At 38.3% G+C, this 72,089-nt stretch overlaps 2 protein-coding genes across 2 annotated transcripts in view; one reads left to right on the forward strand and one right to left on the reverse strand.

Moving 5' to 3' along the window:
- The window catches only part of LOC113834349 (protein LEG1 homolog), an 18,537-nt gene extending 16,617 nt beyond the window's left edge, over positions 1-1,920 (forward strand). The window contains exons 5-6 of the mRNA XM_027402855.1: positions 333-571; positions 1,805-1,920. Of these exons, the coding sequence (XP_027258656.1) occupies positions 333-571; positions 1,805-1,920 (355 nt within the window). The remainder of the gene's footprint in view (positions 1-332; positions 572-1,804) is intronic.
- Positions 1,921-35,290: 33,370 nt separating this feature from the next.
- On the reverse strand, positions 35,291-55,935 carry LOC100752877 (protein LEG1 homolog). Its single transcript, XM_035453901.1, has 7 exons — positions 55,635-55,935; positions 53,392-53,478; positions 52,359-52,540; positions 51,416-51,507; positions 44,950-45,188; positions 40,071-40,113; positions 35,291-35,504 (listed from the first exon to the last, which is right to left on the reverse strand). The coding sequence occupies exons 1-7, from the start codon at positions 55,933-55,935 to the stop codon at positions 35,291-35,293; spliced, it is 1,158 nt and encodes a 385-aa protein (XP_035309792.1).
- Positions 55,936-72,089: the final 16,154 nt, after the last annotated feature.

Raw genomic sequence — 72,089 nt, forward strand, 5'->3', positions numbered from 1 at the left:
ATTTATTGTTTTGTGTGTTATTATTTAAACATGTCTTTAACATGTTTATTACATGATTTTTCAAGTACAGTGTGCCTGGGGATGACATAAATGGAAAGTAATATATTAAAAAAGAGGTGACTAATTGAATAACCCTTCACAGATGTATATATAAATTTTATTTAGCTATCTACACAATTCCTGAAAGACAAGCCAAATTTATGGTACTATTGAACTTCCTTTTAAAATAATGCTTGGATTTTAATTCTGGGTACTAGGTGGTTTCTGCAAAGTGATATTTAAATTCTGAGGAAATGAATCTTAATTGATACTTTTGTCTGTTTGCCTTTTAGATATGCCTACTATTCTGAACAAGAAGAAAACTTTGAGCAAAACTGGGCTATTGCTGTAAACTACATAGCTGCGGCCTACTTTCCTACAACGCTGAATAGAACAAATAGCTTTCAGAAGGGTCTGCCACCTCGTGTTCTTTATGATACTGACATACCCCCTTTTATTGCTAACTTCACTTCTCTTCAGAACAAAGTCCTGCTGTCACTCACAGCTCTTGGTGATATTGATGAACTTACAGGTAAAAATTTTAAAGCATACTAGAAAAAAACAGAACTGATGTATTGGAAGAGTACATAAGCTAATTTAAGTAGAAATATGTTCAGTCAGCATACACTAAAAATGTATGAGTTCCTATTGATGCATTTTGCATTTCCTTAGCAAAAATTACTCTTGACAGATGATGGTCAGACCATTGAGCAACCACAATTGTTTGATTTATGACTTGTCCCTTCATTTGGATGCCACATTGAACCTTGACACCTGTAATATCCAGTGAAATATAAAACAGAAACCCACATACAGACATTATTTCCCTCATGAAAACCTCTCTTTATATATATATATATATATATATATATATATATATATTTATATAATATATATATATATATTACTTTACTCTTAAGTCTAAAGGAAACAAATGAATTTCAAGGGAAATTTTGCCATCATTAATGAGGTTACTGTCCACCTGACTCATTGGATGATTTTAATCCAATACTACTCACTAGTCAAGAAAGAAGACCTTTGCTCCATAATGACAAAGCAGAGAGATTAAACAGGCTTCATTAAGTACTTGAAGATTACCATGTTGTCCCATTTTCCTCTTATGCCCTGGGACCTTGAGATAAACTAAACATATATGCTGTTATTATTTTGTAAAGGGGAAGATTTTTGAATCCCCAAATTAGAAATGAAATAAACATGAGTGGATTATGTTCAAATTTGTGGGAGACTTTTGCCTTAGACTATCAGATCCAACAAGTGTGTTGGTGCCCTGGTGCAATTGATGTGTCTTCTCACCTCCTCCTTGGTCGCAGTGTAATACTGCCATTCAGCAGGCAGCAGTCCTTCATACAATGAGCAGTAGGCTGATCTTCAGTTGGTGGGTAATATGTGGAAGATTTATACTGGAATCATCTTGTTTTCTAATAGACATTCAGTATTTTATTTAATGAATTTAGTCTGATTATGGAAATTGCTAAAAGCTATGGGTGATAATACTAGATCATCTCATGTACACTTTTTCTCATGGTGTATGATTTCACCACTTAGAAAGCATGACACAAAACTTTCAGGTCAGGTATGGCAAAGTGAAAATACTATCAGAAAAATCAAACTTTCTTTGTGAACTGATGATTTTAATGTCAATTTTAGTGAAAGTAAATGAAATAAATTTGATCAATGGTTATTGCCTAATGGAACTAAGAAGTGTTTTCAGGAGTTGACATGCATTCATTTTATCTTTTTCTAGGATCATTATCTCTTAATGCCTGGAAAATTCTCATGAGTTCAAAATTTGCAAGGGAACAATTTCTAAAAGTCTTTGAAGCGTTTCTGGGAGCACCTACTTCCAACATCAATTCTTAGTGAACAGTGAACAACTGCCTTTGGCCACAAGCAATTAAAAATAATGACTTTGATCACAATCATGCAGGCTTATGATTTGGGGTTTTTTGCTTGGTGTTCATTTTTCAGGATCCCCCCCCCCATGTATTCCTAGTTTTGCACAATTACTCTTGGATTTTGAATTCTGTAATACAACCAAATCACAAAGAATCATTAAACTGATATTAAGCATGTATGGTTGTTTTGATGCTACTTTGTGTACTGCAGTTTTTACAAAAATGTAGAAAAATGTATCCTACTGATGTTTAACCAAAATCCAAAATATTTTAATATCAAATACCAACATTCAACTTCAATATTTAAATCTTATAAACCTAAATGCAAATAGAATTCACTGACTTGTCAGGTTTGACTTATGATTTGCTAATCTTAAGTTTCTAGTTATTTGTTAGAGTTCTCTTTTTTCTAATTTTTATTTAAATTAGAAACAAGCTTGTTTTACTCTCCCTCCCTCGCCTCCCCCCCCCACTAACCCCATATTCCAACTCCTTTCTGCTTCCCAGGGAGGGTGAGGCCTTCCATGGGGGAATCTTCAAAGTCTGTCATATCATTTGGACCAAGGCCTAGGCCCTCCCCGATGTGTCTGGGTTGAGAGCGTATCCCCCTATGTGGAATGGGTTCCCAAAGTCCATTCATATACTAGGGATAAATACTGATCTACTCCCAGAGGCCCCATAGATTGCCGACGACTCCTCACTGACACCCACATTCAAGGGGTCTGGATCAGTCCTATGCTGGTTTCCCAGCTATCAGTCTGGGATCCATGAGCTCCCCCTTGTTCAGGTCAGCTGTTTCTGTGGGTTTCGCCAGCCTGGTCTTGACGCCTTTGCTCCTCACTCATCTCTGTAACTGGATTCCAGGAATTCAGTTCAGCGTTTAGCAGTGGGTATCTGCTTCTGCTTCCATCAGCTGCTGGATGAAGGCTCTAGGATGGCATATGGGGCATTATTGGGAAAGGCATTTAAGGTAGCCTCTCCACTATTGCTTAGATTGTTAGCTGGGGTCATCCTTGCAGATCTCTGGACATTTCCCTAGTGCCAGATTTCTCTTTAAACCTATTATGGTATCTCTTTTCTTGCTCTCCTCTATTCTTTCCCCAACTCAACCTTACTGGTCCCTCCTGTCCTCCCCTTCCCTCCTCCTTTCCCTTTCTCTTTTTCCTGGATCCCTCTCCCCTCCACACAAGCTCCCAATTTTCTCAGGAGATCTTGTCCCTTTCCCCTTCTCCTGGGGACCATGTATGTGTCTCTTAGGGTCCTCCTTATTTCCTAGCATCTCTGGTGATGTAGATTGTAGGCTGGTAATGATTTGCTCTATGACTAATATCCGTATCTGAGAGAGTTCAAACCATGTTTGTCTTTTTGTGACTGGGTTACCTCACTCAGAATGGTTTCTTCTAGTTCCATCCATTTGCCTGCGAATTTCAAGATTCCATTTTTTTTTCTGCTGAGTAGAACTCCATTGTGTAAATGTACCACATTTACTCTATCCATTCTTCAGTTGAGGGGCATCTAGGTTGCTTCCAGGTTCTGGTTATTACAAATAATCCTGCTATGAACATGGTTGAACAGATGTTCTTGTTGTATGAATGTGCTTCTTTTGGGTATGTGCCTAGGAGTGGAATTGCTGGATCTTGTGGGAGACTGATTCCCATTTTCCTGAGGAATCTCTATACTGATTTCCAAAGTGGCTGCATAAGTTGGCACTCCCACCAGCAGTAGAGAAGTGTTCCCTTTTCTCCACATCCTCTCCAGCATAAACTGTCATTGGTGTTTTTGATTTTAGCCATTCTGACAGGAGTAAGATGGTGTCTCAGAGTTGTTTTGATTTGCATTTCCCTGATGGCTAAAGATGTTGAGCACTTTCTTATGTGTCTTTCAGCCATTTTAGATTCCTCTATTGAGAATTGTCTATTTATTCTGTACCCCACTTTTTAATTGGATTGTTGGTGTTTTGGAGACTAGCTTCTTGAGTTCTTTGTATATTTTGGAAATCAGCCCTTTAACAGATGTGGGGTTGGTGAAGATCTTTTCCCTTTCTGTGGGCTGCTGTTTTGTGTTGGTGACTGTGTCCTTTGCCTTATGGAAGCTTCACAGTTTCAGGAGGTCCCACTTATTAATTGTGGATCTCAATGTCTGTGCTACTGCTCTTATGTTGAGGAAGTGGTCTCCTGTACCAATTAGTTCATCAATACTTCCCACTTTCTCTTCTAAGAGGTTCAGTGTGGCTGGATTTATGTAGAGGTCTCTGATCCATTTGGACTTAAGTTTTGTGCATGGCAATAGACATGGATCTATATGCAGTTTTCTACATGCCAGCATCCAGTTATGACAGCACCATTTGTTGAAGATGCTTTCTTTTTTCCATTGTATATTTTAGCTTCTTTTTCAAAAATCAGGTGTTAAGTAGGCCTGGCCCAGGATGATGTGGTAGATTTTAGGAGCTCCTTTTGAGGGCCTTACCCTGCCTGGGGAGTGGAGGGATGATGGCTAGGGGCAGGTGGGATGTTGGGGGGGGAGGGGAGGGAGAAGGAGAAGGGATTGACATCTGAAGTAAGCTTGTTACTAATTTGAACTAATAAAATAAAAATTAAAAAAATCAGGTGTTAGTAGGTATGTGGGTTAATATCAGGGTTTTCAATTTGATTCCATTGGTCTGCCTGTCTATTTTTGTGCCAATGCCAAGCTGTTTTCAGGACTATAGCTCTATATTAGAGCTTGAAGTCAGGGATGGTGATGCCTCCAGAAGCTCCTTTATTGTATAGTGTTGTTTTGTCTATCCTGGACAATTCTCAATCTGTTCTTTCAAGGTCTGTGAAGAATTGTGCTGGGATTTGGTGGGGATTACATTGAATCTGTAGATTGCTTTTGACAAGATTGCCATTTTTTTTTTACTATGTTGATCCTGCCTGTCTAAGAGCATGGGAGATCTTTTCATTTTCTAGTATCTTCTTTAATTTCTTTCTTTAAAGACTCAAAGTTCTTACTATACAGATATTTCACTTCTTTGGTTAGTGTTACCCCAAGATATTTTATGTTGTTTGTCGCTATTGTACAGGGTGATGTTTCTCTGATATCTTTCTCAGCCCACTTATCGTCTGTATGTAGTAGGGCTACTGATTTTTTGAGTTTTTTTTTTTTTGAGTTAATCTTATATCCTGCCACTTTGCTGAAGATGTTTATCAGCTGTATTCCCTTGTAGAATTTTTTGGGTCATGTATGCAAACTATCATATCATCTGCAAATAGTGAAAGTTGGACATCTTCCTTTCCAATTTGTATCCCCATCATCTCTTTTTGTAGTCTTATTGCTCTAGGTTGAACTTCAATTACAATATTGAAAAGATATGGAGAGAGTAGACAGCCTTGCCTTGCTCCTGATTTTAGAGGAATCACATTGAGTTTCTCTCTTTAGGTTGATGTTGGTTGTTGGTTTACTGTATATTGCTTGTATTATGTTTATGTATGTTCCTGTTATCCCTGATCTCTCTAGGATCTTTATCATGAAGTGGTCTTGGATTTTGTCAAAAGGTTTTTCAGCATCTAGTGAGATGATCATGTGGTTTTTCTTTTGCAGTTTGTTTATATGGTGAATTACATTGGTATATTTTTGTATGTTGAGCCATCCCTGCATCACTGGGATGAAGCCCACTTGTTCATGGTAGATGATGTTTTTCTGATGTTTTCTTGGATTCAATTTGCCAGTATTTTATTGAGTACTTTTGCATCGATGTTCATGAAGGACATTGGTCTGTAGTTCTCTTTCTTAGTTGTGTCTTTGTGTGGCTTGGGTACCAAGGTAATTGTAGCCTCATACAAAGAGTTTGGCAATGAACCTTCTGATTCTATTGTGTGGAACAATTTGAGGAGTATTGGTATTAGCTCTTCTTTGAATTTCTGGTAGAATTTTGCACTGAAGCCATCTGGCCCTGGACCTTTTTTGGTTGGGAGACTTTTGATGACTGCTTCTATTTCATTAGGGGTTATTGGTCTGTTTAAATTGCTTTTCTGTTCCTGATTTAATTTTGGTAAGTGACATCTATCCAGAAAACTGTCCATTTCCTTTAAATTTTTCAATTTTGTGGAGTACTTGTTTTCAAAGTATGACCTGATATAATGCTTTGCATTTCCTCAGTGTCCATTGTTATGTCCTCCTTTTAATTTCTGATTTTGTTAATTTGCATGTTCTCTTTCTCTCTGCCTTTTGGTTAGTTTAAAGTTTTGTCTATTATGTTGAATTTCTCAAAGAACCAACTCTTTTTTTCATTGATTCTTTGTATTGTTTTCTTTGTTTCTACTTTATGGATTTCAGCCCCCAGTTTGATTATTTCCTGGCTACTTCTCCAGAGTGAGTTTTCTTCTTTGTGTTCTAGAGCTTTCAGTTGTGCTGTTAATTCTCTCGTGTGACTCTTCTTAAGTTTCTTCATGTGGGCACTTAGTGCTATGAATTTTCCTCTTAGCACTGCTTTCAAAGTGTCCCCTAAGTTTGGGTATATTATGTCTTTATTTTCATTGAATTCTAGGAAGTCTTTAATTTCTTTTTTTATTTCTTCTTTGACCCAGGAATGGTGTAATTGGGTATTGATGGGGGAGGTCCTTCTGTGTATATGTTTGTCTTATTGGTAGATAAATAAAGTACTGTTGGCCAATAGGAAAGCAAGATAGGCGGGACTAGGAGTCAAGGAGGATTCTGGGAAATGTAGTAAAGAAGTCTTGTGATCCAGGCAAGAAGTGACATAGCAGGCAGACTCATATATAAGCAAGGACAAGAAGGAAGTCGTTCCTTTTCACTTGTTCTTCCTCCTGGTTTCTGCTCTGTGATCTGCCAGCAAGAGAGGGCACCAGCTGGAGGCATCCTTGATAAGTCTTATAAAATATATGATAATTAAGACTGAGCTAGCAGATGAGAAATCATAGTCATTTGCCAAGCAGCATTTGTACCTAATATAAGTCTCTGTGTATTACTTGGGACCTTAACGTGGTGACAGGCAGAACTTGGGCAGCCTGGAGGAAAGTGCCCACACTGCAGCAGGACTCAGGCAGCTTTGGCAGAAAGACTTATTGTAACAGGGCATTATTCAATTTCCATGAGTTTGTAGGTTTTCTGCAATTTGTGTTGTTGAATTCTAACTTCAAAGCATGGTGATCTGATAAGATACATGGGGCTATTCCAAGTTTTTTGTATTTATTGAGATTTGTTATGTTGCCGAGTATGTAGTCAATATTAGAGAAAGTTCCATGTGGCACTGAGAAGAGGTTATATTCTTTTGTGTTTGGATGGTATGTTCTATAGCTGTCTGTTAATCCCAATTGGGATATAACTTCTATTAGATCCTTTGGTTTTTTATTAAGTTTCTGTCTGGCATTCCTGTCTAGTGGTGAGAGTGGGGTGTTGAAGTTTCTCACTATAACTTTGTGATGTCTTATTGTGATTTGAGTTTTAGTAATGTTTCTTTTACTAACGTGGGTGACTTTGTTTTGGGGGGATGTTCAGAACTGAGAGTTATTTCTGATGGATTCTTCCTGTGATGAATATGAAATGACCTTCTTCATCTCTTTTGAATGATTTTAGTTTTAAGTCTAATTTGTTAGATATTAGGATAGGTACACCAGGTTGTTTCTTGGGTCCATTTGATTGGAAAATCTTATCTCAACCCTTTACTCTGAAGTAATGTCTGTCTTTGAAGTTGAGGTGTGTGCTTCTTGTATGCAGCAGAAGGATGGATTCTGTTTTTGTATCCATTCTGTTAGCTTGGTTTTTTGTTGTTGTTGTTGTTGTTTTTTAGTTTTTTGAGACAGGATTTCTTTGTGTAGTTTTGGAACCTATCCTGGCATTCGCTCTGTAGACCAGGCTGGACTCTAACTCACAGAGATCTGCCTGCCTCTGCCTCCTGAGTGCTGGAATTAAAGGCATATGCCACCAAAACCTGGCACCTGTGTCTTTTTATCGGCAAGACCATTAATATTGAGAAAAATTAAAGACCATTGAGTGTTAATTCTTGCTTGTTTTGGATTCATTGTTGTTGGTGGTATTGTGTGTGGATTCTCCCCTTTTTTTTCTTTTGACTTTTGGTAAAGTGGGATTATCTATTGCCTATGTTTTTGTGAGTGTAGTTAATTTCCTTAGGATGGAGTTTTCCTTCTAGTACTTTCTGTAGGGATGGATTGGATATATATTGTTTAAATCTGGTTTTGTCATGGAATATCTTGTTTTCTCCACCAATAGTGATCGAAAGCATTGTTGGGTATAGTAGTCTGGGTTGGCATCTGTGGTATCTTAATGTTCGTAGAATATCTATCCAGGACCTTCTGGCTTTCAGAGTTTCCATGTAGAAGTCATGTGCAATTCTGATAGGTTTGCATTTATATGATACTTGATCTTTTTCCTTTGCTGCTCTTAATATTCTGTCTTTATTCATATGTTTGGTGTTTTGATTATTATGTACGACAAGGGGACTATTTTCGTGGTCCACTCTCTTTTGTGTTCTGTAGGTTTCTTGTACTTTCATTGTTAAAATTTCTTTAGGTTGGAAAAGTTTTTTTCTATTATTTTGTTGAATATGTTTTCTGCACCTTAGAGCTGGGTTTCTTCACCTCCTTCTATACCTATTATTCTTAGGTTTGGCCTTTTCATGGTATCCCATATTTCCTGGATATTTTGTGTTAGGGATTTGTTGAACTTAGATTTTCTTTGATTGATGAATCTATTTCTCCTAGTGTGTCTTCAATGCCTGAGATTCTCTCTTTCATCTCTTGTATTCTCTAGGATATGCTTACATCTGTAATTCCTGATTGTTTACCCAGTTTTTCCAATTGCAGCATTCCCTCAGACTGAGTTTTTTTATTGTCTCTATTTCAGCCTTCAAACTTGCACTGTTTGAATTGTTTCTTTAATGTCAGAAATTAACAATACAGAGTCAGGTAAAAATACAAGGGAATTTAGTAGGGAAATCCTTACTTACAGAGCAACCTAGCCAGCCGGTGGGGCAGCAATAAGTAAAGCAAGCCGAAGATGAAAATGAAAGCAGCCTGTCACGTGAGCATCCCTCACTCTTAAACCTTCCCTACATCACCCTGACCATGCCCTCACAGGCATGGTCAGGCACGGTCAGGCCTCCTGTAGCCAGCCACAAAGCAGGCATGGCTACAACATCCCGTATAATTCCCATTTTAGTCTAAAAGATGATTAAAACTTAACAGTGTAAAGTATCCAAAATTAACAATCATAAAGTTGAAATATAAGAAGATACAACAATCTGTATATGTCACATCCTAACTATCAATTTTAAGTAAACCCTAAAGTCATCTGAAAGAGGTGTCCAAGCCTGAACACCTCCTTTCAATCCCAACCATAAACAATAGGAAGCTATCCCTAATTAGGTATATACTCTAAACTAAGTGACAACAATGGGGAAAAGGGGGGCGTAGCATCCTCTAAGTTACTTCCTGCTGAAATGGATGGCAATAGCCTTATGGGGTCCTGTAGGAAGAAAATGTTAGTATAGTAAAAGTCTTGAATGGATTGTATCTAGTCCATGTTAGATGGGATTCGCTTGATTGAAGATCTCCCTTGGAATCCTCAACTTGATTGAATTCAGTACCCGAAGCTCTGGCCGGAGTGTCAGTTGAAATGGAGCAAGTTGGATCCAGTGCAGTCGAGAAGGTGTGGCCCATTTTCTTTCCAGGGTGTCCAGGGATTGCTGTCAGGGAGGTCTTCATTGGCTGTGTGGGACTCACACATAAATGTTAGCAGAGAAATGTCTGCTTATGTAAGTATGTATACTAGCAAAGGTAACCATGGGAGCATAACAATTATGAGAGGGGGTATACCTTGAAAGAAAGAAAAGACAAAGACATTCCCCAAATTCTTCTTTTATTCTGTATTACATCAATTGGTTTCTTGATACAATGCAGAAATTCTAAAGTTTAGTTAAACAATGTGCTTGGATTTTAGAGGAGGAAAGCACTGGATTTAGAGGAGGAAAGCACAGAGAGATGCACTGGATTGACTTCATGATTTCCAAAGTGTTCCTCTGTCTCACTGCTCCAGACCCCTCCTGAGTCTGCATGTAGACAAGAGCAAATGTTTGACAAACAATGTCATCATGTTTCTCAAAGCAATGACTCTACATCTCAGAGTCTCTGTTCTATATTGGTTACAGCAAGAAAACTGTAACAGAATATGTAAAAGAAGCATTTATTATGTATAATATATAAGAGAAGCATTATATAAGTGAGAAGGGATTTATTTCTGTTCACAGTTTCAGAGAACATAGTCCAACATAATGGAGGAAGTTATGTCATCACCACAGGAATGGAGGTCTGGTGCCTCTAATGTGGAGATAAGAGCAGGAATCAAAGATTATGGGGCAGCAGCAGGACAAACTTATAACTGGTAAAGGGCTGTCTCCAGTGACTAAACTGAGCATCTGGGCTATATAACTTTAAAATTATGTCACCTGCTACAGACCACAAGTTTAAATACACAAGCCTCTGGAGGAAATTTCCAATTCAAACTGTAACAAAAATACAATAATGAATGTGCATAATGATTCAGTTAAAAATGGAATGCAAGACTGGGTGGGACCTAGGAAGTTGAAACACACAAGTATCTGGAGAGGATGCTAAAGAGACACGTGTCAGCTACAAAGCAAACGTGTAAATTTTCCTGTTGTCTAATGTGTCTCTTCCCCACCAACACTTGTCATGACTCTCATTTCCTGTAAGGCAGAAAAAAATATCCTTTCCTTCCACCAACTTCTGACTCCTGACATTCTGATCACTTCGAGCAGTGATAGCAGGGACATTTGACTCTGATATACATTTTGGTGACCCAGCCCAGGAAATAAAGCTGTTTCCCCTGAGTCATGGCAGCAAGGCTCCTAGGTTCTCCTTGGAGGAGTCATGATTATTTAGGAAGAGGAGAGATGGCTGTCTGTGGCAAGCTGAACCTATGTATGGAACTCAAGGGAACTGGTTCTCAACAGCTACTGAGAATTTTTGTGTTTTAAAAGTGGAGAGCCTCTTGTCTTTCCCTCCTGCACCATTGGCTTTCTAAGTGGTATATTGCTACAGCCACATGATCACACAGTAATTGTATAGCCTTTGTATCACGAGGTAACTTAGGAGAAATAAAGATTCTTTTGATGGATAAAACCAGTACAAAACTGTACCTGGAGTTATAATCTTGTGAATGAATTGGCTGTGTCTTGCTGTAGATTCTTCCTGTAGCTTATTCCTTTTTGTAACAAACTTGGGATTCACTTCCCACAATTCAGAACCATCTGATCATTTTCTGGGAACAAATTTCTCCCATGCATTTGGAGTTTCACTGATTACACTCCCTAGCTATGTGTAAAACCTGTTTTCCATTAGCAGGTCCTAGTTTACTCATTATGTTCCTTAGCTATGTGTGAAGCCTGTTTCGCACTATCAGGTCCTTGTTCCCCTCTCCATTGTAATTGCAGAGATCTGCCTTCCTGCAATTGTCCTTATTGACAGGCATTTGGTCAGTGTTTAGGACCCAGGAGAAAGCATCCCATCTAAGACATTCCCAAATATCCAAGGACAAAGAATTACTACACGTCCAAAGATGTTTATTTATAGCTGCCTAGATGGATAGAAAAAATAAGCATGCCCTTGGCTTTATATCACTGGCAGATAGAGAGTCGATAACCTAAATCAACGCTGCTAAAAGATTCTCAAACTTCTTGTTGTATTAACTCAAGATTTTAGCTCAAAGATGTACTGCTCCCTCTTGTTTCCCCTGAGAAGATAAGGGTAATCAGCCCATTTGTTTATTCTCAGGGAAAAGTAAACTTTCCTGAAGGTCTGTGCTGCCACTGAGGCTAGAGCACTGGAAGGCACTAGGTTTGTTTCTTGTACAAATTAAACTTAGATCCTCTCTTTGACCTACAGTCCTAAGTAATTGATACTAAAAGTTTCCCTTAGCAGGTTTACTGCTCTATGTGTAAATCTTATCTGTCTTGCCAACCCTGAGAAACTCAAGCCTCACATTGTATTGTAAAAAGAATTACTGTTGCAAATGTGTATATACCTGTACCCCCATGAACTGGGATGAGTTAGAGAGACAAAGAAATGGGGAGATAGACAGAAACAGAGAAACAGAACAGCAAGAGAGAAAAAGAGCAAAAGAAGAATAAAGAACATGCAGGGGAGCAATTGTGTGTGAGTCAATTCCTTTTTCCCTCAGACTTTAGTTCCTTCACTTATCTGTAGTTCCTTTTTTTTTTGAACCGTGATCAGAAATTTTAGAAGCTGAACTTCTAGAGTTTTCTATAGTATGTTAGTGTATGTAGAAAGCAGTATTTGGTTTTCTGTGATGCTTATTACCTCCACCCATGCAAAACAAAGGGTATATTTGTCCTCTAATTCCTACCATTTTGGTATCTGGCTAGCCATCTAGACCTTTCTCAAATGGTTTGCTTTGGTGCCAGCTAGTGTGAGATAAGTTATTTCTGACATTTTGAGTTTAGTGAGGTGTATGTTCCTTTGCTCAGGTCATTTTGATACACTAGAAGACATGACAAAAGTTATTTCTTCCATCTGTAGGTGGTTTGGGGTGTTTTTATTTCCACAGTTGATGTAGCATAAGATTTACAAGACTATTAAAATTATGAGCATCTTTCTCTCTGATGAAATCTCCTTTGGTAATTTCTAGTGGGGAAGCTGGGATAGGGGATCCAAAAGCAACCCACAGAGCAGAGAAAATTTCTTTCTTTTATAAACCTTAGGAAAGGGATAAGTTACTGTAGCATCTTAGTGATGGTATTAGACCAGATATAAAGCTGTAACTTGGGTTGCTTTTATCCTGGCTTCAGGAAACCAAGATCAATGCTCCACCTTGTGCTGGGGCAATTATGTGCTAAGAGCTTAGAACTCAGGTTGTTTTAGGTTTGATGGGAGAGAAGTATAGTTGGATTTTAATTTGGACTGCCTGCTCATAAAAAAAAGACAAGGAGACTTATTACTAACTATGAAAACCAGGCCTATAGATTAGGCTTGTACCATTAGCTCTTATAACTTAAATTAACCCATTTCTATTAATCTATGTTTTGTCTCCTGGCTTTTTGCCTCTCTTCCATCTTGCACCTGTTTCCTCTCAGTCCTCTGGCATCTCTCCTGCCCTAGATTCACCCCCAACCTCTGCCCAGAAGTCCTTAGCTATTGACCATTCATCTCCCTATTAAGCCAATCAGAAAGTGCCTTGACTAAGACACATCTTCACAGTGTACAAGAAGATTATTAAGCTACAGAGGAGCTTGGCTGTTTCCTTTTAAAGTATCATCTGTTATCTAAAATCTCAGGTCATATACAAAAATAAGAAAATTGACAGGGCTTGAGAGGTGGCTCAGTGGTTAAGAGTATGTATTGCTTTTGTGAAATATATGAGTTCAGGTCCCAACACCTTTTGGAAATGTGGCTACTGTCATAACAGTGATCACAACTGACATCCTTCCACCAAAGGAAACTAATGGATCAAGTCTGTGAACTCAGATCCAATCCTACTAGGGAGTCCCAGACCTAGTGCTGAGAACTTTGGTACCATGAACAAGGTTTGTGGGAAGCAAAGCCTAATCCAGAGAAAAGAAGTCATTTCTAGTAAGGTCAGACACGCAGAAAGGAAGGGCTAGAAATAGGGGACCACTAAAAGGGAGAGGTTACTAGTACCCAAGCAGAAGGGCAGAAAGCCCGGCAGCAGAGCACAGGTCCATTTGAGGCTTAGTATCCAGATAGAAGACCTCATCCTCAAATCAAGGAAAGCCATGCCGGCTTATCTCTCAAGCGTTACTACATATTTTAAATAATAAAGATGCATTCCCACTTCAATAGGGAGAGACACCAAAATGAATTTAGTGTGAAATACTTGTTAGTCATGTTAGCCTGTCACAGTGAGGAGGCTGAGATAAGCGATTCAGCAGCACCCTTCCGTCTTCCTCTTTGTATTGCTACACGACTCTGAGGTTTAGGAAGTTCTTAGTCTAAAAATACAGTAATTAAATAGTTGATAAAAAGGGGATCATAGAGAGCCAGATTTATTGTAACTAGACAGAACTAGAATATACTCCATCATTGAAGGAGAAGTCTAATCCAACAAGAGGCAATGATAAAAGTTGCTATATTTAGGAGGTCCTATTTTTTGTTCAGGGTGAAAGTGTGGCATTCTAATCTGTCTGAAGGTGATGGTGTCATTTAGCCAGAGACTTTTTCTTGAAAAAGAAGGACATTCCATTGTCTTCTCCCAAAATGTCAGGTCAAATTGGCCTTGCCAATCTTGTAAACAGGAAGGTGTCACTCAGTGGGGATTACAAGGATGAGGGAATTGAGGCAAATTGAGAGATGCTGGGGAGAGAGCCACTTCTAAATCTCTCTGTTGCTTGAAACTGGCTAAAATGCTTTTCTCTTCATTTTTTTTTTTTTGTTGATTTTTTTTTACTTTGGTCCTTAAATGCCTATCATTTGCCCTGGGGACCACATTGTAACAGTGAGTGAGACAATGTATCCTGGCAATTAGGAACAGTAAATATCAAGTCATGGACTAGTCAACCTTTGATGGCTATAGAAAATAAAAATTATTAGAAAGGAAGGGAAATTATGATAATCAAAATAGTGATTTGTATCAGCCCAGGGAAGAGACTCAGGCAATGCCAAGGACTCATAGAAAAGGGACCCTAGTCATGACTTTACTACTGACATACATCACACCCAATGATCTTACAACTAGATAAGGATCTTTACAAGTGATAAAATAAAATGGTCTGTGTTTATGGAGCCATTTTAAAAGCCAGTGAGTGAGACCAACACAGGAACAATATACTCTACAAGTTTTTGTTCGCAGTTGAGACAGTTAAGAATAGGTTCTGTTGTCCTGTGTTAAGTTTTTGCAAGGTAAGGTCTCTATTTGTAATTAAGAGTAAGTCCCTAAGGCCCAGCTGTGGTAGCACACACACACACCAGCATTCTCTGGCACAACAGAATGGTAAATGGCCAGTCATACTCCTTGCAATGCTATGCTCATTGGGCACTGTACCCTTCACATACATAGACTAGACAGCACTTCCATGATAAGATCCCACATCCACCATGCCCTTCTCTAACTTCTAATCCTTTGGGTAGAGGGAATCCCTATCTAAGTGATTAAGCAGCTCACTGCTAAATGAACTGACATGAAGATCTTGAATATCTGGTGACCACTGTAATGCCCCGTCTCTTTTTATATGTATAACAAAGATCATTTCCTGCTATGTCGACTAACTCAAAGGACATGAGTTAACGTATGGAAGGCTGGTGAGTCTGTCTGAAAAGGAGATGAAGACAACAAAGAAATAAACCTAGATGACCACAACCAGAGTATAGACCACCCTTCTGTTCCTCATAGAGCTTTGCATGGCCTTAAGCTCTCATCATGATAGAACACTGGGTAGAGAAGATAACTATACCTTTCCCAGGACCATCCCTGAATAAACACAATTCCTTTCACTAATGTCCATCTACTGATTAAAAGAGTAAGCAGGATGGATGTTTGAACCTAGTAACAAACAGTAGAGCTTCATTCTTGGACTGAATCTGTCTAGAAAATATTGGGAAATGAAATTGTACAAATTGGTATACTAACATGAGTACATAGTCTGCACGCAGGTGCAAAGGACCTCTCTAAAAGAAAAGACCGCTACCCATTTATACTCTTTCCTGCTGTTCCCCTAGGGCAGACAGGACTTTCCCTGTCTCCCTCTTTTCTTCTGTCCCCTCTCTGTCTCTGTGTCTCTTTGTCTCACCTCACCCTCAATAAAACTTTCAATATGCGTCAAGTCTGCGGGTCTTTGTTTCCCCATCCACTAGCAGTCCATCACCTGCCCATGGACCGGGAACTGGCCACTCACAGTCCCAACCCATTATTATTCCTTATTCCTAATATCTATGAAATGCTTATGCAAAATAAAATCCTCAATATTATATGAAGCTAGATAACAACATAATGAAATAGCACAACTACTCAGACAAGAAAGAAGAAAACCAACAAAAGCCTATGTTCCTCTCCCTTAGGCTTCAACCTCACTCAAGAGACAGAAATAAGGAAATAAAACTAGACCTTAGCAAAAGGAGCCTGAATAACCAAGAGCAATAACCCAAAAAATCAAGTTCAAACTGTTAATGACAAAACTGCCAGCAATGAGAAGATAGGAGCACCTCCCAGCACAAATAGAGGCATAAATTTGGTGTGAGGGTGTCATCCAGGGAACTGGCCTTTGATATGTAGGAATCGTCTTTTTTAGGGAATCCTCATTTACATGAACTGGCAATTTTAAGTGATAGTTTTTCAATAATGTAATTTCTGGGGACAAAAAGCCAGAATGAATGGATCTACTGGTAGAAACAGAAACACCATGAAAGAACCAGAAATGTGAGTCATTACTCAATTTTTTTCATAGTCTTTGTACGTATGCATGTGTGTGTGGAAATGTGTTTGTGATGTGTTTTTATGTGTGTAGGAACACATGTTTTCACAGGTGAGCATGCATATGTGTGTGCATGCACGTGGCAGCTAGGACAACTGGGTGCCATTCTTGAGAAGCAACAAATCCTATGTTTTTAGAAAAAAATCCTGGGGTTCACTGATTAGGGTTCGCTAGCTAGCCAGCAAGCCCCAGGCATTTATTGATTAGCCTCTGCCACTGTAGCACTGGGATTACATGTGGTTATTACAGCTGATGTAATGGTATGTCACTTTCGATGTGGGTGCTGGGGATTGAACCCAGGTCCTCTTTCTTTATTTCAGGCAAGTACTTTAATGATTGGACTATCTCCCAGAACCTGGTACAGATTTTTTAACATGTCAAATCTGGGTTTAAAAAATAACTTGCTTGATCACATAACAACTGAAATTTTCTCAGGACAAAACTACCATATACCTGGTAGCTATTCCATTTAGTTGTGAAAATATTAAAACCAGCACTTGTGCATGGTGCAAAGTATAGACACTCCTACAAAATGAAGATAGAATTCCTGTATTTTTTTTTCCTGTGATTACCTTGTGAGACCAAGTCATGAGCTAATGTTTTTTCAGTAAAAGTGTGGGCTTCTTTCAGATGCTAAGTATTTTTATACAGCACTTGCTGGTACACTAAACAGTGAGAAGTTGATTGTTCTATCAGGACAAATTTGTTTGTTGCTTTGTTGTTCATAGGTAAACCAGACATATTTTCATAGAGTGTTATACATATGCTGAGGGCTAATTGTAAGGATTCAGGTGTTATGCTGCCTGCCCCTGTCACTTGGCAGAGCACTCCGGCAGTACCCTGGTCAGCCCAGGGTTTCATGGCTAAGTAGTCTGCACACAGGTGCAAAGGACCCCTTTAAAAGAAGGATCCCTGCCCACTTACACTCTCTTTCCTGCTGTTCCCCTGGGACAGACAGAACTTTTCCTATCTCCCTCTTCTCTCTTGCCCCCCACCCCCGTGGGGTGTGTGTGTGTGTGTGTGTGTGTGTGTGTGTGTGTGTGTGTGTGTGTGTGTGTGTTTACCTATTTTCTCTTTCTTTTCTCCTTCCCTCCACTTTCTAATAAAACTTCTCACTAAGCTCTGTGTGCCTGGCATGTTTGTCCCTCTGCCTTGGTCACCCTTGCTTGCCATGGAATCTGCCAAGGTTCCCCTCAAGCTTTATCATAACACTAGATATGTTGAAACACAGTTCCTGAATGAAGCTGTATGAAGGGATTTTGGAGCTTATGAGAAAACTCCAAGTAAACAAGACAAAAGTCTTGTAACCTCTGTTCCTCCGTATTATGGGTTGTTCTTAGAATGTGCTTCTGTGCCCCTCCCGGGTGCAGTAATAGGAGTGGATTTTGCTTCTGATTATCCATCCTCTTACTTTTGTTATCCAAAGATGTTTCCAAGCATGAGTTGCCCTTGTGACTGTGCACAGCTTGAACTCCAGTGAACTTTGCTCACATGACCTTGCCTAACCCTCAGACTAACCCCACAAATTGCCTGATGCCCTGAATAAATTAGGCTATTGCATGAGACTGTAGTCTGCCATATTTTTACTCTCCATTCTCCCAGATTCATACTGCCAAATACAACAGTCACAAGTGCTACCACGAATTAGAGACCTGGAATCAGCTACAAGATAACTGAAAGAGGTAGGCATGATGGGGTAGAAACCAGGGAAGGCTTGTGCACCCTTTTTGAAAGAAAGGAGGGGCACTGTTATGTCCAGATGGTAGGGTGGCCCCAAAACAACCAAACTCATATTCAAAAACAAAGAGCCTTTATTCAAGCTCAAGCTTGTTACCTCTGTGTGTCTGATGTAGTGGTACAATCAGAGTCTCAAGCTCTTTTGGGGTAGGGTTTTTAATATAGTAAAGGTTAGGGGTAAGTGGATATCTAAGGTTCTGGACCCCTATTGGCTGACATTTGTCTAGGGGGTGTCTTGACAAAAGGAGATAGGTGCATGCTGGGCTAAGGGACATCTAGTGAAGTCTATAACGGTAACTGTTAGGTTTTTTCCTTTGGAATGTCAGGTACTTCCCCTTAGATGGTGGCCTATCTCTGGGTGGTGTCAGTTTATGGCTTTTCCTGGAACTGGGTGCTGCCTGCTGGTAAATCAAAACTCAGGCTTATTCTCTTGGCTGGTTTTTATCAATCCTGTCTTGACAGCAGTGTAGCCAAGCTGTTCTGGGTCCCACAGACATAAGCATCAAAATCACAACTATTAGATGGCTTGCAAATTGTTTGTGATTATAAGCCCTGATTTCCAGAAAAAGGAGTGTTAGATGAAGAAGTATGGGGCAGAGTAGAAAAAATATTGAAAAGGTACATAAACAAAGGGAAGAGATCTCTGTTCAATATTGGGTCACTTGGAAATACTTAAGGAAAACAAGGAGATTTTCCATGTGCAGGCACAGGATTAAGGGGAGGCTATACAAATACTAACTTTACCAGTTAGTCAGGTTCCCTCTGAGTCTTATTCTGATTTTCATTGGGAGACTCAAAGATGCTATTTGAAAATCAAGTAAAAGGAGACCAAATTCAAAAGTTATTCTTATTAAACACCGATGTTTGATAATGCCAGTGAAGGTTTCCAAGGATTAATCAGCCCTCAGAGAGAGACAGGAAATGTTAGGAACTTTCTCAAGCTATGTAGAAATGTGGGAATCTACAATCAAAGAGAAAAAACAGCTTCTTTAGAAACCTATGCTTCTCAGAGACAAATGTGGGCAGAATCTTTCAATTGAGGCTGACCTGGCCACTAGGAAGGAAGGGAGGGAGGGAAGAAGGAAGGAAGGAAGGAAGGAAGGAAGGAAGGAAGGAAGAAGGAAGAAAGGAAGGAAGGAAGGGAGACTGAGCAGTTTTTTCTCCAGATACATCTTGGCAGGGTGGGCAGAATGGACTCTGAAGCTACTCAGCTTCCAGGCCAGCCACACTTGGCTCCCATGCCTCCCACACATGTTTGGAGTTTTGATCTGACTAGAACTCAGAGTTCTCTGGCTGTGCTCCATGTACCAAAAAAAAAAAAAAAAAAAAAAAAAAAAAAAAAAAAAATGTACCCAAGTCTGGTTTACAGCTCAATATTCTGAACTGCCACCAATCAGCTTTTATTAGATATTTCTCAGTCACTGAAATGGCTCCACTGTTTATTTAATTGGATGATGGTTCATTGGGTTGACAAAAGAAGAATGAAAGCCTTTCAGTCATAAAAGGTAGCTATAGAACCCCATTTTTTAATCCTCCCCCAAAATGGGTATCCTGAAGGAAGACTGAGGCTCAACAATAACTGACTTCAGATATAAATCAGCACAGCAAGGATAAAGATACATGGAGAATGGAAACCAATGTAACTTGAGAAAAAAGTCAATGTTGCAGAAGGATTGTGAATGTAGAAAGGGTAAATGGCAGGAAACAGAAGAGTCCAAGAATAAGGACATACAAATAATAGGTTCCAAAAATAAAAATGTAGAATAATAATACAAAGTTGTAAACATAATTGAATGAAGAAAGAATGTCAGCAGCTTTCTCAGCAGTTTAAGGATTACCCATTAACAATGGCTTCCTTTGCTTTACAACTGACTGATAGCTCTATCTGTCTGCAAGGCTAAAATGGCCCTCTGTAGACTAAGGGTCTCTCTGCAAATGGAGAGTCAGCTTTTAGATAACCCCCCGGACACTCATGACCAGCAAATTGACAGTGAGCTGAGTTAACTTTTAAATGATGAGCTGTATGTGACTTTTGGTTGTGCATTGTTCCATACTCTTCTCAGCTGTGCAAACCTGGCTGTATCAGCAGAGTGCAGAGTTTCAGTAAACACCACCCGAAAGTGCCAGAGAGAAACAATGGACTAGATACAAGCACTAGTTAAACTGAAAAACCCTGTTAACGGAAATTGCAAAAAGCAATTTGTAACTAGTTTTAACCTCAAGATTGTAAAAATTCTTTTGTTCATGGCTCATGCATGCTTCTAACTATAAAAAGGGGAGTTTGAAAACCACCCAATTTGCCAGTTTCAGGAGCCCAAACTCTGGCTGTGGTCTCGGCTATAGCTGATAAGCTTTTGTGCCCCACAGAGAACTTTTCATTTCTTTTCTTTTCTTGGAATAAAGCTTGCTTGTTGTTTAATAGACATCGGTGAACTGTCTCCCATCATTGAGCGATCCCAGACTCCACAGACACATTTGGAATGGGGTCCTCAAGGATAGGGTGTAGTAAACAGAAAGTCAGAATGAATGGGACATGAATATTGAAGACAGACATGGACAGAAGAGGAAAAATGGTTTAGTGTGCTCCTTCGACTGAGTTGCGTTGCCTTAATAAAATGTCATTTAAATCCTATTAAAGCATGATTGTAATACTGAGTTGCTGGCACTCCTGTCGCTGAAGAACATAAGCAGGAACAAACTGCCTAGGAGGAAAAGCCAGATACAACTATGGTTAGTGTGTGTGTGTGTGTGTGTGTGTGTGTGTGTGTGTGTGTGTGTTTATACATACATACATACATACATACATACATACATACATACATACATACTGCTCCAAAGGGCTGCTAAGACCATAGGAGATTAAACATGATTTATAAACAGTCCTTACAACAAATGACTACACAAAATCAGAGGGTTTAAATCCAAAACCAGTAACATTTGTGCCAGCTGCAGATGGTGATCAATATATCCATTCTTTACAAGCTGCCACTCAAGAAAGAACTACAGATATTTAAATCCAGGTTGAAAGAGGCACTTGAGCATTCAGGGCATCCTTCCTTGCCTTTAGAATTAATTATTGTTTTCCCCACTAAATTGTCTACTACAGGTATTACAGCACTAATGAATAACCTTTTATATTTATACCATAAGGGCTATAAAATACTATCTGCTGGCTTTTACTCTTCTTGCTTAATGAGTAAATCAGGGAGGACCCAATGTCAACAATTATATGGGTTTCATCCTTGATGCATTATCTTACCCTTAACTAACAATCAATTTTCAGAGCGTTACAGGACGCTTATGAGTTTTTAAATCTCAAGGAAAATTACTGTGGAAGGATGGGAAATCATTACCCAGGTGGCAAACTATGGGATTTTCTCATACATGGTCATAGTCATGTAGCCAGAGTTAATCCCAGAGGTAAAAAATACCAACGAATTATGACAGAGATGTCACTCACTTTGCTCTTATGCCTTGGATGCCACACATGAATGTCCGAATTGGTACAGGTATTCCTTATAATCCTCGGGGTCAGGACATAATTGAAAAAGCACATAGAACATTAAAACAACAATTATTAAAAAATGAAAAAGTGGTAGTATCGTGATATTCTTACACTTTCCTTATTTACTCTTAGTTTTGCATTTTGCCTGAAGGGCAAAACACTTCCTTTACAGAACATTCTGAACTGCATTTAGACACGCTGGCATGGCTGGAACCATTAGAGACTTGGTGTACTGAGAAAGACTGAGAGGGATTATTAATGAGGTTTACAAAGTGGAGTCAGAAATAGATTGATAATAGGAAGTTTATTAAGGAATAGTACTCACACAAGGGGCCAGTGACCAGGTTTGCACCGGAGCAGGAGGGACCCACAAGATGCTTCCTGGTGAAAGTGATGCTTCTCGGTCAGGTGAAAGAGAGAAAAGGGAGGCACTTATGTGCCTCCTACTTAAACTCTTGTTAGGTCACTCTGACAATACCCAAATGGGCGTGGTCAGGGTACCTGTGACCAGGCCCAAGATGTTGCGGTCAGCAGTACCTCTTAATCAGGGTTTCTCCCTACAATTCCCCTTTTAGTCTAAAGAGGATTTAAACTTAACAGTGTAAATTATCTATAATTAACAATCATAAAGGTGAATTACAAGAAGATATAATAATCATCGACTTATATCACAGCCTAACTATATCTATTCTAACTAAACCCTAAAGTCATCTGAAAGAGATGTCCAAGCCTGAACACCTCCTTCCAAACCCAACCCTAAACAATAGGAAACTAGCCCTAACTAGGTGTACATTATCCTTAGTGACAACAGTGGGGAAAATGGGCATAGTATTCTCCAAGTTACTTCCTGCTAAAATGGGACTACAATAGCCTTGTGGGGTCCTGTAGGAAGAAAATGTTAGAGTAGTGAAGGTCTTGAGTAGATTGTATCCGGTCCATGTTTGGTGGGAGATGCTTGATTGAAGGTCTTGGTTGAAGTCCTTATCTCGATTGAAGTCATTGTGTTGATTGGAGTCAGTACCCAAATCTCTGGCCAGAGTGTCAGTTCAAATTAATCAAGTTGGATACAATGGACTCGATGAGGTGGGGCCCATTTCCTTTCCAGATAGTTCAAGGATTGATGTCAGGAAGCTTTTCATTGGCTATGGGGAACTTAAACATTAATGTTAGCAGAGAAATTCTAACTTTTATATGTGTGCATACCAGGAAAGGCAACAATAAGGAAAATAATAATTATGAGGGAATTTATACTTGTAGAGAAAGAGCCAAGAAGAGGCAAATGACAGTCTCCCCCCCCCCAATTTTTCTCTTATTCTGTATTACATCAGTTGGCTTCTTGATATAGTACAGAAACTCTGAATTTTATTTTAACAACATGCTTGGATTTAGAGGAGGAAAGCCAAATCCAACTCTAAAGCCAGCATTGGTTTAATTGAATAGGGAGTAGGAGATAAAGAGAAATAGATCTTGTATAAAGACATTTTTAGAGTTTACCATATGACAAATTCCTTTTGTGCGATGCTTCTTTTTGGATAGCTACCATCTCTCCTTTAATTATCCACCCATGCAGTGTCTTTTTGTTTTCTGGAGATGAGTTTTCCTGTGAAGATACAAACAAAACACTTCCCTTTACTTTGTGAGGTTTCTATACAGTTTATGAGATATACCTTGGTGGATGACCTGTCATTTCTCCTCATCAAGAGGTTTTTCTTTTTCGAATCAGTTGTTCATCAATTGATGGTATCCAAAGCTTTTCTTCTCCTGTGGAAACAAAGGCGAAAACCCCTTCCCCAACGTAACACATGTCATGGTTTCCATACAGAGGTCAATGCATCTTTGAAGTATACCGGCTGATTCAGTTCTGCAGTTTTTTTCCGTAGTCTAGTGTCTTTCTGAAGCTGTTTGTCCTTTCTCATAAGCATTAAGAAACTTAAGTGTTAATAATGCATTATGTAACCTATGTTTGGGGGTTTTTGTTCCCCCTGCCTGTTTATGGAGCATTTCTTTCAGTGCTCGATTAGATCTCTCTACCACTGCTTGTCCTGTAGGATTGTGTGGTATACCAGTGACATGCTTTATGTTATAATATTTGAAAAACTGTTCCAATTTAGTGCAGACATATGCTGGAGCATTGTCAGTTTTTATTTGTGCAGGTACCCATAACTGCCATCACCTCTAGCAGGTGTGTAATAAAAGAATCAGCTTTTTCAGAGTTAAGAGCAGTAGCCCATTGGGACCCTGAGAATGTGTCTATAGTATGATGCACATATTTCAAACTTCCAAATTCTGCAAAGTGAAAGACATCCATCTGCCAAACCTCATTTCTCCGAATGCGCTTAGGATTCAGCCTGCTGGCAATGGAGCTTGATTATAGAAGGAACAGGTAGGACAGTTTCTCAATATCTCCTTGGCTCGATGCCAAGTGATGGAGAAATCCTTTTTTAAACCCTTGCTATTTACATGGTGTTTCTTCTGAAATTCTGAGGCTTCTAGCATGCTTCCTATTAATAAACAATCAATCTCATCATTGCCTTGTGCTAGTGGGCCTGGCAGACCCATGTGGGATCTGCTATGTGATATCATATCAGATGAGTTCTGTTCCTGATTGTTTATTGTAATTGTATAAACAGTGAAGTTAATTCTGTATTGTCAGGAATAATTCTGCAGTCTTGATGTGTAAAACAACTCTCTCTCTGCAGATTGTGAATCAGTAACTATGTTGAGAGGCTCTGTAAAATCCATGAGTACCATAAGAATTGAGTATAATTCTGCCTTTTGTACAGAGTTATATGGACTTTGAACTACTTTACTTATCTCTCCTGATTTATATCCTGCCTTACCTGATTTGTTCGAATCAGTATAGAAGGTAGGAACTCCAGAATTAGGTGTTTTTCTTACAATACGTGGAAGGATCCCGATTGTCTTTTTTATGAATTTAATTCTTTCAGTTTTGGGAAAATTGTTGTTAATTGTTCCCAAAAATCAGTAAAAGCTGTCTGCCAGTATTTATTGTCCTTCCATAACAAGGAACTTTCCTCATTAGTTAAAGGTACTAAAATTTCTGCTGGGTCTTTCCCAGTCAGTTGATGAAGTCTTAATTTGCCTTTTAGAATCAAGTCAGAAATCTTTTCTATGTATGTCTTTAACTTTTTATTCTGTTTATGTGGCAGAAATATCCATTCTAACATAATATCTTCCCTCTGCCTCAGAATTCCGGAAGAGTATTCTCTGGATGGTGAAATAACAAGAGTACCAGGGTCCTCATGGTCGACATGCGCATCCAGTATTCTGTTTTCCACCCATTGTAATTCTTTTTCCTGCTTCAGCGGATAATATTCTTGGACTGTTTAAGTCTTTGTCCCCTTTAAGGGACATTTTTAAATGCTTTAACTCATGTCCTGCTATTCCCATTATTGTCTGTGGTTGGGAAATTTCCCCTAGCAATTTCTGCAGGCCAATAAGAATTTGATAACAATTTCTTCTAATTTGTACTTTTTGTGGCCCAATTTTTGTAAGTCTATTTTATAACAGAAATAATTAATAGAATCTCCTCTTTGTATCTTTTCTGGGGCAATCTGTAATCCCCAAAGAGGTAAAACTTCCTTCACTATCACAAACATCCATTCTAATTTTCCTTCTTAGAATCTGACAATAATATGTCATCCATATAATGATAAACTATGGATTGTGGAAGTTTTTATGAATTATCTCAAAAGGTTTTTGTATAAAGTTCTGGCACATTCCCTGTGGCAAAACCTTCCACTGAGATCTCTTAACAGGCTGTGAATTATTAAGGGTTAGTGCAGTGAATGTAAATTTTTCCCTATCCTTGTCTTGTAACGGTATAGTGAAGAAACAATCTTTTTAGATCAACGACTATAATAGGCTGCAGACTGCTCCAGCAACTCCTTAGCTGCAGGTTCCCTCAAAATCTACATCCTGAGAGCTTCACTGTGGCTAGCCCCAGGTAATCTAGCCTCATAAACTGCTCCAAAGAGGCCTGCACTTACCTAGCTCTTGATGGTCCTATAGAGCCTGGACAGTGAGAGAAACAGGCTACTATTCCCAGACATGGTATGTACTCCAATTTTCCAGCTCCCCCCAACAATGGCACCCAAATATCAACAAGAAGTAGTCATAGAGAAGGCTGGGCCTCCCTTTACTACTTATTTATTATTTTTAAAAAAGGGCTAGGATGTTAGGTTTCAGATCATGGAATTTTATCACACCAATCAAAAACTATTAAAATCCATAGGCAAACACATATGCACATGAAAAATAAAATCTTCAAGACACATATGCAGAGGAGTGAGATACAGATGAAAGTTCATTCATCATAGACATTTTATATGAAACGAAAGTTGATGTTCAACACAGAAACCAAGTACAATAAATAGTATTATTTCATAGCAAATAATTTAGTCAAAATAGTAATGATGCAGAGATCACACTGTAACCTAGTAAGTATTTTGGTGGGTTCAAAGGGCACACTTGCAAATAAGTATTGTAAAATTAAAACAGAATTGATAAAGTCATACTGTGTGTTGAGGTGGGAAGGAGTTATGGAATTGGGAAAGACAGTAAATTCTCAAGGCTGCAGCTTCAAACTTTCAAATGCTAGCCTGTAAACAAACAATTCTCAAACTATCTGTGATTCATTATTTGAAATTGAACCAGCCGAGAAGTTTATGGCTTGAAACTATTATGGATGAACCAATGGTAGGTCATCTTTTAGTTGACTCAAACCTAGATGAGCTTGCAAAATAAATGAGGTTAGTTATCTTCTATCTCAAACACATATCTTGAGTTTTAAGCCACAAGGCCAAGCCATGAACTGACCACAAGACTAAAAGCATCAGTGACAAAATGTACTTAATTATTTCTTCCTTGGTTAACGTCAAGCGTAGAGCCTGGGTTTTGCTGGCAAGGATTTGTTTTTCTACCCAGAAACCCTGTGTCAAAAAGATATAACTTTAATTCTTTATAATAACAATAAGGCAGAAGGACCTAAGGTAGACAGGTCTTTGTTTTCATCCTGATTCACATGCCTTGCTTTCATGGCAAGCATATTTCTGACAGTCTAGTTTCATTAGTTTCTCTTAACCATATTCGAGTCTCAATTTGGTTCTTTTTCTGAGATGGTGCTCTGGAAAATGGTACTTATAAGCCCCTTGAGGTGAGTGAGTGGCCAGGCCCCACCCCTGAGGAAATACTGTAACTGCCATAATGGCTGGACCCAGCCCCTTCAGAGGCAGGTGACCAAGCTCTGCCCTGCTCAGGACTTGAAAACCCATCAGTCCCCACCCTGGAAATCTCCACCCTGTCACCCTCCCCCAAGAAACTCTATCTTCTTCTCAGTTTTCTGATGCTTCTTGCCTGAGTAGAGGCAGCCAACCTCCTGGGTTTTTTTCTCTTCCAATAAATCTTTTTTGTGAGTTTTGTTGCGTGGTGTGATTTTGTGGTATTCCTTGTCCCCCTGCTGCCAGGACACCTTTCCCTTCAGAGTTGTACCACTTGCATTGGGGAAGACTTTCCCCTCAGAGCTGAAGCACTTATAGTACTTAACCTCAAGTCATCTCTCTAAGGTCCCCAATATTTCTCTAGCTTACCTGTAATAAGAGGAAAAGAGAATGGAACAAAATGAAGCTTCAGTTCCACATCAAATATGTTCATCACTCCCAGTGCAGGAGCATGGAACTTCAAATCATTACCGTGTCAGCCAAATAATAAATATCATGCTCAATAAGTGGAACAATTCTATTTGGGGTTGTGGCATGAACAAAGGATGTCATGGAACCAAGAATCGAACTCCTGACCTTGACTTGAACCCTTTACCTCATGCCACCAACTCCCAAGTGCACTAGGATGATAGGCAAATGCCGCCACATTTAGGATTTGACAAATGGAATCTTTACAGTACAGAGATTTCTTGGCTGATTGAAATTGTCAGGAACCCAAGGAAGCGGCATAAACTGCTGTGAAGCCTCAATTATTATGAAGCTACAATTAAGTAACTACTTCCATTGAACAAGCAACCTACTCTACTCCTATCTTGTGCTTTAAAAGCTATGTGTCTTAAAATGATTTTTTTAAGGGATTTGGAAGTTCCCTTTTCCCTATCCCTATCACAAAAACACATTTATGTAAGGCATTTAGAAATTTTTAGTGATTTTTCTATAGCAGTGCCAATTAATTCCTTTCTACAGAAGACTTTATTTTTAATCTTTAATTAGGTGTATATGTGTGGAATTTTGTGCATGCAAGTATAAATTCCTCAAGGTAGCAGAGAAGGCATCCAATATCCTGGAGCTCAGGTAAGAAATAGTTGTGAACTGTCCAACATGGGTACCTGGGACCAAATGTGGGTCTCCCTCAGGAGCAGTAGGTGTTACTTTACTGCTGATCCATCTCTCTAGCCTCAGAGTCAATGAACTCCAAAAGAAATTAACAAAAGAACACACAACAACAAAAACCCCAATGCTCCTGCTTTTAAATTTACATGCTATGGGGTAACTATATCATTCCCCTAGGCAAATATACCCTAAAGCACAAAACAGATTTTTGCTGATCATATGCGGATGCTGAGGTCCCTCTCTCTAAGAGTGCTTGTTGGGAAAAGCATGATGAAGTAGTGTGCCACATGCTGTCTCTGGTCAGCTGCAAGTTTGACACATTTGCTTCCTCCCTGCAGGTTGACAATGGTTTCTTTCTACTTAACTTGAATGTTTCATTGAATAATTTTGAAAAGCTTTTATGTCACAACCATAGTCTGTGGGTACTACACGTTGAGTTTTCAGCATGTGTTAGAAACTTCCCGAGGACAGCTGTGTCTTGTTTGTAGTTATAGCCTTTCAGTACCTCTTGTTTTTGTTCATTAGAAGTGTAAATGGGGAGTCCTGTCTGGAGAGACTGACTGATTAGTACTGCAGTGATGTTAAGAGCCTGGAAGGATATGGACGTAAAGGCTAATTATTATCTTGTCTTGGGCTATTTTTAGCTCCATATGGAAGTCATTTCTTGCCCATCTCTGTGTCAGAACTGACATCCTATAACTAATAGTATAAAATCTTTTGAAATCTCTTAACTTATCTAACTACTAGCTTCCACAAATCCAAAAACTAACATAGTTATTAGATAGCATCTATATAACACTTTCTATAACTGCTTCTCTGATGTACCGATCATTAAATGTGCCTCAATTTATGACTTTCTCCATCATGTATATCTATAAAATTTCATGAAATTGACTCTACTTTGGAACATGGATTATACAGTAAACTAAATCTGTGTTCCTATGCCATGTTCAGTTAGAACATCTCCAGAATAAATTAGCCAGTTATTTCTATTAAGATGAGAGTTGTCATTTTGTGTATATAGAATTTATCTACCCAGAAAATTGTATCATCTACATAGGTGACCAAATCATATATTCTGACATCCTCCTCAGCTTCTAGCAAGGCTTTCCCAGTTATGAGTAGCTCACAAATATTTTGAAATGAGAGTGTTGTAGGTGGGAAGAAAAACTTGAACTGAGAGGTGCAGCATGGGTTCAGGAGAGAGGCCAGTGTGAAATGCGGTCTTCCCAGGAAGGAGTGGCTGGATATCTTCTGCATGTGTCTTTGCCTATTGATTTTAGTCTTGGATTTCTGAAAATTTAAGTAAGTTGCAAATATATTATGACTTCTGTAGTTTAGACTTGTCAAATTAAGACTTTTAGAAATAAGTAGAATGAAATTAAACCATTAACTTATCCTCCTAAATTATTGAAATCCTTTGGCAGGACTGATTTTTTTTCTTGTCCAGTGGCACATGCTAAACACTGAGATTTTTAGGATTTAATGAAGGATTGAATAGGCAATGAAGATTTGCCAAGTGCTTGAGGTTCTGAGCAGGTGTATTCCAGCAAGATCCTCTCTGCTCCTAATGAGCCACAAGCTTTACACTCATTCTCTGATTTTTACATTTTCCTCTCTTGGTATTATTACACATGCTGAGAGTTAAAGTCAATTTGGAAGTGAGGCATTAAGTTGTTCTGCTGCTCTGTTGAACCATGGAATAGTTTGAATCCCTTTGGTTAAAATCACTTCAACCCAGATAAAAGTGTCAAAAGAGCAAATGAAATGTTTATTGGAAGGACACCATGTCATCACATAGGAGTACATATGAGTACAAATATGAGTACATACTATGCATAACCATTTCCTGGAAGACAGGGCTGCCATGGGCTTCAGAAGTATCTGGAATATGAACACTATCAAGACTCTTTCTCCATTGTCTCTACCATTATCTGCACAAGATTGTTCTTTTTTTAACTATTGTTAATGGTATCTGGCATGTAGCTCAGGCGGGCCTTGGATTCACAATTCTCCTGCTTCAGAAATCATAGTTATATCAGTGCTACAGAAGCATATTTTTCCTTACACAAGATCAGCTTCTTGCCTTGCTTCCAACAACTGTAATTCCCATTCTCTTACCCCCTACCAGGAAGAGACTAACTAGTTGTCCTCAAGTTCAGCTGTGAAAATATGTAGAAAGGATTATCTATTACTTTATTTGTAGTTCAAGCATTGTCCTGGATTTATTAAATAAATAATCCTGGATTTATTCATAAAGAAGATGATACTTCCCAAGGTTTCACCAGACCCAAGTATCTTCTGTTCATTTCACAGGTATTGAAACAAAGGCACAAGGAGGTAAGCGACTCATCCAAGGTTACTCACCGAATGCAATATTGTTGAACCCACTTCTACAGAAGTTTAGAAGTATTAGTCATTATTGGATTTGTAACAACATAGAAACCATCCAGAATGAACCTCAAACAGTGAAAACAAGTGGAAATACATGAGACTAAATACATTCTACCATCTACTGGTGATGTAGAGAATTTCAGCTTTATGAATTTCATTCTGTGTAATATCGGGGTGAGGCAGTTTTATCTGCTTTGATGTGATGTTTAAACATTTTTAAAGATGTCATGAAATAGTGATCCATTTATCATCATACATGTATATTTTGTTTCATGTACCCTCTCAACTAAAGGGCTCATCACAATTAATATTTTTTAAACCCAACAATTTATACTATATAGTAGTTTGAAATTTATAAAAATGCAAGTAAGTTGTGGTGGCCCACACTTGCAATCATCGTATTTGGGTTGTTGAAGCTAAAGAATTACAAGTTCAAGGTTATCTTAGGCTACACAGAAGACAATTTTATCAAAACGCCAAACAAACAAACAAACAAACAAACAAAAACTACATAAAGAAACAGAACCCAACCCAAAATAACAACAACAGAATACTAGAATAAATTATCTCATAGAAACTAGGTAAGATTTTCATGTTGTTTGAAATGAAGCAGATGGATATTAAGGTCTGCAATGGGTAGTAAACAGGTTTCTGGGAACCGTCCCCAGAAATTTCTGAGGACGGCAGAAAACCCAATCTAAGACAGAAGACTGGGACATGGCATTTGATGCTGCTTCTATGATGGAAAAATGTAGAATGGTAACTTCTGCTTCTAAACATGAAGAAGGAGTCCTGGGACTGCTGTGAGCCTTATCTACAGAGGCAATGGTGGCCTAAAGGATGAAGTGAAGGATTACCCCACAGAAGGATTACCCCAGTGTTCTGAAGATGACCTTGCTCATTGCACAAGTCAGCCCTGGAAACTGCTTTGTCGTTTTGCTGTTAGGACAAGAGATGGCAGCCACTGACCACTGTCCAGATAGTTAGCTTTGTTCTTTATCCACATGTCCTCGCCAGTCTCAACGGACATTTTAATAGTATTCATGCTCTTTCACTTTTATTAATGTGTGATTTACCATAGCACCATGATAGCGTCTACCATTTGCACACAATTTTAGTATGAGAAGTCCTAATATCTTCACCCGTAAAACACTGAGCACTTGACTTTCAGAATTTTTAAGATTTTATTTCAACATTGTTTGATAATGCTTAGTATAAGTTACATTTCTGTGGCAAAAACAATATTATATAGTACATGTACTGTATCAACTTGTCTCTGGAATATAAGACATGTATCTGGATCGTCTACATATCTTTAGAGAATTCATCTCATCAACCTCTGGAATCTGGAATCTGACGAAAATGCAAACATTTATATGGATGATTATTGCTAGGTCTTAATGTCTCCCTCAGGCATGGGATGAGAGATCTGAGTCAACAACACAGACCCCAAGAGTCAGATGAAAGGAAAAATAGCATACTCCTTTATTTAGCAATGGGGGTAGGCTTATATACCCTCCCAGCACCCAGGTATTCCATTCCGTTGACATTGAGTGGCTGCCCCTCATTGGCTAGGCATGATCAGAACCTCTGAGATATTGTTTCTAGGTCTCAGACAGCATCTCATAGTCGCTCCTCATTGACCTTATGTGACCAGGACCTATGACAGTGCCAGGCAGAGTACGGTTGGCTCATCTCTCAGCCTGGTATGCCTTAACTTCCTACAGATGAGCTCTTTCAAATCTGGGTCAATGAAGAAAAAGCATAGTGAGAACAGAGGTAACATGTGCATGGATTTTCTTCCCTCATGAAAACATTTTATGAACATATACATATATATATATATATATATATATATATATATATATATATCATAGTTTCATGGAAGCAGATTTTTTTTCTTTTTCCATTCATTCATTTAGCTCATAAATAAAGTCATGCACAATTATGATACATAATACAGTATGTTCACAATGGCATGGATAAATTAAACCAATTAACATGTTATATCACACATATTCATCATTTTTGTTTTGAGAACACTTAGAGTATACTATCTCACGACTTTTAAAATATAGCGTATGGTTATCAACCATATTTATCATTCTCTCAGTAGACCTTAAGACATCACAGAATCCATGCCTCTTGTCCAACTGCAGTTTTATATCCTTAAATCAATGGTTTCCCCATTATTAAAAGACCCACATTGAAGCCTAATAGCCACAATTCGGAAGCAGATATTTTTAATGTAGTCTTATAATATAAAATGTGTACATGCAGTCATAATAGATCTCATTTAGTATTATTTTGGGTGTTACATTTTGAGTATATTTTGAGTACTTATAAGTATATGGCTTCATAAAAGTTATATAAAATGTGATCATGAATCACACTTAAACACACTTAAAGTGTAATTTAAAAATTTCACTTATTTATTTATTGTGTGGGAGTCACACATGCCACAACATACATGTGGAAGTCAGAAAATAACTTGCGAGTTGATTCTTTCTATACCATATAGGTCCTGGGAACCACCCTGAGGTCTGATCAGGCTTGACCACAAGTACTCTTAGCTGCTGAACCACGTCATTAACCATAATCTTTTTCATGCTACAAGTTTTTTATTATTCAAAACAATTCTAAAATTTGAATATATATTTTATTATATTCTTCCCTTCTCCCAAGTCCTTCTAGATCCTCTCCCCATCCCTCTCCACCCAACTCTAGGTTCTTTCTCAAAAAAATCAATAAAAACAAAATACAACAACAAAGTCCTCCCCCCAAACACAAAAACAACAGACTGTGACCAAATGAAAGCACATACAAAAACAAACAAACAAACAAAAAACCTGTGGAGTTGATTGTATGTTGGTCAACTACAGCACTACAATATGAAATAGATTATATCCCAATATATTCTTCCACATCCCATTCTTTCTTTTCAGAGATACTTGGGAGTGTATAGAAACCTACATCATTAAGGCTACACCATTAAGAATCATTCACATACATGGATTGAGAAAATGTGGTACATTTATACAATGGAGTACTACTCAGCAGAAAAAAGCAATGGAATCTTGAAATTCACAGGCAAATGGATGGAACTAGAAGAAACCATTCTGAGTGAGGTAACCCAGTCACAAAAAGACAAACATGGTATGTACTCACTCATATATGAATTTTAGACATAGAGCAAAGGATTACCAGCCTATAATCCTCTTCACCAAAGAAACTATGAAACATGAAGAACTCTAAGGGATAAATGGTCCCCAGGAATGGAAGTGGCATGAACTCCTGAGCTAATTGGGAGCATGAGGGTAGGGGAGCTGCTGTAATAGGAGCAAGAGAAGAGGAGTAGAGGAGAGGAAAGGGAGGAGCAGAAATATTGAGTCAGGGGAAGAATAGAGGAGAGAGAGCAGGATGAGAGATACCATATCAGAGGGAGCCACTATAGGTCCGAGAAGAGATCTGGAACCAGGGAGATCTCCAGAGACCTACAAGGATGACACGATCTGACAATCCAGGCAATGGTGGAGAGGATAACCTAAAAGCCCTTCCCCTAAAATGAGATTGATGACTACTCTTTATGCCATCCTAGAGCCCTCATCCAGTGGCTGATGGAAGCAGAGACAGACATCCACAGATATACACTGAGCTGAAATCGGGAATTTAGTTGAAGAGAGGCAGGAATAAAGAGTGAAGGGGTCTGTACCAGGTTGGAGATACCCACAGGAACAGTTGGCCTGAACAAGGGAGAGCACATTGACCCCAGATGCTGTTGGGGAGGCCAGTACAAGACTGATCCAGACCCCTGAACATGGATGTCAATAAGGAGGCCTCTGCACTCCAGGGAGCCTCTGGTGGTGGATTAGTATTTTTCCCTGGTGCAAGAAGGGACTTTGAGAGCCCATCCCACGTGAAGGGTTACACTCTGGCCCTGGACACATGGAGAAGGGCCCAGGCCCAGCACAGGAAGATTTGGTGGACTTTGCAGAGCCCCAGTTGAGAGCCCTACCCTGCCTGGGGAGTAGTGGGTGGATGGAGTGGGGGGTAGGCTGGAGGTGGGGGAGGAGGGATGAGGGGAGGGAGAGGGAGAGGGAAAAGGGATTTACATGTGAAACAAGCTTGTTCCCTAACTAGAACTAATAAATAAATTTAAAAAAAAAGAATCATTCACATACATACATACAGTGTTCAACATAATAGGAGCCTGAAAGCTTGGCACTTGTTCCCATTCTTGTTTTTAAGAAAACACACTTCAGAGTATTTCATTTTGAAGCAGGACACAAGTTCCCAGGCTGCATCTGTGTATTTCTCATAGGCTTTCCTCGTTACAATGACGTGAAGCATACTCTCCCCCAGCTCTTCCCAACAGCACAAACTTGAGGAAGCAGTAACAGTCTTGCACATGATTCAGACCCAATGGAGCCTATCAGTTCTGGTGTAGCTAGAACAGGGTCACCACAGATGTGTTCAAAGCTAGGCAGTCTCTTCTCATCCTTCTCACTCTCCTGAACTGGTCTGGCCCACATTAGCTGTGCCTAGGTTGACATTCCTTAGTTGGGAATTCAGGAACCCAGCCTGCTCTTGATACCTTCGCTCCAGAATTAACCTATGCACTTTTCAATGCCTGACAGATCAAGAGGAGGAGTATTATGGGAAACAGTGGAATGAATAGCCCCTTTCCAAAAATTCCAAGACACTTCAAAACAAGAATGGAGTCCAAAGATGAGATGTGTATTCATGCATTTCATGGACATACTATCAAATTCCCCCCTAAGTTTGTTTATTCCTGCCTGCAGTTTAATACAGTTTCCAAAACTCACCAAAGTTTCTTTGTTTAGTGGACAGTGATGAATACAGACACTTAAAGCTGATCAAAACACAAAGAGGTCAGTCGAATGCTCTGCCACAAATTGTTATCTATACCACCTCCCCAAGGGACAAGGGCCATTGAGGAAGAGGGGATATAAAGATGGAAAAAGTCAGAAGTCTGGAAGGCCCAGATCAAAACCGTGTCTTCCGGGCCTGACACCACTGTGATCATGAACTCACAGCAGCTGTCGTTGCCTGCACACAACCTGTAAATGGTCAAGCCAATCAATTAACATTCTACAATGGAGGGACAGGAGTTGATGAGTGTCCCCCCCCAAACTCAAGCACTTTGCACAGTTGATGGTTCCTGGGGAAGGGAGATTCAGGGTGTTTCAAGTGCATGGCCCCTTAAAGAAGGTTGGACATGCTCCAGCGCATGGTCTTACACCCAGGAATGTGTGGGCAGCACAAGTTGGACTCTAGTTATTTTTTCTAAGAGGACACAGGGTTGTGAGGGAGATAGAGGTGGATTTGTGAGGAGTTTGGGGGAAGAATGAGAACAGATATGATCAAAATATGCTGTATGAAATTCTCAGAGAATTAATTATAGCATTTTAAAAATGGATGCACTAAACAGGGTTAGCAGAACCAACTACTTTAATCAATATATGTTTATGGCTTTGGGGCTATAAACAGACACATATTAAAGTTGAATGTGGTCTTTATCTTGTTCAGTATTATTATCAAGTTTCAGAATCTGAGCATTCCTTGAATGAAATGTGTGTCTCGTACTTGTGACTGGCTGTGGTGGATGATCAACCTTTTGTCCTAACAGACACAAATTATTTTATGAATGTGTTACATTTCCTTGCTGCTGTTGATTCTGACACATGCACACTCTCAGACACACCCCACAAATAAAGTTTTTTAAATGGAGAACAAAGAAACTGAACAAATCCTGGCGTGTCTCTCTTTTTTTAAATGTAATTTACTAAAATCAGACACAGATGATGATTAAGCACACTGAAAGAGTAAGCTGAAAGCTCTGTGCTAGAATCTTATTTTAGTGACAGATGTATAAGCATGCATATGAAAGAATACAGAAGATTATCAAAATTGTACCATAAAGTTATGGGTATTGGTTTTATCATTGGGCCATGGTTGAATGAAAAAGTGAATAAGAAAGTAGTCTAATCCAGTTTATATCATCAAGCATTTCATTGCCCAGTTGTGAAACCATTTAACTTCCTGTATGCTTTCCCACAAAAGCATGGCCAGACAGCCACAGTAAGGGAAATTATTAAGAAGAGATTAATGAGCCTTAAAGAATTGAAAACCTAGAATAAAAAGCTTCCTCAAAATTAGCAATTCTGTTTTTCTCCTGTCTACCTTTTATCAGAGACCCTGTGCCTGGTTTCTTTAGTCACAAGGGGGCAGCATCTGAACATCTCCTCTCATTTGTTTTCCTGAATTTGTGTAGTGACTTTGTACAATGCTGAGTTTGAGAGGCACAAAGCTAAGCGAGACTTCCATGAGGACTGCTGACATACTGCACAGAGATGTGCATGGTCCCACTTCCGGAAATACATTTTCTACTCTGTACCAATAGCCAATAGAGAATTTTTAAAACATTAATAAGTTCCAAGAAATATAATGGAATTCATCATTTTATGAGAATTTTAAATTATGGTTGTAGTACATATAAGACGATGGATATATACATTTGTCAAAGATCTTGGTATTAAATTTTCTTTTCATAATAGAGTAATAAGAAATCCTGACTCCTACAAAAAGGAAATATTTTGGATTTGGGTGTTTACTCTGAATGTAATAAAAAAGGGCTTTGTCTTACCAGGAAGAGTGATACTTAATAATACCTAATAGTGCTGCATCTAAAGGGTGATTAGGTTGTTAATGAGTGATTTCTTTCTTAAACCCCAGAAATTTTCTCTTTTTCCTGCTAGAAAAACTTGTACATGGGATTGGGATCCAGAGAATGCATAAAATCAAAGGGCAAATTGGTGTTCAATAAAGAAAGTAGGAAAAAATAGAATTTCTAAAATCCAGTAATTGTGCAAAAGTGTGGCAATAAAAAGTGCACAATGAGGCCAAGGAAGTAGTTTGGTTGTTTGAGAATATGTGCAAAAATTCTTACATAAGACTGTGGTGGAAAAGTCTAAAATAGATAAAGGCAGATTGGGGAGTTCCCAAATGCAGTGCAGAGACACACTGGCCTCAAAATAAGCTTTGGAATTAGATGCTTTTTCTAGCACTTATTAAAATCCCCATGAGCAAAAACTTTTGATACTCTGGGGTTTATATGTTGAGAGTTATGGTTTTTGTTATAGGGCAATATTCTAATCCCAGATAGACAGCAGCCTCATCTCACTCCTAACTCCATTTCTCTGGAATTTCTCAGCTCCTCCTCTCTCTTCTCCATGAGAACAGTAGACATTCTTTCTGTCAGCTGTGCTAGTCTTTCCTTGCAAGTCAGTTTGTTGCTATTTGAATTTGAATTCTTGAAAAACAGCCAATGCCGTGGACATTTCCAGTGACAGCTTGCTTTGTCACAGCAGGTTGAGAGCTCTTCTGTACTTATTCAGATGGAATTACCAGTTGGTAAGAAGTAGCTACCATAAACCTGCTGGTCTGAGCCTCGGAGTGCCAGAAGCTGAAGAGCTGGACCTTCAAATTCAGAGACTTACAATTTAGTCTGGAGAAGTGGATGGCAGTTTGCGGCTCTTGAGTTTTATTGTTCATAACATTGAATTTTCTTGGCTTGCAGGCTGAGCTTTCAAACCCAGCGGCTTCGAGCTCCAAGTTTTGAGATCCAGATGTAAGACTCTCAGCTTTCAAAGACACAGACAGACTAGTGACTCTAGGCTCTCAAAGCCATAGGCTTATTGTTCTGACCCTTGAGTGCCAGGACCTCAGCCCTTAGCAGCCATCTTTAAAGTTTCATGTTTCAGGTGTTAGCAACATCTAAGTGATTTAGTGGGTTCCTGGAGCCCTCCTCAACAGCTGAGGTTTGCAGCTCGTCTGAAGTCCTGGCTCTTTACAGCCTTTTGGCTTCTAGAGTCTTGGCTCCTCACCACCTCTCACAGTCCCTTCCCTTCAGCAAGTGCAGCTCTACTCTGCCTCTAAATTTGATGGTACTTCTGCGGTTATAGTCTTCAGTTTCTGCTCCCAGTCATACTCTGAGACTCTTCAGTGACCCTTTAACTGCTGTGGGAGGGAATGCCTGGTCCTAGAGGCTGTGAGGACCCCTCTGCCCTCTTATGTACTCAGCTCAGTCTCTTCCATATGTGACAAATACGACAGCTGAGGACAACAAAACCAACCCAGGGAGGCTTTACTTGGAACCTGCTGTTGTGCATGAAGAAGGCTCCGGGGTGACTGTGGTTTATTCCAGTTGTACATGCTCACTGGATGCCTTGGGTCCCCGGATCACTCTTCTCTGACCAAACTGGATGGCTGCAATAAGATCTGGAGCAGCTATGAAGTCATTTGTTAAAACCAAATAGACCCAGATCTATTAACAGGTAGATTCATTAACTGAAATAGTTCTACAATACTGTTGGGTACTCAACTTGCTCTGTTTAAAATGGAGAGGTTATTGTATAGCTTTAGGAGAAAATTGTTGTTTTTATATAAACCACTCAGGAATTATTAGAGATAATCTATCTGGCTGTACAAAAAAAAAAAAAATCCTTGCCAAAAATAATGGGGATCTGAGATGAAACAAATAACTGGTTCCTATTCTCATTTCCAGGCTCTTTCTAGATAGTAACTCTGATGTCAGCCATCACAGGGCCTTTGGCTCTTCTTCTTCTGCTGATGGTTGTTGGCTCTTGCATCAATGATACCTTAACTAAATGACAATTCCTGTCTGGGTACCATTAAGCTGATGGTTATTAGATCCCAGTATAAACAGGTACCTATCACAGAGTCAAGGATTTAACTCAGGATACAACTCAAGCAGGGAATATGAGAGCCAAAGTTACCTTTTAAGTTTTAATTCCTGTGCCTAAAAGGTCCATAAAACAAAGATCCTCTAATTGTAAGCCCTTTGCCTAAGGAGAGATGGTTCCTGAAATGCTGGAGGCTGCTATTTATGGGAGATAACAAGTCACATGTTTTCACTCTCCTAAACAAGTTTGTTTGACCCATCTGCACCAGATGTGTTTAATCATATGTGAGTGGGAGGGTCAAGGGCAGGAAATACATCAGGATGTATGCTTGCTCCTGATTGGACCTGAGGGGAGGTACTTAAGCTGCTGCAAACAATGACTTGCTGTAATTTTTCTTGGGAAAACCAGAGAGCCCATCCATCTGGCCAGTATTTGAATAAAATTTGCTTCAAGTTGGCTTTAAATTGTGGGAGTGGTCTTATTCTCAACCTGTGGAATTAATAGTACATCTTTTCCTTCTCCACTTTAAATAAAACAGAAATTATAAAGTCTATTGAGAATTCCAATTTGACAATGTAATTTGTAAAAGCACTCATATTAACCTTAAACAGAAGTGATATTTTGCAGAAATTTATTGACTGTCCCCTGATGAGGTGGTAAATGTTGTGTGGACAGTGCTATCTTCACATTAAGGACTTTTATGAAATTTAAAAATGAACAAAAATATAAATAAGCAAGCCAGTAATTATGTAGGTAGATGTTAGATACATTTGAAGCGGAAAGATATATTTGGGAACAAGTGTTTCCTGGCCAACACCAAATCACACCCCACCTACATTCTTATGTAGAAATCACCCATCAAGCAGGTTTGCCTGCCCTAAATTATTCCAAAATTAATTATGAGGCAATTACAGAGCATACCTTGGGTTGCTGGAATTGCTCACAGTCAGTTGTTCACTCAGTCCTATATTGACAATTCTGTGGAAAATTAATGAGAAAATCTTGTGCAAGCTTCAGAAACAATTTGACATGTGTTTAATTGAGGAATGACTTATTTTGTGCTACATGCGTGAGCACTGTCCTGCAAATACATCAAATGTGTATGAGGAGGTGTTTACCTCCAAGTTGAATTCTTACTGTGCAAGGGAATTGTCAGAGGCATACATGGTACTTCAATCATACAAAATAAATGTAAAACTATCCCAGTATATGTGATTCCTGTCATGGGAACAGTAAGAATCATGTGTTTATTGGGCAGTGAATGATATATTGTACTCATCAATTATCATGTTTACTTATATCATCTTAAAACACAAGTGGTACAGTGTTTGAGGGGAAGAGGAGATGATAAATATTTTGTCTTTCTGGAGAATTCTGTCATTGAATTTTAAAAAGAGAAACACAATTCACCTATTCTTTGCATTGAATTCAGAAATACTGAGAATGTGTCTTTATTTTGATCAAGCTGTCTCATATTTATCAGTATTTTCTGGTCTGAAAGCACAGGTCAGAAACTACAAACCCACTCTGAACTACTAGGATTCACCACAAATGAAATTTCATTGGTAATTTATCATGTTTATTAAAGTAAAACTGCATATGTACCATTTTCTTACATCTGTCTTTGATAGACACAAAGTAGAGACAATCCTGTGAATGCTTCAATAACATAAATAATGGTTTAATCATTGTACCCCCAAGAATCTTACCCATGATTAAATTCAAATACATATGCAAATGCAAATATATATGTTAACTTAAGTGGACAAAAGTGTTTTGCTAACGATGTGTTACATTAGCAGAATTAAAGTTATTTTGCTACTTGAGTTGAAAAAACAAGGAAAGGGTTGCAAAGAAAGAATAAGCATGGTCTGCAGAGATGACACTGAGCTTAGTAATTAAACTGACTCTTCTTTGCAGTACCCAAAGGAAAACCACCAATGTAAGAGAACCCACTCTGTAAGGTGGTGGTGTAGGAGAATTATATGCACATTACTAGCTCTGTCATCAGGAAACCCATCTCAGACTCCAGCTCTCAAGATCTAGAATATGTGCAGATTGTTTTAAGCTTCTAACTGGTGACAGTTTGCTACAGAAGCAAGAGGAAAAGAAAAGGAATAGCTAAAGTATTAAAAACCTCCAGAGAGTTTTGGTTAGGTTAACATGGCCCCAAGATATTTTTATGTTGTTTGTGGCTATTGTAAAGGGTGATGTTTCTCTGATTTCTTTCTCAGCCCATTTATCTTCTGTATGTAGTAGGGCTACTGATATTTTTGAGCTAATCTTGTATCCTCCCACTTTGCTGAAGGTGTTTATCAGCTGTAGGAGTTCCCTGGTAGAGTTTTTCAGGTCACTTATGTAAACTATCATATCATCTGCAAATAGTGAAAGTTTGACTTCTTCCTTTCCAATTTGTATCCCTTTAATCTCCTTTTGTTGTTGTATTGCTCTAGCTAGAACTTCAAGTACAATATTGAAGAAATATGGAGAGAGTGTACAGTCTTGTCTTATTCCTGATTTTAAAGGAATCGAGTTGAGTTTCTCTCCATTAAGTTTCACCCTCCCTGGGGAGCAGAAAAGTGATGAGATGGGGAGTGGCGGGGGGGGGCAGGGAGGAGGGGAGGAAGAGGGAACTGGGATTGCAATGTAAAACAAGATTGTTTCTAATTAAAAAAATTGCCTGGCAGTGGTGGCGCATGCCTTTAATCCCAGCACTCAGGAGGCAGAGGCAGGCAGATCTCTGTGAGTTCGAGACCAGCCTGGTCTACAAGAGCTAGTTCCAGGATACCCTCCAAAGCCACAGAGAAACCCTTTCTCGAAACCCCCCCCAAATAAAATTATATAACAACATCAAAAACAACCTTACTCTTCTTTTAAAGCTCTTATCTATGCAATTTCAGCTCTGGGCTTTCTTCCAAACAAGACTAAAATAGAGTTGCAGTTTCACAATAAACAAGAGCTGCTAGCTGCCAAAAAAAAAAAAAAAAAAAAAAAAAAAAAAAAAAAAAAAAAAAAACAAAAACAAAAAAAACCCAGAGATTTCTGTGTGACGAAGTTGCTGTGATTCAATGTGGATTATGTTTTGTGACTTTAAATTCCTGGAATCATATATGCTGCAATGTTAAATTGATATTTTTGATTGAAACTGATGTCTTACTGGTGCCCTGTTCATCACATAGATGTGCTGTGTACAACCGTTACAGTTTTGTGTGTTTATATTGGACATTCATTAATTTTGGGGTATTACATTAGTGTTTTTTAATTATCAACATCTGGTGGCCCTCGATTTGAATATTTACTTTTCCAGTAAGTATAATGAGTTGTAGGGGAATTTGTTAAGTAGATAAGAGCTAACAGGTGAGACAGCTGGAAAATGACAGAACTTACATGAAAACTTATCTCTTCAGAATGTTTCTACGTTCATGGCCATAGGATCGACTTACAGGTTTTAGTCTCTGAGCAGAGCCTCATGAAATCTGTGTAAGCATCTTCCTTGGAACAGCTGAAAGCAACTAACCAAGAGAATGAAGAAGAGCAGAGCCTCCTTTCTGTGTGTACGGTGAAAAGGTGTGTGTGTGGGGGGGCATTTTGCCCTCCGTACCCCTAAAGTACCCCATAGATGAGATAATTCAAAATACACTTTTCAAATTTCAAGACACAAATTCTCCAGTTACTAAGAAGTGTATTCCACACAAACAGTTCATCTTTGAGTATTTGATGAGAGTAAATTTGCATTCATATTTTAAAGATTGTTTACTCTTGACACTGATGCCCTTTAAACATCATGAAATTAATTTAGGCAGAATAGCACCTGACAGCTCAATCAAATTTTATGGACTTTATGAGCTGATCATCTTAGTTACTAATCAATTAGCTATTTGACTGAGTCTACATTGAACAGTAGATATTTTAGTTATTACTTACATTTATTTGATAACTATTTGGAAATTGATAACAAAATACATTCATACTTTAAAATGTAAGAATATACAGTAATGAAAGTACACAAACCTGAGAAACAAATTCCTATAAAACTTATCATTTGTGTTTTTATTTCATTATGAATTTCCAGAAACATTTAATTGAATCTTTTTAAGAGGAATTCCAGAATGTCTAGGGCAAGTTTCCTTGCACATTTTGGCTTCATTAGACTTTCCCATATAGTGAGTGGCAGTGTACCTGGAAAAATCATAAAAATAGTCATAAATAGAATTTTAATTTTGAATCAAATTGCTGAAATTATTTAAAACAGTATAAAGTTCTCATCCCATTAGCAAACACTAATATACACAGATTAATGTGATTATTTTGCATATTTAAGACTATATGTTATACCTACACACTTAAAATTTTAATAGACAAATGGAGTTAAGAGAATGAAGGAGACAGATACAGCAAGTATTATAAATATATTAACATATTACAAGTTCATTCCTTATTAAAGATTTTGCTAATATACACTCACTTTCAGTATCTATGCAGAAACATGTGCCTCAATGAGGTGTGTAGAGACCCTGAATGAAGATAGCATAATAATGCTATCTTATGCCTTCTATTACTATTTTAGGAACTAACACTCAGTTAAGTTTCTGTTTCTTTACATCTATTTTCTTGTAAAGCATATGTCCATGTCTGTGGTCAAGAGAGCCTCAGCCGCAGACTTATCTCCTTGCAACACATCCTGCCTGGCAGGACAATAGCCTCCACTGTTCCCTGGCCCTTTTACCCTACTTTATGAGATTTTTTTCTTTATATCTGTACCCAATAGAAGAGGATGTAAAAGTTTCTATCGTGTATTTTGGAACCCTGTTAACTGTGGGGGCGGATATCACATTTATGTTTGTTACATTTTCCTTTTTTAATTTTTAAAAGATTTCTTAATCTTTAAAAAAATCTATTTTATGTGTATGGGTTTGTGTGCAAATATGTCTATGCATCACATGTATGACTGGTGCCCGTGGATACTAGATAAACATTTTGGATCCACTGGAATTGGAGTTACAGACAAGTTGTGAGCTGCCATGTAAGAGCTGGGAATTGAACCTGGGTCCACTGGAAGAGTGGCCAGTGTTTTTAACTGCTGAGCCATCTCTCCAGCCCCTGTTACATTTTCTTTTAAAAATAATATGTAAAGAATATGAAAGTTTACAAACAAATAAGAAGAAAAGAATCCTTGTTTTGTTTTCTAAGAAAATAAATGATGGTCTTTATCTGCTGTATTTGTTCAAGAACAGTGTAGAAGGACAGATACTACACTAACTCTTAGCCAAAAGGTGAGAAGCAATGAAATTATGATAAACATACTGAAGCATAGCTCTTCACAGTCGAAGGCTTCTGGTGGGAGGTGTGTGGGATTCAGTTATCTTTGAAGGACTACCCACTTGAAGTTTAACCACATTCCAATGAGTATGTGAGCTACACAAATTGGACTTGGTGTATTTTGGGGGGGGAGGGCAAAAGGGTGGGAGGGTGGACCTAGGAGGAATGGGAAGCAAGTGTGATTGGGATGCACTGTGTAAAATTCCTAAGTAATAAATAAAAATATTATGTTGGGGGAAAAAGATCTATGTAGAAAATACACTATTGGGTTAGATAAAAAGCACCCACCACTGAGGGAAGCTTATAATTAGCCCATTAAAAACAAATGCCCAGAGGGTGAAGCCAGTATCTCTAGGTCAACATTTCTCTCTTTAAATAGTCTAGTGGTGTCTAATTAGGATTATACTGCCAATTTATCATCTATGACATCAATATAACACACAATATTTGTAAAAAATAATAATCAAAAGGTGTCTCTTACCTGTATATTCATGCATTTTGTGGAGGAAACTTAGAACATGCAGGACTATGTTCTGAAAGGTAGTAAAGTCTCTGATGAAGAAGGCTGTATCTTCATCAACAAGTATCCGTTGTGGCATGCCCTTCACGAATTCACTTACTTTCATCAAAGTTGTAGGAAATCTTAATGCAGTTAAATATTCCACAAATAATGCCCAGTCTCTTTGAAAATCTGCTTCCAGTTTAGAATAATATTTTGATCTAGTAGATAAGTAGGGAAAAGGTGCCTTTCAATTTAGTCTACTGAGAAATTTCCTAACTCAAATTTCAAAGCAAGTAAGCTGCTCAAAAGAAATCTGTTGGTCTGTCCTTAAGACTGTCAACGTTGTTATTTGTTTGTTTGTTTTGATGGGGCTCCTAAATTTGAAAAGGTGGAGAGGACTGATTCAAAATATAAATGCAAAAACGAGTTCTTAGTGAAATATTTTGTCTTTGGCATCAAGCGATGTAAAAGGGATTAGCCGGGTTCCAATGATCTGAAGAATTGAAAAATAGGCTGGAGGATAAATACAGAAGGAGGAAGAATGCTGAAATAACACTAAAGAAGTCTGAAAAAGTCATAAGGACTCATACTATTAGCTAACTACCTACAAAATACCTACAATAAATGTATGTTTGTATATACATATGTACACATAGTTGAAATGAAATTGTCCCATCTGGGCTGACAATGTTCCCCACAAGAGCTATAGACTAACAAAAAACCCAAACCAGACATATGAAGCCTGCCCCATATTGAGCTGTTGGTCAGGGTTGCCTAGTAGACTCCCAAAGCATTATAGACCACTGCTAGTGCCCTTGGTTACCTCTGCCCCCAGAAGTGGAAGCTAAATCCCTATTATTGAAGACACCAGGCGCTTCAGAAATAGAGCCTAGAGAATCTAACTTGAATCTGACCTTAAGGCTTCCTTCCTGAAGACTACCTTTCATGGTACCAGAAGGCATCATGCAAGCTTCCAAGGAAGGGAAGAAACCAAGAGTACTCCCAAGCTATGACACCATGAACCATAACAACAACCAGCCATTGTGGTAAAATAAACCTCAGGATGCAGTATTGGCATACATCTCTCGGTGGTAAGCAATAACTCTCTGATTAGACTTAAAAACCTTCTCAAGAAGAAGGAAACTGGGCCTGCTACTGGAAACTTAGCCAGTTACCTGGGGCTGGTAAAGTCATGCGATTTCCAAGAGGAACTGCAACTGCATGTCTTTGGAGAAGTGCCTACTCAAAATCTTCTCTATTTATAAAATTGGGTCCTATGTATCTTTTTTACTATTGTGTCATCAGTGCTTTAAAGCATATTTTAAAGCATCCAACTACTCTATCAGACACACAATTTAGAAATATTTGTGCCTTTCTGGGCACTGTTACTATTCTATTGGTGCTTCACTAATACCATACAGAGCACCCAAAATTTTAATTTTTACAATCAATTTTGTGGGCTTTTCTTTTGTCCCTTGTGCTGTCAGGTTTGTGACTTAGAAAAGAAGAAAGCTGGAAGGTTTTATTCTACAAATTTTATCAATTTAAGCCTCTCATTCAGCTCCAGGCTGCATTTCAAGTGCCTTATGTCACCTGCAGAATTGTCTTCTGTCCCTGTAGAAAAATCAAGGCTACATGAGTGTAAATTTCTGGGCTTTAAAGTCCATTCAAGTGAAATGAATTATGCTACTGGCACCAAATTGTCCTGATTAGAGATTAAGAGAAACTGTATTGTATTTACACATAAATTTAAGGAGTATTATGAACATTAGCAATCTTTCATTTTAAATGTTGTATGTGTTAGTTTTTGTCTCTGACACAAGTGTAGATATACCCAGGAAGAAGCAACTTCAATGTAGGCAAGTTTGTGGGGCATTTTCTTGATTAATAAATTACCACTATGTGTGGTAATCTTAGGCTGTATAAGAAAGAAAACTGAACAAGAAAAGCAAAGCAGTAAGGAGCTTTTGTCCATGGTTTCTGCTTTGGCTTCTACTTGGGTTCTTGCCCTGATTTCTCTAGTGATCTAGTGTGCTTGGATTGGGGTCTGTAAAACAAGTAACTCTTTCCTTCCCGAATTGGTTTAGGTCATGTATTTATTATAGCAATAGAAAGCAAACTAGAAAAGATGTACAATAATTTCTTTCAATAGTATAGTATATGTAAATATATATATATATATATATTATATATGTAAATAATTATATATGAAAATTAGTTTCAAACAAGTATGTGTTTTACATATTTATATTAATATGTGTTTATATATATTATATAAACATATTTGTCTGATACGGTTTTCTCTATAGCCCATGGCTGCCCTGGAACTCACTACGTAGACTAACTTTGAACTTGTAATCATTATGCCTCTGCTTTCCAAATATTAGCATTACAGCCATGCTCCACCAGGTCTGGAACATTTTATCTGTTTTTCAACAACATTTTACAGTTTTTCATTGAATTTATATAAAATACATCTGATTTCTAGATCTTGTATTCTTCTACTTATTTATTAACTACTCAGTAATTTTTCTTATTAGAAACAAAACATATCGTCTTTTTATTAGTATGACTTTTGCTCCTTTACTTTTATAAATTTCATTGAGAGAATCTTTAGAATAGATATATCAATAACAACAACAACAAAAACTTTGTTTGGCTTCTAGTCCTTGCAGGAAGTTTTTTCTGGCTGTAGTCTCTTGAGGTCAGCTGTACAATTTCTAAGTGCCTCTCAAGGTGAGAGACTGCTTGTCTATTCCTGGTTTTCTTCATACATGTGTAATTACATTCTCTGTGTCTCTAAGGATCATGTGTGTTTTATATTGTCTTCTTCAGTTACCCTGTTTTAGTCAGTGATTTTCAGATGTTAAACAACTTGCACTATTGTAACAAGCCCTAGCATGTTATGCTATGTAGTGGTGTGAAATTCTGTTTCTCTGTGGTTTCATGTTTCCCAAATTTGTGTTGAGGATTTTTATTTTCACCCATTAAAAAAAACAGGGATATATAGTTTTCTATCCTCTTTTCTTTGTTATTTTGGGGTATAATATTGCCATTTATTCTTACATTTTATGTCCTGTTTCCTCATCATTGCCCGTTTTTGTGGTTAACTGGTATTTTTTTAAATTTCTTGTTTCTTTTCCTCCATAGATTGTGTGTTAATTTTCCTCACTATTTCTCTTAGCTGATAGGGTTATGAATACCAACTTAACTTTCATAAGTACATTTGATAATATTACTGGCTTATTCTCATAGTTCTTGTATACTTTGTGGTGGTAGTTACCATCAATCGTATTTCCAGATTTGTACTAATACCATGCTAAATATCCTCATAGTGATGATCAGACTTTCTAGAAAGTAGAGGGCAAGGTTTCTTTCCTGTAGTGAACCAGATAAAATCGAAGACATAAACATGTTAAACTCAAAATGGAGGTTGTAATTGAACCCATTCATACAGCCTATCCAGAAGTCTGATCTGCTTACCTCACAACATTCTCATGATTCTCTAAGTCAATCTTTCTTCCTTAAAGCAGAAAATGGAAAGTGTCTGGTAAACTCAACCAGTCCAGGAAGAAAGGAATAAGCAAAATTCAATAAAAATGACTTAATTGAATTGCTTAGCCATGTGCTTTAGGGTGGGGTGATGAGCAAAAATTTGTCATAAACATGAAATTATTAATCGGTTTGTTTCTCTTCCTGACTTACTGTTAGTCAGGGAAGGTGTTGGGGTCAAATCTTACTCTGTAGTTCAGTGTGGATTATAACCCACTACCAAGACCACAATAGTAAGATTCTGTCTCAAAAAATAAGTTTTATTTAATAAGCAGATAGAGAGATGGCATACCAGTTGAGAGTACTCACTGCCAGCAAAAGACCCATGTTCAGTTTCCAGCACCAACATGGAAGCTCATGACTGTCTGTAACTTCAGTTACAGGGAAATCACACCTGCTTTTGATCCCTGTGGGTACCTGGCATACAGGTGGTGCACATTCATAAAATTAAAAACAAGCAAATATTCAAATAAAGTAGAATTATTATAAAAATGATCCAGGTCTTTAAAATATCTGTTTAAAGAAAAACATCTGGCTGTATGAGAAAGAAGTTCATAAAATAAAAAGCAAGTATTAGTACAACAAGCAATGAATCTTTGTTATTATTTAATTGTATTTCCACTATGAACAGCACCAGAGACCTTTCTTCCTGAGTTATTATGCAGATAAAGCAGGCAGTAGATATTTAGACTTATTCAATTAAGCAATTTACATTGATATTATTTTATAAAGTGAATGTTCCAAATTAGTCTCATTTCATAATTAGGAATACATGAAATGGACAAGTTCAAAGGTAAAGTGAAAATGATGGAAAGTATATGTATAAACAAAAACTGTCTTCTAAATTTTTGGACTTTAACCCCTGAAAATAATTTCATGCTTGTGAGAAACACAAGCTCAGGGAGAACAAGATGGTTTGGAAGATGAAAACCCGGAGCCCTGAGTTTGAGCCAAGGAACCTGATGTAATCAACTCCAAAAAGCCATCTTGTGACTTCTACACATCCACAGGTGCATGCCCACACGCGCCCTTTAAAAAAATAAATACTTTTATACCTAAGAAGTTACTTATCCTACACGGTGTCACAAGACAGACATTCAAATTACTTTAGACCTCTTCAATCCACCAACAATTTGCCTCAGTGACAAGATTTGCAAGTGTCTAATCAGATATCTCTGTTTCTTAGTTGCAACCCTTCAAAAGTGATCTCCTGCGCATTTCGCTCCCCCGGAGCGCCTGGCTGCAGCTGCTGGCCTGCGGGGCTGGTGGGCAGGGCAGTGGGGTTTCCTGCAAGTCTGGGGCGGGGAGATGCCTGCTAGCCAGCATGGGTGAAGCCAGGCCGGGCAGGGCAACCGGCATCGGATTCTGGTCCAGAAGCCACAAGCAGTTCTACTTCTAGGATGAGGCATTCAGTCCTGGTTAGGAACCCGGGCCACAAGAGCCTCAGGCCCCTTTATGGAGACCTTCATTCAGACCCACAAGACCTAGACCCCAGTCCCAAAGATCCAGACCCTAATTCTGAAAGCCTAGAACCAGAGCCAGAAGACCTCAACACTGTGTCAGAAGATGGTGATGCCAGTTTTGAAGATCTGGACCCTGAGGCAGAAGAAATTCCACTATTCGTTTTGGAGAAGACAGACTTGGATTCCCAAGGTCTGGATCCCATGTCTTCAAGTTTCGACCTGATGCCATTGGCCCAATGGCCCTGGTTCTAGACCCAAGCATTGACACCCTCAGCCCTGCATTGAGAGCCTCAGCCCTGCTGACCCAGTTGTGGATTCCCTTCCCTCTGGCTTCACTGCTATCCCATACGTAACTCATCCTAGAAGTAATAAAAGCAGTGTGTGTTTCCTATTTCAAATCCTGACTGTTGATCTCACTACCTTTTCTGAGTTGCTATCAATTTTTTATTATTATTTTACATAGCAGTGTGGTTCAGCAAGTGATTGGGAAAGTCACAAATGATATATGCTGTTTGTACTTTCAATAACACATCCTAGGACTCAATCTTGATGTTGACCACAGCTTCACCATTTCCTTGGCTGATGACCTGATTGCTCTTTGGCGGCCATCAGAAATAGACTGAGCCTTAGTCACAGCTGCAATCTTAGTTCCTCTTCCCACAGGCATGCCAAGGAGATAACACTCCCATTGTTATAAACACCAGCCCTTGAATCTTCAATGATAGATAAAGTAAGTGAGGCAATATAGACAAGCCTCAAAGGTCTGACTTGTTTATTCAAACTGGGTAGAAAGTCAGTGGTAAAGATAGCAGCAGGTGGTTAGTAAGAAATCTTCCACGATGTAATGCACTATGCCTACATTCGCATATACTCTTAAAAGTAGTCACCATTCATTTTCTTTCTTTCTCCCCCATGTCTTTCTCTGGGTGTCATAAATCACTCTTTATATACTTATTCACTTCAAAATTGAGTTATGTTATCCTGTTCAACTTCATTTGCCATAAAAGGGGGAGAATCGTGGCACTGTTTTCACTTTCCGTATAACAGATACCTATTTTGGACATGCTGCAAAGCTACATCCTCCCATCAAAACGATGCAGAGACCCTGCAGTAAATCTGTCATTGTGTCTTTTTAGTTTATAGAGCAAAACTTGTCTTAGAAAGGCCCTAAAATATTCTCATTTCCCACAGTTCTGATTACATTTTTCTGCTGTGTTTTTATTTACATTTTGTTGTACAAATCTACCTTCTTCATATTTTTACCTTCTTGTCATACAAATCTTCATCTAGTAAGGCTTTTACTTTTTACCATAACATTTTCCATGGTTGACATAGCTATAAATAAGTTATGTAAAGAAGGCTGAAATGGGAATAATTACATAAGGTAGAAAAATTATCACAATATAATATTAATTTGGAACCACTCTTACCTACTGAGAAAATTACCAATCAGAGATGACAAATGTGCCTCCCAAACATCCTTCACCAAATCATCAAAAGTGCTAGAAGGTAACTTCATATGCTGTGTAAGAATAGAGAAGTTATTAATGTTTAGGCAATAATGATCCTTTTCCTGAAAAAAATGTTTTAAACAATAAAAATGGGAGAATATTATTTTCCTAAATCAAAATATGAATGACTTAATGCTTCACTTAAGTCCCAAGTTGCTTCACATTATTTAGTCATGTACTTGAGAAAAACAAACCAATAATTCTTTTTGGTTTTGGTTTTGAATCTTTCTAAAATTTAATATCATTTAAACCAGACCTTTGGTACTTCTTTGTCTCCTGCCATTCAGTGGACTTTCCATAGTATCAGAAGATTTCAAAATAGAGAAAGAAGAGCAACAAGAGTGCTTTGTCAAAACATATGCAAGATAACAAGCACCTAATGAAAGGTAATGTTTGCTTTGCACTCTTTCACCATGACATATTACTTTGGGTGTCCATAATTGATCTGACTGTCAATTAATCATTTCAATTAGCTTTTATTATTTGTATTCAAGAGAGCTGAAATAATCAAATTCATCACAACTTACTTTATAGTATATATTCATATGCAGCATCATTCAGTTGGCCTGGAATTAAATGAGCCAGAATGCTTTATGTACTGCAAAGACACAATTCTGTGTTCACACGTTTGTGTATAATTTATTTGGCATAAGAGGGATGCAAACAGATACATCAATAAAGTATTGTGAATAAGGATGCTATGTCACTCACCAGTCTCTTCATGATAGTATTGTTTACATAACAAACACTGGGGATTACTTGTTAGAAACCTATTGTTCAATCTGTAAAATGCTACATAAAATATTAGGCATTGATTATCTGGTTACCTTTAAAGGTTGTAGTTAAAATTAAAAAAAATAACCTGATAAAGTTTATTCCACACTTTCATTGCTTCTGGAAAAGATGAATGACAACTAGAAACATCATAACAAAACTTCTCCTGATCCTTGGATGGTAGCTGAAGGGTGATGTCTGATGATAGCTCCATTACTCCAGAGTCAATGGCAGCCAGGAAGGGTATTACAGAGAGGAAATAATTAAGGTCTGTGTAAACAAAATAACCATTATGGGTATTGATAAAATAGAAAGGGGTATTTTTTGTTGCTTTTTTTCACCTTGTGTTGTCGTTTGAAACAGTATCTTGCTGTGAAGCCCAGGCTAGCCCCCTACTCATGATGATCTTCCTACTTCATTTAGCCTCCCAAGTGCTGACATTGTGGACATGTGCCAATGTGCACAGCCAGAAATTATTTCTGAAGTATAGAAACACATCATGATGTAAGCCCCAAGGATTTAAACATATAGCATTAAATTTAAGTAGAAACTATGCACTTTGGAAGTTGGTGGATGAGCCTTCTGGATAAGATGCAATCATAACAAGTTAATTTTTAAAATTCCATTCTCAAAAAGCAAAATAAATTTATGTTCTAGATACATAACTTTAATTCATGAAAAACAACTGCTGGCATTTTACAATGCCACTTAGAATCTAAACAACAATAAATTACAAGAGAGAAAAATAGTAACTTTATAAAATGCTTTGCTTTCTTAGTCTCCAGAAGTTTTATTTGCATATTTCAAGTCTGACTTGTCTTTAAAAATATCCTAATCTGTATGTAATCTTTGAAAACTTTTCATTTTGCATAATGGTATGAATTTATATTGCTCTTCTAGTATTTAGAGTAAGTTTGTCTCTTTATTTTCAGTTAAGGAAGGGTTTCTTGTGGTTCAAGTTTGAGGATACAGTAAATCACGATAGGGAAAGTCTCATGAGGAGATGCTCACACTGCGTCTATTGCTGTAACTCTGTGTTTGGTTTCAATTATGGAACTGGGATGATAGGATGAACTTTTGTGGGGAGATAAGCAATAAGAGGTTTATTAGGTTAAACTTACCACCCCACCAGCTGTCCACAGAGATGCACAGGTGATCTCCAGAGGCATACCCACAGTCTGTCCTATGAGTGGGGTCAGCTAACCTACCTGGAAGAGAAAGAATGCAGAGTTGAACCCCCTAAGCCACAATTTTTTAACCTGGAGATATAAAAGTTAACTAGATATAATTAGTTATAATTCTTTAATGAGAACTGCCAAAATATTCATTCTCTAAAAAGAAAATGCTTGCCATTTATCCTCAACTTCACTTTACAGTCCCTGCTCTATTCACTGTCCAGATATCAATCAATATTTTTAAGCCTTTATAGCTTTCGTCTCTCTTTTCTAATTACTAGCTATTCTGTTTATATACAGATAACCGACTAACTCCAAATTAGGGAGTCAAATATCAATACATGTAAAAAAAAAATGCTGTATTTCTTTTTACTTAAAGTTAAATCCCTTTTTTGTCTTTATTTTCTCCTTTTTTAAAATTTAAATTAGAAACAAGCTTCTTTTGCATGCCAATCCCAGTTCCCTCTTCCTCCCCTCTTCCCCTGCCCCCCACTGGCCCCCATCCAATCCCCTTTCTGCTTCCCAGGGAGGGTGAGGCCTTCCATGGGGGATCTTCAGAGTCTGTCATATCCTTTGGAGCAGGGCCTAGACCCTCCCCTGTGTGTAGGCTGAGAGAGTATCCCTCTATGTGGAATGGGCTCCCAAAGTCCATTCGTGTACTAGGGATAAATACTGATCCACTACTGGAGGCCCCATAGATTAACCACCCCTCCCTTAATTCTTATTTTAAGGACATATCTTTCTGGTTCACTCCACAGTTTTTAAATCTGATATGCTTTATGTATACACTCTCTTCACATTCTTTCAGCTGTCTCCCCAATTGATGTTCATCTTTCCCCTCTAGCTCCCTGGTGACTTGATGCCACCCAGCTCTTCTAGCTTCTCTCATCTAGCCCTTTCCTCCCTCACCTATTGGATGAATTCCTTTGTTTTCATATTTCTGAAATATGTTGTCTTCTTTCTCCTCTTTCCCTCTTGTACTATGTTCTCAGCTTCAAATGGTCTGTTTCCTATGAATCTATTTTAAGCCCCACTTCTTTGTTTTTGTTCTTTTTAACCTACTTGCACTCTACTAGCCCACAGGAAAGATCTGCATAGTTGTATCAATGGATTTTAATTTTTCAAAATCATTCATCTTATTAACCAGAATGACTGCTACTCAAACTCAGATTTCCGCCCAAAATTTATTGTAGTTTCCAGCATTTCACTAGACATAATTTTCCTTCTCTCTCTGATTTTTTTCATGCATGCCACAGTAATTTCAAATTCTTTTCTTTATCCCATTTCTGGATTACTTTATCTTTTATTCATATAATTATATTGTTTTTAGATTCACTTCCACATTTATTCTATTCTCAATTTTCTTTTCTTTCAACCATTAGCACTCTTTCATGCATTGATTCTTCTTCATACCTGTGTTCTTTGTTCTTGTTTTGTTTTCTTGGCCTCGTTTTTATTGGTGTGTGTGTGTGTGTGTGTGTGTGTGTGTGTGTATCAACAAAGATATATATATATATATATATATATATATATATATAATATATATATGTAACTTTCCTTCCGAAGTTGTAAGCCCCCTGAAGGAAGGCATGAGGTCTACCTGTGCCAGACATACACTGTTCTCTTTTGTGATACTTTTTTACCCTTTCTCTGGCTCCCAATCTATTCTTCCCATTTCTGACATTTTTTCCAATTAAAATATCTCCCAATAAAAATGAATGAACTATTAACATATGACAATAACATGAATGAAACATGGATATATGATGTGACTCCAGGAGAATCATCTCAGATACTCCTGAACAATTCTAATAAACCAGAAGAAAAAGAACACACAACTGTTTACACAAAAGTTAGAGCTAATCCTGTCTCCTTTTTCCTGATAGGAAATGGACCAGTGGTTACTGGTAAAGTTAGAAATGTTGTCAGACAGGAGGAGAAGGAACAAGAGATGAGGAAGTTTCTGAAGACCAGTGAAAAAAGAACAAACAGTGCATGCAGGCAGATTCACAAATGGAAGTACAAGCAAAGCCACCAGGTGAAAAACTGAAGAAGAAAATGAGGGAATATTAGTGGTAAAACATTAGAAAGGAAAGGGAAAATAATCAATTTCCTACCAGGTGATTTATATATCAAAAACAATCCAGTTATGTCAAAGTACAACTGTAATTAGAAAGGGTCTCACTTACCTGTGTGGTATTGCCATCCGTAAAATGCAGCCAAGCCCCATAAAACATTTTGTTCATTTCCTGGAGCAAATTTTTCAAAATATCTCACTGTTTGTTTCACTAGGATTTTATACAATCCTAGTCTTTCAGAGTAATTCCAGGGATTTATGTTGTACTTTCCATCTTCTATTCTATATTCGCTGAGTTGGCCAGGACTCTCCTTCCACAGAGGGGGATAGTAGGCTCTGAGATTGGAAGCTCCCACTAAAGAGCCACAAATACAACCAACTAGTACATAGACCCAGGTAGAACCAAAGGTCATGATGTGTAAGATAAAAATAGAGACTGATTAATCCCAGCACACGGGAGGCAGAGACAGAGACAGAGACAGAAGACCTCTGTGAGTTCGAGACCAGCCTGGTCTGCTAGTTCCAGGACAGCCTCTAAAGCCACAGAGAAACCCTGTCTCAAAAAAAAAAGGAAAAAAAATATAGAGACTGAGATAGCTATACAACTTTTATTGGGCAACCAAAGGGAGTGGTCATGCAAATAGTCATTGCCACCAATGTAATGCCCTTTGCTAATAATAACAGCATGTGTATTAGCAATAGTCATAGAGTGCTTCCCTTGTTAATTGTCTCCCAAACAAATAGGACTGGCCAGGTATAAGTCACTAGAATTAAGGAAGACTTATTATTTTTTTCCTTGAATTTATCAGGCTCCGGTTTCCTTGTCTTGTATTAACTATAACAATAAAGTTAAGTCCTTTATCTTGGCATTTATATTTTTATACGAAGTATTTATTCTTATTCTGACCACAGTGCAATGAATTTTAAAATACTTTTAGGCAAATAACTTTTTGAAAGTATTCCAGAAAATAAACTACAAATAAGAATTTTAACCACTAGAGTTTGTTTAGTTTGGGAGCACAGAGTGGAGACAACAGGCAGGAAAAAGACCAGAATCTGAACTCAACAGAAATGGCTGTGTTTATGAATGCACACACAGCAAGGGGCACAGAGTTTGCTGGGGTGGAGAAGAGTTGTGTGAAGAGGGCGGGGAATACTTCATGCTTATAGAGAGGCTTGGGAATGAGAACTTGAAGCAGCTGTAAGGGACTCAGTGAGAATCTGTGGTATCTATTTCCTGGGGTTGTCCAATTCAGACAAGACAGATTATTTGGGGAGACAGGTTGTCTCAGTAAACATTCCTCTCTGGGTTATGGCTGACTAATAAAGATTGAGGTAGGCTGTAGTCTCATGGGAATTCTGGTTTTACAACTGGGGTATTCTATCAGATTGCTTCTTAAAACTTATTCTTATTCAGCATTTAACTTAGGAAACAAAACAAAGTCTTAAAGTGTTATTGAAACATAACCTGATATGAGGTTTCATTGCTAGGAGTTTGGTTAGTATTAGTTTAACAGTGAGTAGTGTTATCTCATAGACCATAAAGAACCTAAATCGTTAGTACCATCCTTGCCCTACATATTATGTTAGAAGAAACCTGACAATTCTCCCTGGCTCTGAACCGCTTGTCCTATACTTGCCCTGCAACTCAAACCCTGGAAGTAAACACTATGCCCCATCATAAACTTTGCATGAGCTGTAATAAATCAATGCCTAAATTTCATCTTTCTGTAGGAACTGGTAAGTTATTTAATTAATGCTAGAACATTGATAGGAACCCACTGAATGAGCGTGTTTACTAAACACCTTGTGCAAAAAATGACTACACAAAAAGCTCCTTTGTTTTTAGTCATAGAGCCACATACCAGTTGAAGGTTTAAAATCTGCAACAAGAGAACATGGAAATGCTGAACTCTAACACATTGTATGCATGCATACAAAAAATTGCTCACAGTAGTAGCACAAACAGTTAAAGGGTTAAAAGTCCTTTTTAATAAAAACAAAGAACTAGCTGTCATTGAATGCAGTAACAAATAAGATGAAGTTAAACCTGAATTCACTCTCTACTATGACCAAAAGTTTTAAAACACGTAAGAGAATTTGTCTTATTCTATTTTTCCTAGTCTAACTTGAAATGTAGTTCTGAAATATTAAAAATGCCTCAGAATAGGTCTCTGATAGAAGCTATCAGGGCAACATTTAACCTTGATTAGAAAAGTATTCTCAAGGTTATGTGGCCTTTTTGGTCAAGAATCTTCCCAACGTCACTAAAAACTTCATCAATAGACTTCGAAAGGTCTACTTTCTTGACTTTCTCATTTCTTCATGTAAGTCAATCACTGGTCTCATTGCCTGAAGATAATTCTCTTTTCTAAGCTCTCTCTGTTGTCACCACTCCTATCACTGCTCTTTCCTATCTTAAAACATCCTTCAATACAGATCCATGGTAATAAATGAATGATTATTCCAACCAGCACAAACAAGTTCCCCTTGTTGAGTTTCTAGTTTCTTCCTTCTTTACAAAGAAGCTTTCCTGCAGATAGGTATGGGTAGCACTATTTCTCAATGATGCATGTGCACTGGTACCCTTGTGACCACCAGGACCACCCAGCACCATGTGGTGAGGTGTCAGGGGCAGGATGCTCCTCATATTATTCAGTAAAAGTGATTGTTGATACCTAAGGGAAAAAAGAGGAGATGATGGTCTTGGCTTCTCTAAGGGTCCAGATGTATAGTGCTGATATGAGACTGATAAAGAATATATCACAAAAGACTAGACTTGATCAACGAAGTGATAAACTTTGCCCATCTGTTCTCATCACCCATTGGTCAAAGGAGGCCTAATAGGCAGAGATTTTTCTCTCACTTTGGTTAGAAGAGCTGGTGTGCTGGGTAGACACCTGGGATCCCCACGTATCTATAGAGATTGAAAGCCCAGAGCAACAGATAAAGAGGCCAAGATACACTTTCAGGAAGTAGGTCAAAAGTGGAGTGGAACCTCCACCAGTGGATCGTCAGCCGCTGGTCAGCAGAGAGGGTAGTGGAATGCCAGAGTGATGCAAGAGAGACGGTGATTCAGACTCCCGTGCTGTGAACTGTGAGCATTTGCATATTGGCCAGTCACAAGCTCATGAACAGTCTGTCTCTGGAGGAATGTGCAGTGCATTTACTCTAGTCAGAAGGTGTTGCAGCTCTTTCTTATGACATCCTGCTCACCATTGAGACTTCATTCTACAGCTATTTATTGGGCAGTGGTCCTTTCCTGGTGCTATCGTTGGCTGATAATGGTGAACAAAGGAAAAGGCATTGGGACATTTTGAGCAAAGGGTTGTGGCTATAAACCCTAGTGAAGGAAAGGAATTTGGAGCTGAAGAGATGGTTCAGTGGTTAAAAGCACTGGCTGTTCTTCGGGGGACCGGGGTTCATATCCCTGCACACACCTGACAACTGGCTACCATCTGTGACTCTGGTTTCAGAGTGTCTGACACTGTTGTTTGTCCCCTGTGGGCAGTGCACACATGTGGTGTACATACATGCAAGCAAAACACCAACAGAAAATGAAAACTAAAATAGAAACTCAAAGAAAAGTTTAAAGAAAAGAATCTCATATATGACACATTAATTTTATACTGAATTTTATTTCTTATAATCTACATGTTATTGTAAAACTATACATATAAGCTATATTAAGAGGCAGCAAGGGCTGGAGAGATGGCTCAGAGGTTAAGAGCACCAACTGCTCTTCCAGAGGTCCTGAGTTCAATTCCCAGCATCCACATGGTGGCTCACAACCATCCCTTATGAGATCTGGTGCCCTCTTCTGGTGTGCAGGTATACATGGAAGCAGAATGTTGTATACATAATAAATGAATAAAATATTTTAAAAAAAGAGGCAGCAAAAACAAAAGAAAGAAAGAAAAGTCATCTTAATATCAAGGACTCCTAGCATCAAACTAAAAACTTGGACATTAAATTAGTGTCAATGATGATAAGGAGGCTTTTATAAATTTATTAAGTAAAACTATTTAATTGTATTTTTAGTAACTGTATTTTAGGTTTTTGGATTATGTTAATCTCACTATTTCTTAGCATTCAGGATAATATTTCTCTTTGTTTTGTTTCACAGTGTATGGGTTCTTTGGAGAAAGCTACTGTCAGAATTGAGACACCCTTATACATTGTTTGTTTCTTTGCTCTTTTCATAGAAAGAATATTTTCTTTATCCCATTTTAAAAGTCAATTTGGGGATAGACTTTGTTGAGTTAAACCTGATTACTAACCTTTGACCTTCAAGCATCTGTGTATTATAATATCTAGGTTTGGAAAGTTTTCTCCTGTCCTTCCTTTGGATAAATTTTCCACATGTTTGGCATTCTCGTTGGTATTTAATCTCAACAACTCAAATATTTGTTGTATTAGTTACCTTCCTACTGCAATGATAAAACACCATGGGCAAGGCAACTTATAAAAGAAAGCATTTAATTGGGCTTACAGTTCCAGAGGATTAGAGTACACGATGGTAGATTACATGGTAGCAGGGACAGCTGAGAATACACATCTCAAGCAATGTGTAGAAAGTTCCAGTTTAAAATGGCTTGAGTCTTTTGAAAGCTCAAAGCCCATTTTCAATGACACACCTCCTCCAACAAAGCCTTACCTGCTGTGGAGGTTTCAATAGGAATGGCCCATAGGGAGTGGCACTATTAGGAGGTGTGGCCTTGTTGGAGTAGGTGTGGCCTTGTTGGAGGAAGTGTGTTACTGTGAAGGAAGGCTTGAAGTCTCATATGCTCAAGCTATGCTCAGTATTGTCCCAGTCTCCTTCTGCTGCCTGGAGATCAAGACGTAGAACTTTCAGTTCCTTCTCCAGCATGTTTGCCTGCATGCTGCCATGTCCTGTCATGATGATAATAGACAAAATATCTGAAACTGTAAGCCAGCCCCAATTAAATATTTTCTTTTATAAAAGTCTCCGTGGTCATGGTGTCTCTTCATAGCAATAAAACCCTAACTAAGATACCCCTGCTTCATTCCCAGAGACTTCCACAAACTAGGGACCAAGTATTCAAACATACGAACCTATAGGGGTCATTCTCATAAAAACTACTACTTCCCACTCCCTGGCCCCCATACTCTTATTTCTTTTAGCTCTTGACTGTGTGTATGTGATATGACTGTGTGATTTAAGTGCTTCCTTCCTTGGCTTCTATGCAATGGTGAACTATAATCTGGAACTGTGCGCTAAAGTAAAACTTTTCTAAGTTGCTTTGGAGAACCTCATAATGACACAAGGATATAGCATATTGTTTATGCTGTCTAAACTTGTGCTTACCTTCAGCTAACTCAGCAATAGATGATACCTAAATCCATATTTGCTACAGCAGTCCTCTTGTATACTGTCACTATTTCAGCATTAGAAAGCAGCTCAATATCAGGTTTGTCCAATCCTTGATATAGCCCAATCCTTATGAGGTTGTTTCTGATTCTAGTGTAGTCACAACTGCCTCATCTACAGGCACTACCCTCCTGTCAAGTATGCTGGGGCTATGCAAAGTTCTATTCAAGATTATCTAAGACAGACCAAGAGCATTTTTCTATGCTATTCCTGTAGCCATCAATGCCATACACCCTGACAGTCTGCCATGACAAGAATTGCTGGGGTTCAGCTCTGCATGAAGACAGGCTCTGAATATGGATGGATACAAGAGCAGTGAAGGGGAAATCAGACACAGGGTACTTCTTAGTTTCATTTTATGGGGGACAGACAGAGAAAAAGACCATCTCAATATGGCTTGACCTACTCTGACAACCTGTATCTCTCACAGGCTTTATTTATACCAAAAATCATTTCTTCATAGACTTTAATCATTTATTACAAATTTATTTCATGGTACATACTTTTTCTAAAGTCTTTCGTCCTCACATAAGCATATCAAAGTAAAAGAAACCAAAGGAGAAAGCAGCAAATTTCATGAGAACTAAAACCTACCATTATGATAAAATCAATTCTTTTAACTCAGTACCTTTTTCCTTGAAATTGGTGTCATTATAGAAACACTAGACAGAATGTCTCTATTTAAGTTTGACTAAGTTAATAGATCAGAAGTTACTTCCTACTACCTGTTTTATCAAGTTTCTCCTATGTAATTCTATTAATCTACTATAGCAAATATCTGATCATTCTACAGAAATACAATTCCTTGGTCCCTTGTTTAAATTCTTTCTTTTATATCTGGCATAAGACCACCCTTGACCTCTGAAATACTGAGCTCTTCTCTTTATCTTTCTATAATGAAAGAAGTCCTGATCTGACATGTTTACTCAGGAAGCCAGGCAATTCACTGAGCCAGAATGTTTTTCTTTGTGACAGTGTTATAAACTCTTGTTTTAATATGGTCTCTATTTTTATCAGAATCCTGCAAAGTGTAAAAGAACATCAAGATTCCTAAAACTGCTTACTTTGCCAGCAGTAGAGTAACAAAGCTTGTCATTAATTTTGTAGAACATCAAGATTTCTAAAACTGCTTATTTTGCCAGTAGAATGGATTTTGAGAGCCCATCCCATGTGAAGGGATGCTCTCTTGACCTGGACAGAAGGGCCTATGCCTGGCCCAGGAGGATGTGGTAGATTTTGGGGAGCCCCTTTTGAGGGCCTTACCCTGCCTGGGGAGTGGAGGGGGGATGGCTAGGGGCAGGTGGGATTTTGGAGAGGTGAGGGAAGGAGAGGGAGAAGGGATTGACATCTGAAGCAAGCTAGTTCCTGATTTGAACTAATAAAATAAAATAAAAATAAAAAAGAAGGGTACCAAGGCTTGTCATTAATTTTATAATCAAAAATCGTTTCCTTGTCCATGCAAATTCCATGTTTCTGAGACAGAACGTGAAAACCTAATGATTCAGTTCTAAAATATCCCTACGTTTTTCTTCCTTAATGATATTTTTTTCAGATCTTGTGTCTCATGCTTAGTAATACCACTTAAGTAATAGGTTCTATAGAAGACTCAACTTCTTACACACCTAATTCTCCCAGGGAATCACCAGACTCCTGATCTCATGTCATAAGGTTTCCATGGTTACAAAGATTTCATAATGCACAAAGTTACAAATTTCCTTACAAGGATGTCACAAAACAAATGGTATTGAGCAAAGAAGCTATTATTGTCGTTTGTTCATGTCAAGAGGCCATTTAGTTCCCAGTTTTCTTAAAGACAACGGGCTAGGGGCTGGTGTTGACGCAGTTGATAATGTGCTGAAGTTCCCTTTTTTCTTATGGGAACTGCTTGTGGCCTCCTGTCAAGTAGCCTAGGGTTAGAGGTCTCTAGCTTAGTTGGGTTCTTTTTAATTTCTTTATCAGGTCTCTATATTTGTTCCTATCTGCTGCAAGAGGAAGCTTCTCTGGTGATAGCTGAACAAGATACTAAGCATAGCAGAATATTATTAGGAGTCATTTTATCACTACATTTTTTTCTTTTTTTAAAGACAAGTATTATTTGATTTTACCCCAGGAACCTGTGCTATTTAGTCTCAGGTTTTTGGTTACCCAAGCAATGTCAGGCATGGGTTCCATCTGGTGGAGTGGGCTTTAAGTCAAATCAGTTACTGGTTGGTTACTTCCATTAGCTTTGTACCACCAAAGCTCTAGCATATCTTGCAGATAATAGACCATTGCAGGTTTTGTGGCTGGCTTGGTGTTTATGTTTCTTTTTTGAGAGCATGTAGAGTTCCTGTACCAAAGATGCTGGAATGTAGAGGTGAAAGCACTGCGTAGGCACAAGCTCAACATCTCCATGTTCGGTGAGTTGTATAGGTGTTGTCTTCATCAGTGGGGCCTTGCTGTCAGTTTGTGGAGAGAAACCTGTAGTCTTGGCAACAGCCTGGCTTGTTTGGGGATTCCCTTGGGGTCCCTTTAGCCAATAACTCAATAAGATATAATTCAGTCCTATTACTGGGTACTGGAAGCTTAGTTTGGTGACAAGAGATAGCCAATTGGGACTATGGCTCCCCCATTGTTTGGCAATTTTATTAAGATCATTTTCATATCTTTTATGTATGTATTTGTGTATATGTTTGAGGAACTTGCTACCTGTGGCATATCTGGCAGACAGATTGCTACTGTAATTCACAGTGTTTGTAGCAGACTGGGATTATTACTTTTTTCTTATGATACTGTCTACAGTGTCTTTGAGCACTATGAACTCTAGTTAGTAGTAGTCAAGCTTCTAGTTGAGCATCAGCTTAATTTCTCTATGTTCAATGACATAAGTATGTGGAATCATCAGCAACGAGGTCTTGCCATCATATTGTGAAGGGCAACCAATTGCATTTGCAGTAGCCTGTTATGTTTGAGGGGAATCTGTAGAACAGCTTTGGCTATAACTCAAAAAGATTTAACCCACTACTGGTGCTATGCTATGCATGGTACCTGATACTAGATATTTGGTAGCATGTGATATCTAGTTGGGTAATTGTCTTCCTCATTATATGATTAACTCTATGTAAAATCTGTGTGTGTGTGTGTGTGTGTGTGTGTGTGTGTGTGTGTGTGTGTGTGCGCGCGTGCGTGTTTCTGCAGAAGTTGCCTATATATATATATATATATATATATATATATATATATATATTCTTCCTATATAAAATCCATATATAGCTCTTCCTTCCCTTTCCACTCACCTGATCCATAACGAGGTGAGTGATCCTCTGCTCTTACAACTCCTGTCCAAAGCCCCATTCACCCCGATCTCCCTGGGCCTGCTCCTTCTTGGGGTAGACACACCCAGGCAGGGAAGAGTTCCCTGAATCTGGAAACACCTCACTCTTCCTTCCCTTTCCACTGACCTGATCCATAAGGTGGTGAGTGACCCTCTGCTCTTACCCAACTCCCATCCAAAGCCCCATTCACCCCAATCTCTTTGATCCTGTGCCCACTTGAAGTAGACCTACCCAGGCAGGGAGGAACTCCCTGAGTTTGGAGACACCTCACTCTTCCTTCCTGTCCTGCTGACCTGACCCCTATGGAGGCCTAACTCCTTCAGAGTGAGGAGACTACCAGGTGAGGCAAGACCATCCAGAGCTGTGGACATTGAATTCCTGGCCCACACACACCATAGGTCACAAGAGGAGATATAGAGATCCCACCTGCACCCACTGGAAGAAGGTATGGGAAGAAGACAGAATAAGATTTCACCCAACAACAGAAAGACCAATATGACACCACCAGAATCCAGGGACTCCACTCCAGCAAGATCTGAAAAGCCCAACACAGAGCATGAAGAAGAGATGGACCTCAAAAATGATCTCGGCAAGATGATAGAGACCTTTAAAGAAGAAACAAGAAAATCCCTTAAAGAAATAGAAGAAAAAGCAAGCAAAAAATTACATGAAATGGAGGAAAAGACAAACCAAAAAATTCAAGAAATAAACAAATCTCTTAAAGAATCTAAAGAAACCCAAGAAAAAACAACCAAACAAGTAAAGGAAACTCATGAAACAGTTCAAAGCATGAAAGCTGAAATAGACACAATAAAGAAAACACAGAATGAGGCAATGCTGGAAATGGAAAGGCTGGATAAACGATCAGGAACTAAAGATGTGAGTATAACTAATAGAATTCAAGAGATGGAAGAGAGAATCTCAGCTATTGAAGACTTGCTAGAGGATATACATTCATCAACCAAGGAAAACCTCAAGTCTAACAAATCCCTAACACAAAATATCCAGGAAATATGGGACACTGTAAAAAGACCAAACCTAAGAATAATAGGTGTAGAAGAAGGTGAAGAAACACTGCTCAAAGGTTCAGAAAACATATTCAACAAAATCATAGAAGAAAACTTCCCTAACCTACAGAAGGATATGCCTATGAAAGTACAAGAAGCTTACAGAACACCAAACAGACTGGACCACAAAAAGAAGTCCCCCTGACACATAATAATCAAAACACCAAATCTACAGAATAAAGAGAAAATATTAAGAGCAGCAAAGGAAAAAGGCCAAGTAACATATAAAGGCAAACCAATCAGAACCACACCCGATTTCTCAATGGAAACTCTGAAAGCCAGAAGGTCTTGGATAGATACCTTACAAGCACTAAGGGAGCATGGATGTCAACCCAGACTATTGTACCCAGTAAAATTTTCAATCACTATAGACGGAGAAAACAAGATATTCCATGACAAAACAGATTTAAACAATACATATCCACAAATCCAGTACTACAGAAGGTTCTTGAAAGAAAACTCCAACCCAACGAACATAACTACACTCACAAAAACACAGGCAATAGATAATCTAATTTTAACAAACACAAAAAGAAATAGGAGGGCGAAATCCACACACAATGACACCACCACCAATAAATCCAAAACAAACAAAAACCATCAAACAATGGACATTAATATCCCTAAATATCAATGGTCTTAACTTACCCTTAAAAAGATATAGGCTAACAGAATGGATACGAAGACAGAATCCATCTTTCTGCTGTTTACAATAAACACACCTCAACTTCAAAGACAGGCGTTACCTCAGAGTAAAAGGATGGGAAAAGATTTTCCAATCAAATGGCCCCAAGAAACAAGATGATGTAGCAATCTTAATATCTAACAAATTGGACTTTAAACTAAAACCAATCAAAGGAGATGAAGAAGGGCATTTCATACTCATCACAGGAAAAGTCCATCAAGATAAAGTCTCAATCCTGAACATCTATGCCCCAAATACGAAGGCACCCACATTTGTAAAAGAAACAAAGGATCTGACAGAAGTTATGACCCAACTGGGTTTAACAGATATCTATAGAACATTCCATCCAAACACAAAAGAATATACCTTCTTCTCAGCGCCACATGGAACCTTCTCTAAAACTGACCACATAGTTGGCTGCAAAGCAAACCTCCACTGTTACAAAAGAATTGAAATAACCCCTTGTATCTTATCAGATCACCATGCATTAAAGCTAGAATTCAACAGCAATACAAATTTCAGAAAACCTATATACTCGTGGAAAATGAATAACACCCAATTGCACCATTCCTGGGTTGAGGAAGAAATAAAAAAAAAAGAAATTAAAGACTTCCTAGAATTTAATGAGAATGTAGACACAACATACCCAAACTTATGGGACACTCTGAAAGCAGTGCTAAGAGGAAAGTTCATAGCACTAAGTGCCCACATGAAGAAACTGGAGAAAAGTCACATTAGAGAATTGACAGAACAAATGAAAGCTTTAGAGCAAAAAGAAGCAAACTCACCAAGGAGGAGTAGACACCAGGAAATAATCAACCTGAGAGCTGAAATCAATAATGCAAAAACTAGGAAAACAGTAAAAAGAATCAATGAAACAAAGAGTTGGTTTTTTGAGAAGATCAACAAGATAGACAATCCTCTAGCCAAACTAAGCAAAAGTCAGAGAGAGAAAGAGCATGCTAATTAACAAAATCAGAAACGAAAAGGGGGATATAACAACGGACACTGAGGAAATCCAAAGAATCTTCAGGTCATACTTTGAAAACCTGTACTCCACAAAATTGGAAAATCTAAAGGAAATGGGCAGTGTTCTGGATAGATATCACTTACCAAAATTAAACCAAGATCAGATAAGAAGATTAAATCAACCTATAACCCCTAATGAAATAGAAGCAGTCATCAAAAGCCTCCCAACCAAAAAAGGCCAAGGGCCAGATGGCTTCATTGCAGAACTACCAGAAATTCAAACAAGAGCTAATTCCAGTACTCTTCAAACTATTCTGCACAATAGAAGCAGAAGGGATATTGCCAAACTTTCTACAAAGCTACAATCACTTTGATACTCAAGCCACACAAAGGTAAAACTAAGAAAGAGAACTACAGACCAATATCCCTCATGAACTTCGATGCTAAAATACTCAATAAAATATTGGCGAATTGAATCCAAGAACATATCAGAAAAATCATCCACCATGATCCAGTAGGCTTCATCCCAGGGATGCAAGGATGGTTCAACATACAAAAATCCATCAATGTAATCCGCCATATAAACAAACTGAAAAAGAAAAACCACATGATCATCTCACTAGATTCTGAAAAAGCCTTTGACAAAATCCAACATTTCTTCATGATAAAGATCTTGGAGAGAACAGGAATAACAAAAACATATCTAAACATGATAAACGAACTATATATACACCAAACCAATAGCTAACATCAAACTAAATGGAGAGAAACTCAAAGCGTTTCCTCTAAAATCAGGAACAAGGCAAGGCTATCCACTCTCTCCATATCTCTTCAATATTGTACTTGAAGTTCTAGCTAAAGCAATAAGATAAGAAAGGGGATCAAAGGGATACAAATTGGAAAGGAAGAAGTCAAACTTTCACTATTTGCAGATGACATGATAGTCTACATTAGTGACCCGAAAAACTCTACCAGGGAACTCCTACAGCTGATAAACATCTTCAGCAAGGTAGCAGGATACAAAATTAACCCAAAAAAATCAGTAGCCCTACTATATACAGAAGATAAATCCAATGAGAAAGAAATCAGGGAAACATCACCTTTCACAATATCCACAAGCAACATAAAATATGTTGGGGTAACACTAACCAAAAAAGTGAAAGACCTGTACAATAAGAACTTTGAGACTTTAAAGAAAGAAATTAAAGAAGATACCAGAAAATGGAAAGATCTCCCATGCTCTTGGATAGGTAGAATTAACATAGTAAAAATGGCAATCCTGCCAAAAGCAATCTACATATTCAATGCAATCCCCACCAAAATCCCAACACAGTTTTTCACAGACATTGAAAGAACAATACTCAACTTTATATGGAAAAATAAAAAACCCAGGATAGCCAAAGCCTCCAGCCACTAGAGAGCTCTTACCTCTACAAAGGCTGGGATGATCCTGTCCTCAATGTGGCTGGAGACTAATTGTCAGAACTGAGGCCCTGCTCCTGTCTTATATACCTCTCTAGTGTTGGGATTAAAGAAGAAAGCTGTTTCTCTTTTAGACTGACTCACTCTCATGCATCCCTGAGTGGCCTTGAATTCATAGAGATCCATCTGCCTCTGTCTCCTGAGTCCTGGAATTAAAGATGTGGCCACTACAGCCCACCTTCTATGGCTGTGGCTAGCTTTGCATTCTGATCTCCAGGAAAGCCTAATTAGATCATAAATAATATATCACCACAGTATCCTCTATTCCCTGTGGCTCTTACACTCCACCTTCTAATCTGCTATGTTTCCTCAGCTCTGAGAGATAGGATTTTATAGAGACATCCCATTCTAGGGCTGAGTATTCCAAGATCTCTCATTCTCTATGAAATTTATGGCTGTGGATCTCTGTATTTGTTCCTACCTGCTGCATGAGAAAGTTTCTCTGATGAGGCTGCCTTTTCAAAAATAATAAAGATAGCATTTGGTCTTATGTAGGTGGGTTTCATAATAAATAACAGGCATTCAGAGACTCCCTGCTGCAGATGCACACATGAGAGTTTTTGAGGGATGAGCAGTACATGGAGAGCATTGTTCTCTGACACAAGGCATACAGGAGAAGGAGTAGAAAATCACCATAGGCTATTGGGTTGTGTAGAAACAAAGCACAGTATGGAAATTTTAGCAATTATGGCGAATATCATGAAGTTCATGGACCATTTTGAAGAGCTAACCTTTCAAGTTCTCAGTAATATAAATAAAAATAAGATGACCTATCAACATATAATGAAAAAGAAGCAAAACATGACCAATTTACCTGAATACTCCAAGTAAAAAGATATTACCAGCAACTTCATAAGATTTTGTGACCAAAACTTGGCTGAAAGTAGTTGAGTTTATTTGATGAATCCAATTAATCAATTTCGTATTCAAACTCTCTTGATTAGAATTATACCTTAAGAGCACAAATACAGCAGTGTTAGGGTGATGCACATTAGTGAAGTGTAGTAAACAGGGGATCCCTGTGATGCTCAGGGAAACTGTGATTGCTGCCTCTCTGCATTCCCCCACACTTCTCAGAAAAGGAAGGGGTAACAGGGAAGGAAAATTTCCAGGACAGTTGCCCTTGGGTGAGGCTATGCTGAAAGAATGACAAGGACCAGTTCTCTTGTTCTTGACAAGGACAATACAAAGACAGAATAAATAATTCATAAACTTCCTCAGTATTCTTCATAAAAATTAGTTAAAATAATTTATTTATAGTCAGGTATTTATTATTGGAAAAATTGTATGAGCCTTATTTAGATCACTGGAGGCAAATGAATTGGGCAGTAAAGGATTGTTAAAATCTTTTTCTCCGCTGGGCACTGTATTAGGTATTATTTGTATCAAAAACTAATTGGGCATTTAGTTGACTAGGAAGTAGTAATTGCTTTCAAATGTGAGCTGTTTTGAATAATAGATATCAGTTTAATAAAGGCTTCCTCTGCGAACTTTATGGTCACAAAGGGATTCAGAAAAAGGCTGCAGCTTCCATGACTCATGCAACTCCATGAGACAGTGTTTAGCAATCAGGATTGAACTTATTAAGCAGAAAGAAAATATTCTGGAAGCCCATATCTGGTTGCTCTGGGCCTTCAAGGGATGGAGTTGGCTTAACCTGACATCTCAGATTTACAGTGGGAGAGAAGTAAGTATATTTATTTGACCAGGCCCAGTGAACTTTTTAATTTTTTAGTGCTGGAGTTCAAACTCAGGGTCTTGTACTAGGCAAGGGATCTTTCTACAGAGATGTATCCCCAGATCATACTACATGTAATATGTATGTACAAATATTGTGTAGAATTTAGAAAGTCTATCTTTTTTTCCAATAGTATCTTATACATGCTAGGTTAATGTTCCACCATTAACCAATCCTAACAGTGTAACAGGTCCCCATACCTTTATAGGCCCCTAGACCTTAGCACAATTGAAGCCATGATGAAAGGACCATTTAAGCCCTGAAACATAGCATGTAGGCAGAAACACCTGCCAGTATGAGAACAAAGACCCAATCCATCAAATTTATAGTTCTGGATAAGTCCTTGAATGTACTTGCTCTGTGGCTCCCATAGTTCTGATTCTGGCTAACTGTTCTTGCTAACTGAAGTGTATCAACCCAAGTTACGGCTTTGTGCTTAGATACCAACCCTGAGAACTACTTGAGGATACAGTGAGGTAAAATACCCAGTGTAGTTGCCAGCTGGTTAATACTTTCTTTTGGCATAAACCCATGTCTGATTAATCTTCTCTGGTATAGTACCTCAGCAAATATTTCTGTAAAGGTTAAATATGTTCTTACTTACATTCTAGTTATTCTAAAAGGAGAATATAGTTGCCAGGAAATATGAAAGAAAGGATTTTATCCTTTATGTCAGGTTCAATATTTAAAAACAAAAAACTTTTATCTCCTTGCTGTGTGATTAATGTGAAAACCAAAGGAAAATTTTTATGATAAAAATATAATGGATCTATCTATCTATCTATCTATCTATCTATCTATCTATCTGTCTGTCTGTCTGTCTGTCTGTCTGTCTGTCTGTCTGTCTGTCTGTCTAATCTATCCATCCAATAAGCCTTTCATAGTCACTGCAGCCAATAGAATTTCTCCACATGGGCTTCCATGAGCTTATTGCTCCATAATGTACTTCTTACATATAGAGGCCAGGTGTACAGCCTACTTACCTGTCTGTACTGTATGATCCTTATGAGGAAGACTCCACACCCTGCTCATCTTCTTTCTTTACAGTGCCACATACGTGATATAGTTTTAGGTCCAACCATCATTGGTGAATGAATTACAATAGTTGTTTCCTTAAAATTCAGAATATTATATAAACTGGATTTTAGCATAAAGATTCATTTTCTAGTCAACATAGCTTCCCCCTGATTGCTTCACAAATCTAGTTATCTTAGGTTTGTTTGAATCAGCATCCAAATACGGACACATCTTGCAGTCAGTTGCAATCATCTCTTTTAGTCAATCATTTCTTTTCATAAGCATATTTGAAGAAACCAAATAGTAATTCTCATAAAAAACCCTCCATATTCTACACTTCATAGATCATTTCTTACTCAACTTTATATGGAAAAATAAAAAACCCAGGATAGCCAAAACAACCCTTTACAATAAAAGATCTTCTGGAGGCATCACCATCCCTGACTTCAAGCTCTACTATAGAGCCATAGTTCTGAAAACAGCTTGGTATTGGCACAAAAATAGACAGATAGACCAATGGAATCTAATTGAAAACCCTGATATCAACCCACGCACCTACGAACACCTTATTTTTGACAAAGGTGCTATATCTATACAATGGAAAAAAGATAGCATCTTCAACAAATGGTGCTGGTACAATTGGATTCAGACATGCAGAAGATTGCAGATAGATCCATAACTGTCACTATGCACAAAACTTAAGTGCAAATGGATCAAAGATCTCACCATAAATCCAACCACACTGAATCTTCTAGAAGAGAAAGTGGGAATTACCCTTGAACAAACTGGCACAGGAGACCTCTTCCTGAACATTATGCCAGTAGCACAGACATTGAGGTCTGCAATTAATAAATGGGACCTCCTGAAACTGAGAAGCTTCTGCAAGGCAAAGGAAACAGTCAG

Source organism: Cricetulus griseus, unplaced genomic scaffold (genome assembly GCF_003668045.3).
Source record: "Cricetulus griseus strain 17A/GY unplaced genomic scaffold, alternate assembly CriGri-PICRH-1.0 unplaced_scaffold_65, whole genome shotgun sequence".
NCBI lineage: Eukaryota > Metazoa > Chordata > Mammalia > Rodentia > Cricetidae > Cricetulus > Cricetulus griseus.

What these genes read in the sequence shown, in the direction of transcription:
- LOC100752877 (XM_035453901.1), bottom strand. Translation starts at nt 55,935, where the DNA reads ATGACCTTTGGTTCTACCTGGGTCTATGTACTAGTTGGTTGTATTTGT. An exon ending in TGTGGACAGCTGGTGGGGTG is followed by an intron (nt 52,541 to 53,391) that starts GTAAGTTTAACC and finishes TTGTTTACACAG; the next exon opens with ACCTTAATTATTTCCTCTCT. An exon ending in CAAAATGCATGAATATACAG is followed by an intron (nt 40,114 to 44,949) that starts GTAAGAGACACC and finishes TTGTCAATATAG; the next exon opens with GACTGAGTGAACAACTGACT.